General features: G+C 41.8%; 2 long non-coding RNA genes across 4 annotated transcripts; both read left to right on the plus strand.

The window, feature by feature from the left end:
• The first annotated feature begins 1,602 nt into the window (after positions 1–1,602).
• Positions 1,603–3,247, plus strand: LOC127942781 (uncharacterized). Its single transcript, XR_008149421.1, has 3 exons — positions 1,603–1,788; positions 1,951–2,048; positions 3,132–3,247. It is a non-coding gene; the product is annotated as an uncharacterized LOC127942781 (long non-coding RNA).
• Positions 3,248–18,273: 15,026 nt separating this feature from the next.
• On the plus strand, positions 18,274–27,650 carry LOC127942776 (uncharacterized). 3 transcript variants are annotated; one of them, XR_008149416.1, is made up of 3 exons: positions 19,819–22,504; positions 22,546–24,526; positions 24,664–27,650. It is a non-coding gene; the product is annotated as an uncharacterized LOC127942776 (long non-coding RNA). The 3 variants fall into 3 exon arrangements; XR_008149415.1 differs by having other exon boundaries at positions 19,828–22,873; positions 22,956–24,526; XR_008149414.1 differs by having other exon boundaries at positions 18,274–24,526.
• Positions 27,651–72,089: the final 44,439 nt, after the last annotated feature.

Here is a 72,089-nt window from a genome sequence, read left to right on the forward strand (position 1 = left end):
AAATAGCATACATATCCGGGCCTCATCTGGGCCAACTATGGCACATCTGGCTCAGTTCTGGCAGCGGCAGAGGTTATATGGGCCATCTCTGGCCCACACACATCAAGCCGGTTTTAGTTTGAGTCGTGGCTTGCTGTTTATGGGCCAGATCTGGCCCGTGTGTGACAAACCGGCTTTAATTTGAGTCGTGGCTTGCTGTGTGTGGGCCAGATCCGGCCCGTGTGTGACAAACCGGTTTTAGGCTGAGTTCTGGCTTGCTGTATGTGGGCCAGATATGGCCTATACCAGGTGACCAGATGTGCCATTTTCTAAAGACACGTCCTGGCAGATCACCTTACTTTACCGGTCAGTAGTTCTAAAACTATTTTGAGTACTGGATGCCCATAATATTTTAGGACACGTAATATAAATACATACACACATTTATTTGACCTAAATAATATTTGTTTAACTCCTTTTTTATACTTTTAAATGCAATAATTACATTCATTAAATTAAGCTCTAATCATCAAAGAAAAGTGAATCTTTAGAATATATGAAATATATGAAAATTTCACTTTTTAATAAAAAAAAGTTAAAAAAAATTACTTTTTTCATGATATTCACATTTCTTCAAGATGCACCTTACACACACACACACACACACACACACACACACACACATAAATAGATATATGAGTGTTCGTAAAAGCAACAATACAAAATCTGAAAAGTGCCACTTTGTCCCACTATTATGTGCAGGCCTGGCATTTTGCACTGGGCTATAGAACTACAAAATGAATTTTAAATTACCAATATCATAATTGAATGACATTTTGAATTATGTAGTGATCTAATTCTATCCACCAATTGTATGTGAATGTGAAAGAATTATGGTCATGGTTATAGGGAAATAACAAGAAGAACAAAGTGCAGTAAACGGTAAAACTGTTTGCACTACAAACCAGTACGTTCATAATTAAGACAATACATTAAAAATAACATGGTAATACAGCAGTTTGCAACAGTAAACAGCAACACAAGCTGTTTGTACAGCTAATATAGCTGGAATGACACCAAAAGCCAGATACATTAAATTTACAAATGGCCGCGCCCCCTCTTACTGAAATAAAAAAAGGGGCATATGTTTATTCATATGTTTATTTATGTAACGTAAGCGTGTGACTTTTAATTCGTGACGTGCTTTCATGGGCGTGCGCGCGGACCGGATGGAGTTGCCATGGAAACTGAGCGCAACACTGCAAATGTCACGAGGAAACACCCCGTTTCTCGCTGATTTCACTGTTTTCAGGTGAGTTAAGTCCATAAAATCACACAAATATTACTTATAACTGTTGTTGACGCTTCTGTTGTTTATTTACTTTATAGGAATGGTTTAATGTCTTCGAAAAAGCCCGTTAGCATTTCTACCATTTTCAGACGACGTATCGTCAGGTATGATAACTCTATTGTTCTCTTATTTGTGAAAGTTTGGGCTTTTAATCAAATCTTCATCTGTAGATGATAGCTTTTGACTGTTTTGTTGGTAATCTTTCAATGAATGATTGGAAATTGCTTAATTTATTTAACCTTAACATTTACACTTTACTGTTTATCGATGACGTCACGTTATCAAGGAGCGCGAAAATTGGCAGAAAACTAAAGTTGTTTTGATCTTTTATGGTAAACATAAAACTGTTCTGCGATTTCAAGAATAATAAAATAATCCTTCTACAACAGAAGGGAGTGTCCAAGATTTCAATATTTCTGAAGGGAGCTGCTGACAGAGATGTAGGAAGCACTGAAAAGGTTAAGTAACCTAATATGCATTTTTTTCACAACATATATCGCAATGAATCTGTTATTTTATTTATTTATTTATTGCATTTCTAGCTTGTTTCCATCTAATAAACCTGGAACTGCAGACTAAATATTGTTGGCTCTGTGTCAAATTGCTTGTTTTGTTTCTAGATTCTCCAGTGCTGATGGCCTGCTGCATCCAGCAGAGTCGCAGTGAACCTACTGTAAGACAACATCTCCAAGATGCTATTGACCACAAGACTAGTACAGTAAGTCAAACCTCAAATATACAGTACGCTTGAAGTTGAAACAATTTGTAATAATTATTTTCTGCTCACCTCTTTAGTAATTATTTGATTAAAATATGTAAAAAGAGTAATATTGTGAAATATTATTACAATTTAAAATAGCTGTTTTCTATGTGAATACATTATAAACTAATTTATTTCTGTGATGTGCAGCTGTATTTCCAGCATCATTCCTCCAGTCTTCAGTCTCACATAGATCCCTCAGAAATGCTGATTTGCTGCTCAAGAAACTTATTATCAGCGTTGAAACAGTTGTGCTGCTTCATTTTTTTTTGTGGAAACCGTGATGCATTTTATTTTTCAGGATTCACAGATGAATACAAAGTTCAAAAGACCTGCATTTGTTTTAAACAGATGATTTTGAACAATTTGATGCATGTAACACTAACATTAAATGTTTGGAGTCTGTAACAACGAATCCAAAACAATTTCAGCACATCTGTATTTTAACATTGATCATAATCAGAAATGTTTCTTGAGCAGTAAATCATCATATTATAATGATTTCTGAAGATGTGTCACTGAAGACTGGAGGAATGATGCTGAAAATTCAGCTTTGATCAAAGGAATAAATTATGTTTTAACATAATATTCACATAGAAAAGAGTTGTTTTGAATTGTAATAGTCACAGGGTTACTATTTTACTGTAATTTGATTCAACAAATGGAGCCGTGGTGAGCATAAGAGATTTTTTATAAAGGCATAAAATATCTTACAGACCCCAAACTCTTGAATGGTTGTGTAAATTACAGTTATGATGTTCCTCCCAGTTAAATTTTATTAAAATGTATTAAATGTTACTCTGGCATATGTAGTCCATTCTATAGAGACTGTGTCTGTTCCCCAAAAAAAGACAACAAATAATATGTTTATTAAGGGATCTAGAAAAATTATTTCAGTTTAAACCTACTAGATTAAAAATAGTACTCAATGTACTCCATTGATGAAATAGTAAAAAGTGCACATTGCCTGAAATGATATGAACAGCAGCTATGCTAATCTTTCTCCCTTTGCCTTCCTGTTTCTGCAAATGTCCATCCCAGGGTTATTAGAAACTGCACAGCACAGGACTTACAGGACTTGTGAGGACTTCAGATGATACCAGTACTCAAAAGACCTTAGATGATGGCAACTATAGATGGACATACAAACTACCGCCACTGCAAAAAAAGGTATTGTTAATTTGAAAGAGCTGTGTCACAGTATCAAGGGCTCCCTTATCAGTTCTGCTTTCAGTACTGGAGAGTAAAAGATACATTTTTTTGGTTGATGTTTTTATTAGTACATATACGTTATCTTGCACATTTTATCTCCCCAACAGATTCTAATTTGAAAGAAGTTTATAATGCATGTTCACTACTCCCAATTCAGAAGACTGAATCAGCCTGTGTATCTGAATGTTTCTCATACTCACTCCTCTCTGCTGCGTCTGAATTTGGGATTTTCCTTAGCTGTCAGTTGTCAAAATTAAAACAAATAAACATTTGAAATATATCAGTCTGTGTGTAATGAATAAATATAATATACAAGTTTCACTTTTTGAATGGAATTAGTGAAATAAATCAACTTTTTGATGATATTCTAATTATATGACCAGCACCTGTATATCATTGCTCTTTTGTTGATTTTGATTGCTTCCATTGTCCTCATTTGTAAGTTGCTTTGGATAAAAGTGTCTGCTAAATGTAAATGTAATGTTAATGTGTATATAACTATATTTATAAATATTTATCTGTATTTTTTATTTTGTAATAATGTAAATGTATTTGTTTTATATCTATACATGCAGTTGTATTCATGTATGTATATTTATTTGTCTAATTTTTATATTTTAATAAAGCAGTTTAGACTACATGAGTGTTTTCTTTATTCTGGATGAATTACATATTCTTTTGTTTCTAGAAAGGGTAAATATGGGCCATATCTAACCCAGAAGTCAGCCACAACTGGGACGGATCTGGGCCACATCTCAGAAATGGCGTGGTTGACATCTGGGCCAGGTGTCGCCCATGCCGTTTGTGAGATGCGGCATGGATCTGGTAAAGTTGTGGCTGACTTCTGTCAGACAAAACTGGGCCAGATCTGGCCCAGATGTCACCCACACCATTTCTGAGATGTGGCCCAGATCTGGTTCAGTTGTGGCTGACATATGTCAGCCAGACTCAGGTTGAGTCATCGCCGTCATTCCGCGCGGTATGTGGGCCAGAAGAATATGGGAGATGTGGGCCAGAACTGGGCCACATGTCATTTGCAATCTGGGTATCATCAGTGGCTTTATAGCCCTCCCATTATGCTAACCCACACCACAAAACCTTACCTAAAACCTACCCCTCTCGTCTTGTGTCCGAGTCAACCCTCGATTCCACACCCCGCGCGGATCCAGCCCGGCCTGTCATACCCCTGGTGGACGTAGCCCTGGACTCCTGAAAAAAATTGAAATAATTATATGATTATATGAAACGTAACGTGGGTTAAAGGGCATAAATGGCTAACATATAAACAACTATCTTATAATAAAACATACACAATTTTTTTAATTTTTTTTTTTTTATATATAGACTATAATGGATACGGGTGTGATTACGGGTGGATATACATCCATACACATAATACTAAATTGACATAATTTTACATACATAACTATTATGATTTACCATACACCGTTTATACTTACCCCTCTCCTGGTTTCTGCAATATTAATAAAAAAATAAAAAATTGATGATGACATACTATTATGATTTAACATACACCGTATATACTTACCCCTCTCCTGGCCATACCGTGTATACTTATCCCTCTCTTGGTTTCTGCAATATTAATAAATAAAAAATTTAAAAGTGATTATCACATATACCATTTGATGTATCATACACCGTGGTTACTTACCTCTCTCCTGGCTTCTACATTATTAATAAATAAATAATTATGACACATGCTTCATAGATATAAACTAAATATATAGTGTCACTGTGAGAACACGGGGACAGACATGCTCAGACATGATCAGGCACAGCCAGGTTGGTATGGCCGCAAGCGAAGACTGCTGCAAAGAGAGGGCTATTTAAAGACCAGCCCATCTAATCGCCAGTACATTATATAAGTAGCAAAGAAAACCCAAAAGCTTAAAGCACCTGGTATTCCTAGGCAGTCTCTCATCCAAGCACTGACCAAGCCAATACCTGCTAAGATTCAAAGCTTGGGCATTGACTTTTTTTTATTTTTGCAAGATTATTATATAATTAGTAAAAATTTCCAAAAATATTACAGCAACTGGTATTTCCAGGCCGTCTCCCATCCAATTACTAACCAGGCCCATACCTGCTATTATTCAGAGATCGGGCATTGACTCTTTTCTTTTTTTCTTGCAAGATTATTATATAATTTGTGAAAAATTTAGCTTACAGCACCTGGTATTCCCAGGCAGTCTCCCATCCAAGTACTAAGCAGGCCCAAACCTGCTTAGCTTCCGAGCTCAGACATGATCTGGCATAGCCAGTGACCTCATATTGCATCCTTGTAGGAGGAAGTGTAAAAAGGGGGGATTTCTGTTGAGACTACAAGCACTAGTTTCCAGCCTTTCAAACCTGCCCATAGGGGGGTGGACCTAATGCGCTAACAGACCTATCACAGATCAGTGGGTGGGACTTCACTTGCAGAAACTAAAATCAATATCCACCATCTTGTTTGTAAGCTAAGCTAACAGGCGCTGTTGAGACAGATGTGAAGTTATGACAATAGCGGAAGGTGAAGAGGATCTTGAAAGTCTGATGCTCGACTCAGATGTGCGTGGCTACTTTTACGAGCCGAGCAGCTGAACAGGAGGCGGCTGCTGGGGCTTCTGCAGCCGAGGGTCGCGGACGAGAAGCCCGCGAGTCGCGGCTCGAGCTGGGCGGACTGCTGGGGCCTGTGTGTCTACAGACACAGAGATAGAGTCCGTCTGCAGAAAATAATTCATCGATACCAATTTCTCCTGGACGAAATCTCTGAATCAGACGAGGACACGTTTTGTGAACCATTTCGCCCCGCTTATGATATGGAGACAGCAACGCGGACGCGCGCATATGGTGGTGTTCTGGATTAGTGGGAGTGGCTTGCGGAGCTGTCAAGGTAATGCATTGTGGGAGTTGTTGTCTTTCATACAACTGCACACTGAAGTTAGTTTCTGTGTTTCCTCGGTCCAGGAGGCACCAAATTCGATTTTTTTTATATATTTCGACTACATATATGACCCACTTTCAATAAAGATTAATGTTCCCACCAGTGAAGTGCCCCTTTAAGGATATAAAGTGAATAAACTGGTCTTCATCAATTTGATTTTATTTGTTATTAAGTAAACTTACATTTCGCCGAATTCGGCCGCTCATTTAAGTCCTCGGTTCATCCGTGCTCATGTATCAGCACAGCATCAGTTGGCCGAAAAAAAGTTCGGTTCAGAGACGGTGCTTTCACGCATGCGCAGTATCTCCAGCTCATCGGTTCTCTGTATCGAGCGTGTCCGAAAGAAACAGTTCTCAGTCCTGTACTGGTGATCAGAGAACTGCTGCAACAACCAGCTCTGGTCTTGTCTGTTGGGCCCCAGCTTTTGAATTGTGTTGGTTCAAAATAAAATACTCTTCAGAACAAGTTCCTCATTTGTGAATATTTCTCTTAAAAATCAGATAACCAGACAGGCTTAACAAACTAGTTGCATTCCAAAAATCTATTAAATTTTTTTCAGGTAATTATGACATTTAACCAATATCTGAGATGTGTGAAACACTATTTGACTGAAATGGTTATCAGAAATAATCTCAGAAATAATTTGTTATTTAAAAAAAGACCTAAAAATGTTTAACTAAAACTTAGAAATATTGAGTTTCTTTTGACTAAAATTAGACTAAAATGATGAGACTTTTAGTCGACTAAAACTAAGACTAACAAAAAAAGATATGTGAATGACTAAATATGACTAAAACTAACAAGGACATTTGGCTCAAGACTAAGACTAAATTAAAAATAGGTGACGAAATTAACACTAGACCATAAATTTAGTTTTTTTAGCATTTAATACCAATTTTAATCCTATCAGAGATTTTTGTACCTGATTAAAGGCAGATTGTAAATGATAAATTGCTTCCTTCAATGATGTAGCAGAGGTGTACAAAATAGTGTCATCTGCGAAGAAATGAGCCTTTGTTAGATTCAGATGTTCACCTAAATTATTTATATAAATAGAAAATAAAATAGGACCCAAAACTGATCCTTGGGGAACACCCATTTTTACTTCTAGCAATGATGAGGTACAGTTATCTAATGTCACACACTGAGTTCTACCACTCAGGTAATCATAAAACCAGTTAAGCACAGTGCTACTAAAACCTATGTTTTGCAATCTTTGCAGAAGGAGATTATGGTCAACGGTATCAAATGCTTTAGATAAGTCAATGAATAGGGCAGCACAAGACTTTTTGCCATCTAAAGCATTAACAATATCATTTGTAACAGAGGTTACAGCCGTAATTGTACTGTGTCCTTTCCGGAAACCAGACTGAGTGGAACTTAAAATACAGTTATCATCTAAAAAATGTTTTAGTTGCTCATTTATAAGAGACTCCAATAGTTTAGACAAGACAGATAATCTGGAAATTGGCCGATAATTATCTAAGGCCGACGGGTCTCCATTTTTAAAAAGTGGGAGGACAAATGCAGATTTCCATGATTTTGGGATAGAACCACTGTATAAACTAAGATTAAAAATGGAAGTGATGGGTTTAGCAATCAAATGTGCAGCAGTTTTGAGAAAAAATGGCTCAATCTGGTCTGGCCCAGCAGACTTTTTACAGTCCAGGCCCAACAGAGCATTTTGCACTTCAGAGACAGATATTAAAGTAAAGTTAAAATTATTTAAATTTACATTAGACAAGTTTGTGATAGAAGTTACACTATCTGTGGGGTTGGTTGGGAGTGTTGACTGAGCATCTATTCCTGCATTAATAAAATGCTTGTTGAATGTATCTACTATATTTTGTTTACCCCTTACTTCACCCTGACTTGCTATCATAACTTCTGGGATAGTTGGAGGAGGTACGTCTCCCGAAGAAGATTTAATTACTTTCCAAAAACGTTTGGGATCATTTAGATTTTCATTTAATAAATTCAGATAATATTCACTTTTTGTACTTTTAATTAGTCTTGTGCATTTGTTTCTTAATACCTTATAATTTACCCAGCATTTATCATTATTATTTACTTTTGCTTTAATCCATGCTTTATTCCGTTCTCTAATAGCTGTTGCTATAGAGTCATTAAACCAAGTATTGTCTCTACCCCTCACTCTGTATCTTCTAATAGGAGCATGTTTTTGAACTATGGCTAAAAAGTTATTTTTAAAATAATTCCAGGCTAGCTCAACATCATCCATATCACAGACTAAGTTTAAATCACTCATTAAAACATTTATAATTTCGTTTAAAAATATACCGTGGCTTAGTTTTAGTCAATTTGCAGTTTCTAACACCCACAACCATACAATGATCACTGATATCATTACAGAAAACTCCAGTAGCTGAATACTTATGTGGAGCATTAGACAGAATTACGTCAATTAATGTCGATTTGTCCATTCTTGTGTGATTTAGACGTGTAGGTGACTGTACTAGTTGCGTCAAATGTAAAGCATCACATATGTCTTTTAATGCTGATGAAGGTGATAGCCAGTCCCAGTTCAGATCTCCTAGAAGAATATACTCATTGGACAGTTTATGCAAAAAGTCAGACAGTAAAGCAGTTGCTCCAGCTGCAGCCGAAGGTGGGCGGTAACATCCTACCACAGTCAGAAAAGCGCCATTGGGGAGATTTAATTTAATGGCACATAATTCAAAGAATTTTGGCTTTGTTATTGATTCAATGGAACAACATTCCAACGATGCCTTAACATACACAGCTACTCCCCCTCCTTTACCCATACGATCCGTCCTGAAGAGATTATACCCTTCGATATGAATCATATTGCTCGTGATTGATGGTTTGAGCCATGTTTCTGACAAGACGATTACGTCACTTTCTGTCAGTTTAGCCCACAGACGAATAGCATCGATTTTATTAATCAGGCTGCGTACGTTGACATGAATAAAACGCAAACCACTGCTATCTTTTAAACCGTCAGGGCTCAGAAGTTCAAGCAGTTTTGGGCCTGGGTTTGGATGGACATTACCTGAAAGGAACAGGAGTAGAATAATCCAAACTGATCTAGCCTCATATTGTTGTTGTAGCCAGACCAGCTTATTTTCGTTGATAAAGTGCGCTATATTATTGTTTACGATAAAGTTTGTAAACACAGTTCTGAGACACAGGATGAAAATTTTCCAAATCAGGTAACCGTTTAGCAAAAAACATAAACACAGGGAAACTACACAGACAAACGTGTAAACACTGGCGCCGCCATCTTGGATTATTGGAAATGGATAATGACATTTCAACTATAAATTAGAGTTTACTACATTCACATAGAAAACTAAATTGGAATAATATTTCACAATATTACTGTTTTTGTTTGTATTTTTAATCCAATAATGCAGCTTTGGAGAGCAGAAGATACTTCTTTTAAAAACATAAAAAATCTACTGACCCCAAACTGCCTCACTTGATGGGCCATTGTGGGTGTGTCGGTCACACCCCTGGTCTTAATCTCATTAATATTAATAGGCCATTACCACTCCCACTGCATAAACCTGTTGTAACAAAAAAACTGTCTTACAAAGTTTAAATCAATGTATTGTTTTTTGTGTGAACGATTAGGCAGGATCATTTTCACATCATTTTGAAGCCAGAACTTGACACAACAGGATGCATGTGTCCACAATATTGTCAACACACAATTAGTATGTGTTTTGTGGTCTTATTTCAGCAACTTTCATTTTATTTTTTTTCAATAACCACGCACATTATTATTATAAACATTATTCTCTTAAAAATACAAACATGTAAATACATGTTGCTCACATATTATGATAGCCCCGTTTGTGCTATATAGAGTGAATTTACACCTTTGCCATTAATATGTTTATAAATAACTGAAAAAAGCCTCAAAAACACCCTGGTCCCCAGAGGGTTAACGTTCCGGTAACGTTATGCTAGCGTTCCAGCAACGTTATGCCAACCTTAAGATAACGTTCCAGCAACATTATGCTAACGTTCCAGCAACGTTTTTGCAAACTGGACATTTCAACGTTTTTTAGAACATTTCAAATCAACGTTCCCACAACGTTCTCAGAACATAATTTTATTAGCTGGGCAATCGCACCAATTTCGCTCATGAAGACCAAATCACACCCAGGAGATTTTTTTATTTTTTTTTTATTTATAATTTCTTAATAGAAATTGGAAATAAGGCTCTTACCACTTACATTTTCTATCCACAACAAATAATTACACTTAAGAATCTTGCATAATATAGACCCCACCAACCATTTCACATGTACATTTGAATGGTAATTTCTGTAAATTCAGTTCCACAGAAGACCAAAATATCAGGCTCAAAAAGGGTCAAATGACAAAAGAAAATCACACAGAGGTAAGTAAAATAACTTGAAAATATAATTATAACAGTAATAATTAAAAGATTAAATAAGATTATCAGAAGTCAAAAGAAACCTAACTCATTCACTTCCAATGGAAAAGGGAAGAGGATGAGTCAGAACAGAAAGTTATCTAGATTCATCACAACAATCAAAGGTTGAGTGTCTGAGTTTTGGACATTAGTAGATTTCAGCTGTAGAAGTGTTAATTTTCCCCTTGTGATTTCACTATCTCTGTTATAAAGTGAAAAATGACTAAAAAGCTACTTTGATCTTTGAAAGTACAGAATGATTTGATTATATTTCAATCGATTCTTTAGCAGACACTTTTCAAGTGAACTCGCATGTACACACGTTTTAAAAAATAAGGCATAATACATTTTTTTGTAAAATGCCTTTGCTTATTAAATAAATGAAACAAACCCACACACACCCTTAAACACATGTAATTCTGGATAATGGGCCTGGATAATGACTATTTGCTCTGACATAGTGTCAGACTTACAGCTTAATTTGCATACTTATAAATAGAAACCATTCATTAGCATAGATTCATATAAAATACACGAGTGTTTTTCTAATCACTCTTCTCTAGGCTTTTGACTGTCTGTATAGTTCAGAGTCAGGCTCACTCTGGAATGATCAGACAGAGCTATGGTCTTGAGGATTTTACAACTTTTGACATATTTCACATCATTCTCCAACATGAACACATAGTCTAATCTGGAATGTGTTGAATTTTTTTTCTTATGTTTGTATGTGTATTCACACTTTTTACGATTCATTTTTCTCCAGACATCTGACAGCTTCAAAATACTCAAGAACGCGTTCAGTGTTTTTCTGCTGGCAGTGTGGTCTGAGATGTGTGTGGTTGCATCCAGTTCAGAATCAAGTGTTGTGTTAAAGTCTCCACCAATCACAAGCCTGCATTTAAAAACATCTGACCCTTTTGTTAAGAAGCTGTAGAAAATCTTCAACACAAGATTATCTATCAGATTAGGACCAAGACCACGATAGTACACACTTACAAACGTGTACTTCTGATTATCAATCTGAACATGAACCCAAGCATATTCTCCATCCTGACAAAAACCTTTCAGAAGTGTGTGTGGTTTGTTGACAATAATGGCGACTCCTTTACTGGCTGAACTGAAGTTGGTCATATACATCGTCTTCTTCTCCTCCTCCTCCTCGTCTTCTTCTTCCTCCTTTTCTTCCAGGTTTACTAAAGTATATTCACTTAAGGCATTATTGATGAAATCCCAGTCTTTACCACCAATGTGAGTCTCTTGCAGAAGCACAATATCATATCCGTCAAAGATCTCCAGTAGTGCAGTTTCACGCTCCTTCTCCTTAAGTTTTGCTTTCAGGCCATTAATATTCCAGGTGAGAACTCTGATGTCACCACTTTCTGATGGAGATGCCATTATGAGGAAGATGCTCTGTTGTTGTTTGTGAAGTTTACTGTAAACACACACACACACACAATTTATTTAATATATTTATTTTTTTTATTTATCAGTTTATTTAAAAGGGACAATGCAGTATAACATTGCTACAATTTCATGCAGCCGATGCTCTACATATAGGCTTCTAGCCAAAGGCTAATTTGCAGCCCCAGTCCCTGGTTAGGCTAAAAATAAAAATAAAAAAAATAATAATAATAAAAAATAAAAATAAAAAAAGGAAATAAAAAAAATAAGCAACCAAAACCATGTACAACCATCAATGTTCACATATCTGCTTTTGTTTGAACCACTTTTTCAGTTTTGTTTGAAAAATATTCAACTGTGTTTGCATTTTCAATTCAGCTGACAAGCTGTTCCATAACAATGTACCTTGAACTGTAAATGTAGATTGTGCACATTTAGTTTTTCTCTGTGGTGCTATACAGTTCTGTGTAGTTGCACCTCTTGTAGCGATCCCCCTTCTACTCTGTTTTGATATTAATTTGCATATAACTTTTGGCGCAAGATTATTTAAACATTTAAAAAACATTTTAATAACAGATGAATTTATAAAATTTTCAAAGCTAAGCAAACTATATTTTTGAAAAATGCTACAGTGATGCCATCTGGTTGGTTTCTTATCCAAAACTTTTAGTGTTTGTTTATATAAGGATCTAACAGGTTTAATAGTCAGTTGAGAAACCTGACTCCAGACAGTCACACAGTAAGATAAGTGTGAAAAAATCATTGCATGCATGTATAACTTGGCTGCTTTCAATGATATATATGGTCTAATCATGTAAAAACAATTCAGATTTGTTTTGATTGTTCTACATAGCTTCTTAACATGCATATCAAATTTCAAATGAGAGTCTAAAATAACACCTAAATATGTAAAATTATTAACTGTTTCAATTTCCTTTTGATTGATCTTAATTATAAAACCACTCATTTCCTTCTTTCTGATTGAAAAACACATTGAGACCGTTTTTGTACAATTCAGGGTCAAACAACTGTTCTGTAACCACTGTGACACACCAATCATTTCATTTGTTAATATTTCTTAGGCTAAACTTGGAGTCTTTGCAGATACATAAATGACTGTGTCATCTGCATATAACTGACATTTTGTTTGCTTACAACAGTTTGGAAAATCATTAACATATAAGGAAAACAACAATGGGCCCAAAATTGACCCTTGAGGGAGACCCATATTATTATTTCGTAAAGCTGAACTTGAATTATTAATTTTAACACACTGATCTCGGGATTCTCAATATGATCTAAACCAATTCATTGCCTGCTGAGTGAAGTTAAATAATTTTAATTTGTGTAGGAGAATTTCATGATTCACAGTCTCAAATGCCTTTTTGAGATCTAAAAACACTGCACCTACTACATTACCTTTATCTAAGGATTCCTTAATAAATTCTGTGAGATAGCAGTTTGCCATTTCTGTTGAATACTTAGGCCTAAAACCAAACTGTTTAGAATAAAGTAAATCATGTTTTTCTAAATAATTGATTAGTTGTTCAGCTACCAATTTTTCCAGAATTTTTGAAATTGCAGGAAAAATAGAAATTGGTCTATAATTCTGAACCTCATCAGCTGATCCTGCTTTGAAAACTGGAGTTACAATACTAGTTTTCCAATTTGAAGGGAATTTATTTTCTCTAATTGATAAATTTATCAGATTTACCAAGGGCTTTATCAAACAAGCACTATATGTTTTTACAAATGCAGTATCCATTCCAAATATATCTTTAGCCCTTGAGTTATTCAGTTGGTTAATAATTTGAAGTATCTTGTGTTCATCAACCTCAGAAATATGAAAGGATGAGGGTGTGCCATTTATTACATTTTGAGGTAGTTGTATAGTTTTAAAACGCATAGCAAGCTCTTCCACAGACTGAGTAAAATATCTATTAAATTCATTGGCAATTTCAGTGCTATCAGTACTTAATCTACCATTTATGTTCAGCTCCACTAAAGGTTTTCTTTGTGTACCCTCTCTTTTAGAAAGTTTATTTATACACTTCCAAAGAGATGAGCTATTTCCTCCTGATTCTGTAATCAATTGCTCAAAATATGCAATTTTTGCCTTCCGCATATCACTAATTATTTCTTAATGATTTAAAATGTATCATATCTGTCTGTGTTTTTGTAAGCAATGACTTTTTCAAAGCTATATCTCTCTTTTTCATTAGTTGATAGATATCTGAATTTAACCATGGTAGAGATGCATTTTGTCTACATTTTAGCGGTTGTGTGTATTTTTGAATAGTTTTTTCAATAGTTCTCATCACAGTTTCACTGTTTTTGTCCAATTCACCAATTTGTAATACATCATCCCAATTTATGTTTTTCATATCATTTTCAAATTTTAACATTTTGCTCTGAGGAATACCTACTTTTCCTGGTTTAAAGATTTGATGAAAATTATTCTGCAAACGTTTCTTTGTTAATTTCCTAACAACCAGGATCATGTTATGGTCAGACAAACCTGTCAAAAGATTATATGTTTTTATTACCCGTTCAGGTTTATTTGTAAATACCAGATCAATAAGAGTTTTACTTGTTTTTGTTATTCTTGTTGGTCCTTTTATTAACTGGTTAAATTTGTGTTTTGCTATAATTGATTTCAGTTTTTGCTTACTATGTTTGTCTGACCAATTTATGTTAAAATCTCCAAATATAACAGTTTCAATACGCTCATTTAAAAACTTCAACATTTCCTCTAAATTATTATAAAAAGACATATCATATGAAGGTGGATTATACAAGATCACAAGATTAAAATTCATTTTTGGGGACAATATAACATTTAACGCCAAACATTCTAATCCAGCAATATCTAGTTGTACCTCAGCACATTTAAAAGTATCCTTAATATAAACCATTACTCCCCCTCCTCTTTGTGATGGTCTATCCTTTCTATAACTACTGTAACCAGGAATATCAATCATGCATGATGGTATACTGGTAGACAACCAAGTTTCACTTAACGCTAGGAAGTCCAGGTTTGAGTTCATAAGCAGGTTTTCAATTTGGTCCCTCTTTGATATAATACTTCGGATATTCAGGTGCCCCCCTAAAATACCCTTTGGTTTGAGTTTTGAGTCCCAGATCACTCTGGCGTGATTCACAGTCTGAAATAATTTAAACTGTTTCTGTTTCTGTGCAGCATGGTTGATGGCTCCTTTTGTCTTTAAGTTTTCATGAAGTACATGTAGTTCTTCTGTTTGTTTTGCTCCAGACAACATATCATTTTGTCTATGGAAAAGAGATTGTTTAGACTCACCAAAGTTCTCTGAATCAGGGGCAAGTAACACTTTACAATAAGGTTCATTAGTTACCTTTAATGTATTACTAACATAAACTAACCATGATTATTACATGGCTTGGTTGAATTCTAATGTAGAATGCAGTGTGTTATTTCTTGATAACAGCCGCTGCTCAGTATAACAGTTGGCATGAAAAACAGAGCGTTGCCATGGACGCAGGATTCTAACCGTAGAGACGGAACTGACTATTTTCTTTAGTGGAAGCAATACAAATCGTTTTTAAATCAATACGTTGTGTCAAATTACTGATTTATTTGGTAGGTAGCCATGTAATAAGCGGGATAATGTATAGCGAGGCGGTTGTTATAGTGAATACAACCCCTTCAGGCTCCGCTTCGCGTCGGGCTCCTAAACAGCCTGTCGGGGTTGTATTCGCTATAACAATCGCCTCGCTATACATTATCCCTTACGCAATACATTTTTTACAGTATTTGTTAATGTTAGTTAATAATAATCCAGCTGTTCATTGTTTGTTCATTGTTGGTTCACAGTGCATTAACTAATGTTAACTAATACAACCTTTGATTTTAATAACATATTAATTAATGTTGAAATTAATATTAACTAAGATTAATAAATGCTGTAGAAGTATTGTTCATTCTTAGTTATTCATTCTTAGTCATAATGAACCTTATTGTAAAGTGTTACCGATATATGTTTGGTAAGTGAGCTGGAATTCAACACTAAATTTGATTCAGATTGAAGTTTAACTAACATCTATTTCCCACTGTCATTTCAGATTCTTGCTTCTGATTTGGTGCAGTAAACTAAACTAGACTAGACTAGACTAAACTAGACTAGACTAGACTAAACTAAACCAAACTAGACTAAACTAAACTAAACTAAATTAAACTAGACTAGACTAGACTAAACTAAATTAAACTAGACTAGACTAGACTAGACTAAACTAAAACAAACTAGACTAGACTAGACTAAACTAAACTAAACTGAACTGAACTAGACTAGACTAAACTAAACCAAACTAGACTAAACTAAACTAGACTAGACTAAACTAGACTTAACTAAACCAAACTAGTCTAAACTAAACTAATCTAGACTAGACTAGACTAGACTAAACTAGACTAGACTAAAGTGAAGTGAAGTGAACTGAACTAAACTAAACCAAACCAAACCAAACCAGACTAAACTAGACTAGACTAGACTAAACCAAACCAGGCTAAACTAAACTAGACTAAACTAGACTAGACTAGACTAGACTAAACTAAACTAAACTAGACTACACTACACTACACTAGACTAAACTAATCTAAACTAGACTAGACTAAACTAAACTAAACTGCACAATTCAAAGGACAATGTTAAATAAAATGACTTTGTATATTTAAAATCAATCGATCAAAATATCTACTCTAATACGTAAGCAATAATTGATGACATGCCATTTAATTTTTTTAAGTTATTATAACGTCTGAGATGATAAAGCGCCTTCAGCTAAAAGAGAGAGAGAGAGAGAGAAAGAGAGAGAGAGTGAAAGTGAGAGAGAGAAAGAGAGAGAGAGAGAGAGAGAGTTGAGGGTGTTTTTTAGATATTTGTCCTACTATATGGGTTAATTTTGTTTGTTTTTAAATGCGCTCATTACATATAAGCTGTTGGAATATCCAGGGTCTCCACTCCTCAACATTTGAGCTGAAGAGTGAAGACCCTGAATTCATTAATTCTATAAAAGATATCGACTTAATTATATTAACAGAAATGTGGTGTAAAAATGATTCACTCGCTCACTGTCCCCCAGGATATAATGAAGTCATGGTGCCCTCTATAAAATTTAAAAACATACGTAAGGGCAGAACATCGGGGGGATCTTGGTGTGGTACAAAGGAGATCTATGCAGTCAGATCTCAACAGTTAAACAGGGTAAATCCCACATTTGGTTGAGGATAGATAAAACCCTTGGCATTACTGATAGAGATCTCTATCTGTGTGCAATATATATACCCCCAGTTGATTCTCCTTATTTTGAAGAAGATATTTTTGATACTCTCCATTTAGAAATCGCCTATTTCCAGGCCCAGGGAAATGTTCTTATAATTGGCGATCTGAATGCACGAACAGGAATTGAACCCGATGTCATCGACCCACAGAGCCACAACCATGTATTTGATCAGGCCCCCCTGTTTACCACACCAACCATCACCCATCGGAACAACCTTGACTGTGAAATGAATCAAAGTGGCAGGGAGATGCCACTCTGTGCATCTCTGTCGGGCTTTAGGCCTGTACATAGTTAATGGTAGGTTCAGAGGGGACTCTTTAGGGAGATTCACCTACTCCTCAGCTCATGGATCTAGTGTAGTAGACTATACAATCACTGACATGGACCCCTCAACTATCAGTGCATTCACTGTCAGACAGCAATCCCCACTTTCAGACCACAACCAAATAAATCTGTTCTTTAAACTCCCAGATCAATTAAATTCCAAAACAAAAGAACCCAGTAAGCTGTATGAGTTAAATCCTGGCTACAGATGGGCCCCAGACAGTGGAGACAAACTCATCATGGCCTTGAACTCACCTGATCTGATGAATGACATATTCATATATGACCAAACACAATGGGCCCTATCTTGCACCCAGCGCAATTGACTTTGTACACCGACGCATGTGTCATTCCTATTTTGCACCTGCGCAAAGCGCGCTTTTCCCTCCACAGAAGCACGTCGCTAAACTAGTGAATGAACTTGAACTGAAAAAGGAGGCGTGTTCCGGCGCAAACAATCCCTGGTGCTATTTAGCTGTTCCATTAAACAATTGCGCCACTGACCAGAAAAAACCTAGTCTAAAGTCAGTGCAGCGCATACACTTTGCTCATGTAATCTACACAGATGCAACAGTTATTTTTGCAAATCATAAATTGTTACACTTAAAAAAAATATTAACACTTGAGATGACGGAAATCATTGTGGTGTGCCACGAAGATGTGAAAAAATAGGCATAAATCTAGCTTACAAATTATTCAGGCTAATTGTAGTAATTAAGGATCAGACCTGTTTGAGGTCATATATGTATATAAGGACATCTGACAAATTGGTTTGTCCGTCAAGAACCAGGAAAAAAAATCGATGAAACAATTGTGGCTATTTCCTCCCACGCCTGTTTAACCGACGCTATTTTGGGTGGGTTTCTCCCATCCCCATACAACACAACTTCTCTGTCTTTCACTGCTCTTACAAGAACATCAGTCTCCTCGGCTGTGAACCGCTCCTGGCGTGCGCCTGGTAAATACGCCATAATAATAGCAATCCATAATGGAACTTGCGCACCTGCTTTTAAAGGGAATGTTGGATGACGCTCTGATTGGTTTATTTCACGTTACGCCCAAACCACACCTATGAATAATGAAGCTACTTCAGACCAACCCATTTTAGATTTGCGCCGGGCGCAAGAGCCATTTATCCCGCCGGGAAAATAGCAACAGCGCCGAGACCCGCCCACAAACTTACTTGCGCTTCGCGCTTTGACACTTGCGTTTCAGATCGTTAAAATAGGGCCCAATATGTCCCTACCAAAAACGGTGTAAACAAGGCGATTGATGACATCAACACAATATTCCATAAGGCAGCTATCAGAGCTGACCTCATAAAACAGAAACAGAAGCCTATTAGAAGGCAAAATGATGAGAAATGGTTTGATAAAGAATGCAAGACCATCAGAAAGGACCTTAGAAATATAGCAAATGAAAAACACCGCCAACCAAACAACCCTGCCTTACGCATTAGATACAATGACATTTTAAATAAATACAAATGTACAATTAGGAACAAAAAACAAAATTATACCCACATGAAACTTGAAGATATTGAAAACTCCATTGACCAAAATCAATTCTGGAATATGTGGAACAAGTTCAACACAAAACTACAACAGACATTACCCATGCAAAATGGTGATATCTGGAAAGCACATTTTGAAAACCTCTACAAAGACATACCAATTAAACAAATTAGACCAGAACAAAATATTATAAAAGAAAAACTCCAAACATTAGAACAAACAATTAAAGACAATCAAAACCCTCTTGATTCTCCAATTACTTGGGAAGAATTGATCACACAGACAAAATCTCTCCAGTCGAGGAAAGCTTGTGGTCCAGACAGAATTAAAAACGAGATGCTGAAATGCAGCACCCCAGAGGCTGCAGTGTTAAAGCTGTTCTACAGTCAGGATGTTTCCCGGACATTTGGTGCAAAGGACTCATTTCCCCCATTCATAAGAGTGGGGACAAATCAGACCCTAATAACTACAGTGGCCTCTCTGTCAGCAGCTGTCTAGGCAAATTATTCTGTAGCATTCTGAATAAAAGAATGCTAGATTTCATTGAGGAACACTCCATCTTAAGTAAAAGTCAGATTGGCTTCCTCCTAAAACACCGCACCACTGATCATATATATACCCTTCACACCTTAATTAATAAACATGTACACCTAAAACTAAAAATGGTAAAATATTCTCTTGTTTCATTGATTTCAGAAAAGCTTCTGATTCTATTTGGCATGAAGGTCTCTTTTACAGACTTCTACAGTGTGGTATAGGGGGCAAAATGTATGATCTAGTTAAATCTATGTATTTAGAAAATACGTGTGCTGTTAAAATTGTTAACAAACAAACAGATTTTTTCACCCAGAGAAGAGGTGTTCGGCAGGGTTGCAATTTAAGTCCAACATTATTTAATATTTACATCAATGAGCTTGCTGTTGAGTTAGATCAATGTGCTGCTCCTGGCCTCTCCCTTCTAGATAGAGAGGTGAAGTCCCTGTTTTATGCTAAGGATCTCGTTCTAATGTCCCCTACTAAACAATGATTACAGCAACAGCTGGACATAGTAGAAAAATACTGTCAGAACTGGGCTCTGGCTGTAAATATGAAGAAAACTAATATCATGATCTTCCCAAAACACCCAAGATGTCAGGAGAACAAACATCAATTCACCATTAATAATGGTGTCATTGAACACAGCATGAGCTATACCTACCTTGGTAAAACCATATCAGCATCAGGGAGTTTCAACATGGCAGTGAATGCACTAAAAGAAAAAGCTCGAAGAGCTATACATGCAATTAAGAGAACATTTTATAATTTCCAAATTCCAATTAAAATCTGGCTTAAAATATTTGACAGTGTCATCCAGCCCATTGCGCTGTACGGTAGTGAAATATGGGGTCCACTCAGTCATCAGAGCTACACCCGTTGGGACAAACACCCAACAGAATCTCTTCATGCAGAATTTTGCTGATACATTTTACACGTACACAGAAACACACCAACAAAAGCCCCTTTGAATTGAATTTAATTGAAAGTGAGAGAGAGAGAGAGAGAGAGAGAGAGAGAGCATGGGTTATTAAAGTCATATGCTTGTTGAGTGTCTATGTTTATTGTTTTTACAGTAGACTGTATGGGTCTTTGAAATAACAGTAGTTTACTGAACTGATGTGGAACTGTAATGAGCTCAACACCTGGAATTACTTCATTTCCATGCAGTTTCTTAATAAGTTATGTTCTATTATGAAGATAATTAAATATACAACAGCACAACCATGTTAAAAGCTGTAACAATAACAAACACTTACCTAAATGTAGACCTTATAACCACTGACCATATGAAGTTCACTAACTCAAAGTTATTTAAAGACACACATACCTTGATGTTCACAGCAGTGTTTCCAGTGTTATGAGCTCAAGCAGTCTTCAGTACACAGACACCTGAACACAACACAGGTTATATATGATGTTCTGGGTGTGAATAGTGGCAAGCCTATCGTGTCATTCATGCTATTCTACAAATATTCTCTTTACAATATTTCATTGATTACTGATGATGCTGCCCATTGTTGATCAGGATGAGCCAGTTCAGGAATCTGATCTGTTTGCTTTCTTTGTTTCCTCATCATTCTCACATAACCATAACATCTATCATCTATGATCTTCAGTCAGTAGCAGCGGATGAATATGTTTGGTGTAGATTTGTTGTCACTAATATATGCTGTCATTGAATGAAAGGACGGATGAGTTTAATTCACACCCGGGCTAAAACTACAGTTTTCTCAGCCAAATAGTATTTACAATTATTTTTGATAATCATGACCTTTCTTGTTGTTAAGTGTGTCTTTGTAGTCATTTCTCCTGTAATAGAATATAACTGTTACAATAGGACATTTTATTTAATTTACAAATTGCAATTTAATACTTTAATGTCTTGCAAAACTCATAATTTTGTGTGTATTTTGCCTCTTTAGCACAGTGTTGGGAAGGTTACTTCGGAAATGTAATCAGTTACAGATTACAAGCTATTTCAATTTAGTGTAACTATTTCAATTACTTTATTAAAGTAATAAGATGATTTTTGATAACTTCTCTAATTTCCAGCACTGGTGCAGATTTGTATCACTCTTAGATAGACTGTAGCCTAAAGACCCGATCAAAAGCATCAGAATGTCTTCGCTTTTCTAAACGGCCTTTTAATGGCAGAAAACACATCAAAAACACATCAACAAATTAGTAGTACATTTATTCATTTAGCAGATGCTTTTATCCAAAGCGACTAATAAATGAGAACAATAGAAGCTGTTAAACTAACAGTAGAACAACAAAATGTCAGTGCTATGACCCTTCGCAGTTCAATCTAACGCAGTACATGTGTTTTATTTATTTATTAATTTTTATAAATAGAATAGAAGATAAAGTGTTAGTATTCATGGATCAAGTGTTGCCGAAAAAGATGCATCTTCAGCTGCTTCTTGAAAATGGCTACGGACTCAGCAGCTCTTGTTGAGTTAGGCAGATCATTCCTCCAGCAGGGAACAGTCCAGGTAAAGGTCAGAGGTCATTCTTCCAGCAGGAACAGTCCAGGTAAAGGTAAGAGGTCATTCCTCCAGCAGGGAACAGTCCAGGTAAAGGTCAGAGGTCATTCCACCAGCAGGGAACAGTCCAGGTAAAGGCCAGAGGTCATTCCTCCAACAGGGAACAGTCCAGGTAAAGGTCCGAGGTCATTCCTCCAGCAGTGAACAGTCCAGGTAAAGGTCAGAGGTCATTCCTCCAGCAGGGAACAGTCCAGGTAAAGGTCAGAGGTCATTCCTCCAGCAGGGAACAGTCTAGGTAAAGGTCAGAGGTCATTCCTCCAGCAGTGAACAGTCCAGGTAAAGGTCAGAGATCATTCCTCCAGCAGGGAACAGTCCAGGTAAAGGTCAGAGGTCATTCCTCCAGCAGGGAACAGTCCAGGTAAAGGTCAGAGATCATTCCTCCAGCAGGGAACAGTCCAGGTAAAGGTCAGAGGTAATTCCTCCAACAGGGAACAGTCCAGGTAAAGGTCAGAGGTCATTCCTCCAGCAGGGAACAGTCCAGGTAAAGGTCAGAGGTCATTCCTCCAGCAGTGAACAGTCCAGGTAAAGGTCAGAGATCATTCCTCCAGCAGGGAACAGTCCAGGTAAAGGTCAGAGGTCATTCCTCCAGCAGTGAACAGTCCAGGTAAAGGTCAGAGGTCATTCCTCCAGCAGGGAACAGTCCAGGTAAAGGTCAGAGGTCATTCCTCCAACAGGGAACAGTCCAGGTAAATGTTAGAGGTCATTCCTCCAGCAGGGAACAGTCCAGGTAAAGGTCAGAGGTCATAATTGTTATAATTGTGATGATTATGGCTTACAGCTTATGAAACCCACAAAATCTAAATGTCAGAAAATTTGAATATTACATGAAATCACACTGTAGTTACACAGTAATCCCATGGTCATTGAACCAGGTTTTGGTTATTTTGGCAGTGTGGGCAGGTGAAAATCCTGCTGAAAATCATCTTCATAAAGCATCTTCATAAAGCTTTTCTGCTGAAGGAAGAAGGAAGTTACGGGTTTTGTGTACTGTGATCATCATGGATTATACACGTTATTCCCAGGTATGTGTGGTGGCTGAGTTGTTATAGGTCTGCGTGACTCTCGATGTCTAAACGGAGGAATTATGGTATTCTTCTGTAGCCGGACGAATAATTTAACTGTTGTTCATGTGAATTCCGATTTGTGGGTGGCTGTTTGACCTGTCAATTATAGGGTAAATCCTGACTATTTGACGATTTGCCTGCATAACAGCAAGTGCACTTGTAGCTGTTATCAGTGGCCGTATTTGTAAGGGGGAATGTTGCTAATACACTGCTAAATCATAAATCAGATGTCCAGCAATCGATTTAAATAGTACATTGGGTTTAATTAGTCGTTTAATGAGACCTAATAATAATGTTTTTTCACGTTAATAAACACATAGATCTGCCTAACCTATGTATGACTTTAAAAAACACGGGTTACAGGTTGCCTGGAACGCAGCATAAGTGTGTTATGCCCGTGCAGACCTCTACACCCAGACACGGAAGATAGCACCGTCCTCATATGCATGCTCCTGGGAGCATTTTAGGCAGAATTGGTCACTTTTGCATGAAAAGTTACATTGCCACTAGAAATATGCTATTCTCTCTCAGAAACGCTGTTCTGAGCTAGATATGCTTTAAAACAGCTAGTTTCATCATATGCATGCTCCTGGGAGCATTTTAGGCAGAATTGGTCACTTTTGCATGAAAAGTTACATTGCCACTAGAAATATGCTATTCTCACTCAGAAACGCTGTTCTGAGCTAGATATGCTTTAAAACAGCTAGTTTCATCATATGCATGCTCCTGGGAGCATTTTAGGCAGAATTGGTCACTTTTGCATGAAAAGTTACATTGCCACTAGAAATATGCTTTTCTCACTCAGAAACGCTGTTCTGAGCTAGATATGCTTTAAAACAGCTAGTTTCATCATATGCATGCTCCTGGGAGCATTTTAGGCAGAATTGGTCACTTTTGCATGAAAAGTTACATTGCCACTAGAAATATGCTATTCTCTCTCAGAAACGCTGTTCTGAGCTAGATATGCTTTAAAACAGCTAGTTTCATCATATGCATGCTCCTGGGAGCATTTTAGGCAGAATTGGTCACTTTTGCATGAAAAGTTACATTGCCACTAGAAATATGCTATTCTCTCTCAGAAACGCTGTTCTGAGCTAGATATGCTTTAAAACAGCTAGTTTCATCATATGCATGCTCCTGGGAGCATTTTAGGTAGAATTGGTCACTTTTGCATGAAAAGTTACATTGCCACTAGAAATATGCTATTGTCACTCAGAAACGCTGTTCTGAGCTAGATATGCTTTAAAACAGCTAGTTTCATCATATGCATGCTCCTGGGAGCATTTTAGGCAGAATTGGTCACTTTTGCATGAAAAGTTACATTGCCACTAGAAATATGCTATTCTCACTCAGAAACGCTGTTCTGAGCTAGATATGCTTTAAAACAGTTAGTTTCATCATATGCATGCTCCTGGGAGCATTTTAGGCAGAATTGGTCACTTTAGCATGAAAAGTTACATTGCCACTAGAAATATGCTATTCTCTCTCAAAAACGCTGTTCTGTGCTAGATATGCTTTAAAACAGTTAGTTTCATCATATGCATGCTCCTGGGAGCATTTTAGGCAGAATTGGTCACTTTTGCATGAAAAGTTACATTGCCACTAGAAATATGCTATTCTCACTCAGAAACGCTGTTCTGAGCTAGATATGCTTTAAAACAGCTAGTTTCATCATTTGCATGTTCCTGGGAGCATTTTAGTAAATATCCTATATAAAATATAACTCACACTGTAAAAATTAAATACAATCAAATTGGATGTTTAAGTCATTTCAACTTAAATGACTTTAAACTGACTTTAAAGGAGTTGAATCTTGTATAAAAATAGTTGAAAATTGATTAACTTATTGTGATGAGTTAAAGGATTCTAAAAGCATATGTTGTCATAACTTATTGATCACATATCTTTTTACAGTGCAGGGTTCGACATTAAGCCTTTTCATGTCCTTGTCCTTAAGTCAAGATTCATAGCGTATTCAACTAAATCGCTCAGGTAATGTTAATGTACGACCCATTTCAGACGTCTTGGCTATAGAAATATATCTTCGTATGTAGAAAAACTTTATATTTTCAGGGGATCAAGCCTTATAAACACCCCTGTAATCTACTGGATCCCTCTTCACATTCAGCTTCACATTTCCTTTCATTAATCCCTCTTCACAACACAATATTTTGTACTCATATTTTGTGAGGTGCTCTGGAAACATGTAAAAATGTGAACCGACAACACAATGTTGTTTTCCGTTACACGACAAACCTGTTATTCCTGCATTTGTCAAACAGGTTTCCTGTAAAACACACTTGGTGCAGAAATGAAAGTTAAACAGGTGCAGGACAAATGTGTGTGTAGGAAAACTTGTCTTCTGGAACAATAATGGAATGTAAAGAAGATTATGTTCACATATTTTAGTCTTGAGTGGTGTTGTTATAAACAAAGAGGACGCAGGCCATGACTAATGTTGGGCGAGAACAGTTAAAGCACATAAACACACTAATCTGCTCAATGAAGAACAGTTAAAGCACATAAACACACTAATCACTGAAGAACAGTTAAACCACATAAACACACTAATCTGCTGTTACACTAATATGAGTTGACAGAGAGAGAGTTTTCTGAAGTCAGAGTAGAAAATGAGTGAGAGGATCGAGAGTTTATGGTAGGATACAGAAACTCTATATAATGAGTTCACATCATGTCTACAGGTTCTGAATAACAGTGCAGATCGTTCTAGAAATGTTGCTGAGGGTCACAGTCAAACTCTGATTTAGGCCCCTGTTGGATTCTCCCGGAGATTACTCCTTTGGCACGGTCACATGCGTCTCATAATAATATAAATGTAACGGTCACCAGTGAGAGTGCCCGGGATTACCATCAGAGGGAACTCCACAGACTCCATTCCCCATAATCCTTTGCCCAGACCATCATCCATTATCACTTTCACCTGTGTCTCATTATCCTGTTTAGCTCACACTATATAAGCCTGGTTTTCTCATTCATTCTCTGACAAGTCTTGTTTAGTGTTTGTATCCCGTTTCACCCGTGTCCTGGTTCTCTTGATTCTCTGCCTGTTTCCTCGGATTTCTCTCTTTGCCTCAGCCCTGTGTGACACCGTCACATTAAGTTAAGTGTTCCTTTTGAAACGGCAACCTATATGCTTGCTTAAAGTATTGTATGGGTTATATATAATGTTTGTATGATGAATGATACTCATGTGTATTCCTTTGTAATTTATTTAGTTTCCACTGTGTATTTTGGTAATATTGGGGATGTCTCTTTAATTCCTCGTTAGCCCTTAATTTGAAGGAAGGTGCGCTCAAGCTTACTTGAGGGTGTGAAGAGAAATCAACAGAAAGGGAGGTGTGTTGTGAATACATGGCGCCATTATTGTTTGCTGCAGCTATGGACATTTAAAGCTTGTTCTTTATGGTTTGAGAGCCTTTTCAAACAATACCTAAGAGACTGCTTTAATGGTGGAGAGAAGGACATAACATATTTTAACCACCTGGACTGTTTATTCATGTGCACGTCGCCGGCAAGAGGACGCGACCGATCCCAAACTGTTTAAGTGTGTGGGTTAACATTGCCCGACGATCTACGTTACGGGTCTGGTGAGATCAGCTTCATTCTTGTATTTTTTGGCGTGGTATACCACTGGATCAACACTCTACATTGTTTTCTTTTTTTGTGGATTACGTTTTTTTCGTTACGTTCCAAACAGAGGATTATTCTCACGGACTAACTTTTTCCTGGTCGGAAAGAACTGTAGCGCGCTTCTGAGCCAGCCTGAAAGTTTTCTTTAGTTTGGACTTTCAGTTTTAATTTTGTGGACTGGGACAAAAGGGGGAAATTGTGTGTTTGCACGGGATAATTGATCCTGTATAATATACCGCGCTAAGTGTGTCATTCTATGGAACTGTTTGATGCGTCTTTTGTTTGAATGGTGTTCAGCACCATCTGAATATTTGTTTGTCGCTGTGAGCTTTATTAATTCCATTACACCTGCTCTTATGCATCTTTATCTATTTGAGAAAACATTGAGTCTGTGACATTATTGAAGCGTTGTGATACCAGTGTGATTACTGCTTTCATTCCAAAGATCCTCTTGTGCGTATATATTAACACCGCCATTTAAAAAGAACATTAAAGGGCGAAGTGTTACAGATGGTGGCCCGTACAGGGAATGAAATGCAATTTTTGTAACTTTGCTCTATTGTTACCATAGTGATGTGAATATTGGTTGAAGTTACTTTGTAATTATATCCTGGATCTCGCTGAATACTTCCACTAAGCAATTATTGCACATACTCTGCTCTGTTTGGTATTACACTGTAAAAAAAAAAAAAAAAAAATGTCAGAAGAAAGTGTTGCACCACTGGTGGACCTTGATGAATACCAGGAGGAAATAACTGAGAATGGCACCAGGGCTTCTACACCTACATCAGGGCATGGGGCCAGTGAACAGCACCATGAATCAAGGGGAGATGCATGGGTCACTAGAAGAAATCTGGTGGGGGAGATAACATCGCTGATTAGTTCACTTTACATATCAGATCAGGAAGAGAATGAACAAAGTGTTGGAGATGAGGGAAACACATCTTATCTCACACTTCCCGCTCTCACTACCATTACCAATGATTTAGGTTCAGCCATGGACAGATTAGATACACTTGAGACTGACTTCAGAGATTCTGTTAATAGTGCATTGAACAGAGAAGGGGGCATAAGGAGTTATGTTGACAGAAGTGTTGAGGCGCTGGAGCAATGTATGATATCAACACTGAAACAGTTTGAGGAAAAATTAGTGGAGTGCTTACAGAGGCGTGATGAAAAGTGGAAAGCAGAATATGAACGACTGAAACGGGCCAGCCTTGTTGTTCTCCCTAGGCCTCTTCCACGCACAGGAGCTACTATTCATAGCCGCTCAACACCTGCTCAAGCTTCTTCCAGCGCTTTCGCACAAACAGGTGTTCCTTTGAGTATGTGAGTACCTGTTATGACCCCGTGTATAAGTAGGATCACTCCTCCTTTGCTTAACAACATGACCACTCCAGACATGGCGGCTAGTTCTGACAGTACTGTTCAGTCCACGAATCCTTATGATCAAGAGCTCATTCCATGCCAACCAGCTCATAGTGTGGTAGGTGCCCAGATGCAGACACCATTCACTGGAACACTTTCTCATCCACCTGAAGACTTAAAATTTCATATTTGAATATAATTTCATTATTCAAATATTATGTATCTGTATTATTATTCATAATCAGTTGTATTATCTTATGAAGTTTAAATGCACGAGTTAGACTGTAGATTGCATGGACACGTGTTTAAGGAACATATTTTAGACACGAGGGTAACTGGGAGGATTATGTATTCTGCTTAAAGGTATGTGTAAAGGTATGCAATATTCACTTATAGGAGAGAGTTCTAATGATGATTATACTTCAAATGTGTACAGTTGGTATGCTCTTTGCAAGGAAATGAATGTTTCAACTTATGTAAATGTACCACTTATGGATACACAGATGAATAGTGGATTTCAGATATACCACTAATGTATACATAGGAATAGTGGATTGTACCACGTGGAAACATGAGGTATACATTTCAATTTTAACCATAGGCAACATGTTTTTGCTACCTTACAAGGAAGTTGAAAGTTGCTCAGTTGTGTATTTAAGCTCAATCTTAATGTACAACAGCAGAGAAACGGGGATGACGGGGTGAAAACACGGAAACGCATAGACCAGGCATGAATATAACATCTTCTCAGGGTTTCTCTCCTGACATATAAGAATAAAGATTTTTCTTGGCAAGATAACTGGTGTCCAGTCCTGTGAATCAAATAATAACGGGGAAAAGGCTTCATTCCAAGTCTACAATTTGGCGTCACAAACAACAGGATCGCATCTTCAGGCATTTGTCTCAATCATTCAAGGTAAGACTATTTAATTCTAAAATAATTCTAAGTCTGCCTGATGATTAGAGACATTGACTGAGACTGCTTAAAAGAACTGTGTTATTTAAAGTCCCAGTTGTGTTGCCAATGAATATATGTCAGACATAGTAAAATAAGAAAACAATTTGTATTTTGATCATTCAGTTTAATTGGCTTATTTAAGTTCCTCTGATCAGTAAACCTCTACAAATATTTGAATGATGCAGTGGTAAAAAGTGGATCTTTTTTAGAAAGAAGACCCTTTAGAATTGGCTATAAGACGGTTAAGCTAGAAAATTTGCTTGGTTACGTCTGTGACGTAGTTGGATTGTGGCGGGACTGTAAAAACGATGGCAGAGTAATCCCTAAAATATATCCAACACACTGAAGATTCGTTCTCAGAAGGAGACGAGGAAGAGTGACATAAGCGATACTTGATTGACCAACGCGGTTAAATGTGGCGAGGCTGTAAAAACGAGGGCAGAATAAACTCTAAAACATTGTAACACGCTGAAGTAATACAAGTATAAAAGGCATGTTGTAACTAGCTAGGATCGCGGGCATTCTAATGTTGACCGTAAAGCTATTCAAATATTTGAGGATGCTGATCTGAGTAAGCTTAAAGAAAAAAAGGAAAAAACTAAATCAATGAATCTGAGATAAACTAGGTATAAAAAAGAAAGAAGGGAAAATATAAGGGTTAACTTTGTTTTTAACTTTTCTTTAATTTTTTCTTTTCCCTGAGTTCCTATAGCGTTTAGAGAAGAGAGAGAAAGAAGCAGCCCCTCCATTCAGAATTCACTCTACACACACACACAAAGTTGGAGAAGAGAGAGAGAGTGAAGCAGCCCCTCCCTTCGGAATTTGCTATACCTTCACACACATACACACACACACACACACACACACACATCCCTGCTGTTCTGATCGCACAGATACAGAGTGACAAATACTTAGCAAAATGGCAGAAAGTGGCTGTAATAGCAGAACAATATCTGCTTGGTACCTGGAACGGATGAGCAAGAAACAAGCTAAACTTTTGAAAAAAGGACTGGATATCAATGCATCTATGGATGCGCAGTTAAGCTGGTTAGAGTCCCAAAAAGACAAGATAAAATCAAAAGCATTTCCAAAACTGGCAGCTCATTGGATAGTGAAACAAGGTGGAATATGTTGTGATATAAATGGTGGTCCAGTACCACTTGTTGAAGCAATGAAGCCTTAAATTGAAGCATATAACAAGTTGAACAAAATCATGTCTATTAAATGCTCAGATGAAGAAAATACAACCAGTGATGATTCATTTGAACCAAATTGGACAAATATAATAACTGAAGCTGAAAGAAAATATTCACAACCACCAGTGAAATCCGCAACAACTGTAACGCCTCCTCCTTACAACCCAATTTATCCAACTTTGCCTGAACAATGTAAAAGTTCATCTAAACCTCAAGCCTTGACACAGCCTCAAGCTTCGAGATCAAATGGAGGTCTAGTTGACAAAATGTATATTGCATCTGTACAAGCAGCTCCAATAATAACAAGATCTAAATCAGCCCAGCCAAACAGAGACATGCTACGATGTACACCAGCTCGCAATTATGAATCTGACTGGGGTGATGAGACAAGAGATGACGACATGATCACAGTTGACAAGGTTGGTCCTGAATTTTCTTCACCTGCTGTTAAAAGGGAAGAATTACAATCTGAAATGATGACAGAAGAGAGACCCTTCACACCAGGAGAACGTCAAGCCATTCTCACAGCCTTGCCTCCTCTGAAGAGACAAGATCCGAACACAGATTTTTGGCGAGAATTAGACTCTCTGGTCGAAGCACATCAAATGACATTAAGAGACGTACATACCATTGTGACAGCTAAAATCCCAAGAGACCGATGGGAACGCTTGCCAGCGTCGATAACAACGGCCCAATGGGTAGACTTGTGGGTTGATGGACAGGGAAGACACCTGGGTCTTTGGCAAGCATTAGATGAGTTCCGAAAAGTAATCCAAGAAATCTTGGGAAGTGGTAAAATTCCATTCACATCAGTGACATTGATTAAGCAAAAGGATGATGAATCTCCAGATGAATATGCTCTGCGTAAATGGAATGCTTATGAGAGATGGGCCCTCTGTGCTAAGAAACAACCTGACAGAGATGATGTGCAGTTCACTGACACACTTGTGGATGGCTTCAGCACAAAATACCAACACGCCTTATCACTTGGAGTCAATCCAGGCGAGACATTTGACCAAATTATGCAATGGGCTGGCCGCCTAGAGATGGCTATGAGATCAAACAAGGAAGAAGGAAACAAGTCATATCGAAGAGGAGTGGCGACAGCTCAATACAACATGGACACAAAGAATAGGATTATTTTCTGCAGCAACTGTGGAAGGCGTGGCCACTCAATAAGAGATTGCTGGGCTAAAGGAGGTGGAGCAGAAGGTCAAGGTCCATCATTTAAACATGTCAGTGCGAAAAACCATGATAAAACCTCTCAAGGGAAGACGTGGACTGAAGCACAAGTCCGTCAGCTCATTGAGGGAATTATGAGTCCGCAATAGGAATCAGCGGCCCCCTGTATTAATAAGAAAAGAGACAATCGCCTTTTCATCAATGCATTAATAGGGGGCCACCCATGTGACTTTTTGGTCGACACAGGAGCAGCCATTTCAATAACAGATCTGAACCTACCTACAACAGATGAAACTATGGAAGTTGAAGGAGTTGGAGGAGGTATCACTAAATTTCACAAAAGTATACAAGTTCCTCTGCAAATACAAGAAGATGAAGTCTTATGGACATCTTTCTGGGTGGGGCCGAATTCACAAGGAAGCCTTATTGGCATGGACATTCTTCCATTGTTGAACATGATCATATTCACTGACAGTCGTCAAATCGCTACAACAGCTGGGATAATACCGCACGAAGATCGCACATGTAATTTAAGTTCCATTGGTGCAGCAAAACCAATCATCAGAGATTGGGGAAAAGACGGTGTGTGGGGTCTTCTGTGCAGTTTATATCCAGATGTTCGAGCTAAACACAAATTGGCAGTGGCAGAGCCAACATTGACCCCGTTGTTATTGAGGGACCGATACATGCCCCTCATAAACAATACCCTATCCGACCTGAAGCAAGACAAGCCGTGGAAGAGATAGTGGCAGACTTGGAAGCTGAAGGAATCATCAGACAAACATCATCAACCACTAACAGTCCTGTCTGGCCTGTCAAGAAATCGGATAACTCATGGAGAATAACCATTGATTACACAAGACTTAACAGTGTAACACCAAAACCACATCCTATTGTGGCCAATCCTGCCACCATTTTGAATGATATTCCAGGAAATGCAAGAATTTTCACGGTACTAGATGTACTGTCAGCTTTCTGGTCTATACCTGTTGATGAAAGATCTCAAGAGAAATTAGCCTTCACAGTAGGCGCAAAACAGTATGTTTGGAACAGACTCCCACAAGGTCTTAATCTTTCTCCTGTGGTGTTTCATAGAACTTTGGATCAGTTCTTAACAGAGCAAAAAGCTGAAATTGAGAGTTCAGGAAGTGTTTGCCTCCAATATGTTGATGACTTGTTGATTGCAAGCCCAGATGAAAACAGCCATATATTTGCTCTGAATGTTGCTTTACAAGCCCTTAGGAAAGGAGGACTGAAAGTCAACCCCGACAAAGCACAGGTGGCCAAAACCAAGGTTATCTATTTGGGCCAAGAAATATCTGTGGAGGGAAGGAGAATGACAACAGAGCGTGTAGAGGCATTACGACAACTTCCAAAACCTCGAACAGTTACAGGAATACGGAAAGTGATGGGACTTTTCAACTATTGTCGCCAGTATATACCTGATTTTGCCAGCATCACAAGCCCTCTTATCGACTTGTACAAGGGAGGAAAGCCTGGAGTGGAACAGATAAATTGGACACCGGAAGCTGAGGAAGCGTTTATTTATATGAAAGAGAAACTGACTTCAGCCCCAGCCTTGGGACTTCCTGATGGACAATTGCCATTTCATTTGTGGACCAGGGTGGGAGATGAGACCTACTCAGCAGTACTGTGTCAAAAACCAGGTGATCGATACAAACCAGTTGGATACTTTTCCACAAAAATTCCTGTAACTATGATTGGTCAACCATGATGTATACAAGCTCTCGATGGTGCCACATGGGCAGTGGATGCTGTGGAAAATCTGATAGGAGCACAAACTATCATACTGCATACTCCACACAGTATAGTGACGTTGTTGAACAACACAAACATCAAGACCATAACTGACGCAAGGAGAGCAAAATGGGAAGCAACCTTGTTGAACAAGGATTTGAGAGTGGAAATCATCAGAGACACTTCTCTTAACCCTGCAACAATGATGCTGGAACCACATGAGGGAATACCACACGAGTGTGAAAAACAAGTTGAAGAGGAAAGTCTTGGTCCTGTTAATCCAATCCCTCTTGAAAATCCAGATAAAGAGTTATGGGTCGATGGATCCAGTTATTATGTTGATGGGAAACGACATACTGGATGGGCTGTAGTGGAAGCTGATGGAACTGTTGTGAAGAAAGGAGCTCTTTCTGGGCAATTTTCAGCACAAGTAGCTGAGCTCATAGCCCTTACGGAAGCTTTTGAACAATCGGAAGGAGATCGAGTCAACATCTATACAGATAGTCATTATGCTTTTGGGGTGGTCCATGACTACCTGGCTCTGTGGAAAAGACGTGGACTTATCACTAGCAGTGGGAGCGAAATACAGCATGCTTCCATAATTCGTCGTTTGATTACAGCATGCTACTTACCCAGAGAAGCAGACGTGATCAAAGTAAGATCACATCAATCTGACAAGTCCAAAGAAAGTCAAGGAAACACGGCAGCAGATGCAGCAGCTAGAGAAGCAGCTCTACTCCCTCTTAATCCTGTTACCTTGGTAAAGGAAAACAGTAAAGACAATCCTGAGCTCCATCTTCTGTCATATCAAACGGAGACAGATGAAGAGAAAGAACAATGGATAAAAGCGGGAGCGAAAGAAGATGACCAAGGTATCTGGAGAATTCCAACAGGACAAGTGGTGATGCCTATCGGAACAAGGAGAGAACTGATGCAGCTGTATCATGGAAAAGTGCATGCTGGAGCAAAAGCAATGAAAGCTCAAATCAGCGAGACGTGGTGGTGGCCACGAATGATGAGAGACATTGATGATTACTGTAGGAGATGCTTGATCTGCATGAAAGCAAATGTGGGAAAATCTGTAAAGGTGCGAATGTCACATGCACCCAGACCAACAGGTCCATGGACACATCTCCAAATTGATTTTACAGGACCTTTATCACGCAGTGGAGGGTACCAATACATTCTAGTAATCATGGACAGATTTACTAGGTGGGTGGAAGCATTCCCTACGAAAACTTGCACTGCTGAAGCGACTGCACGAGTAATGGTAGAATAAGTTTTTCCTCGCTGGGGCCTTCCATATGAAATTGATTCTGACAATGGAACTCACTTCACTGGAAAACTGATGAAGGAAGCAATGAAATTGATGGGGATTAAACAGAAATTTCATATTCCATACCGTCCAGAAAGTTCAGGAATGGTCGTTGAACCGGTCGTTGAAAACCGCTCTTACCAAAGCCATTCTGCAAACTGGCCAAGGTTGGCATAAGTTATTACCTGCTATTCTGTGGAACTTGAGAGCAACTCCAAACAGAGTAACAGGTCTAACTCCTTTTGAATTGATGACTGGAAGAGCAATGATTCTACCTCCTGATGCTCCGCCACCTGCGGGAGCAGGAGGAGATTCTACTCTGTTCCAAGAGAAGTTACGACGATATCTCACAATGCTGGACAAAGCTACTAAAGACAATAATAAGAAAGTGCGAGAAGCTCAACAGCAATGGGATGAAAAACATACCACTACTGATATTCCACACATTCCCAAGTTAGGCAGTTTTGTTATGGTCAAACGTATTGCTAGGAAAGGATTAGAACCTAGGTGGGAGGGACCATACGAGATACTCTTAACAACTGAAACAAGTGTTTGCCTTAAAGGGAAGGGTGTAGGAACAGATAGATGGTATCATTGGTCACAAGTTAAACCTTGCTTAGTGAATGAACAAAATGATAATGACGGCTTATGGCCTGAGATTGAGCAATGTTCATCTATTATCTTTAAAGACTGGGAACACAGAAGTGATGTTTAATTATTTCTCTGCTTCCATTTCAGGAATCAATTCCATTGACATTGATTAGAGATGGTTGCAAGTTATTCTCGATACCCAACGACAATGGTATGCTTATTTTTAATTTTACTTGGTATTTACCAAGGAAGCCAAGCTTTATGGACTCCTCGAGTTCAAGAAATCACTCGGAATGCGACTCTGAAATCTGGCCAACATTTTAATCTACCCTTTATTTCCAAATGGGGATTATGGGATTGGGTGCCACGTAATGATAAAGACCTTGCTAAATATCGTGAGGACATCTTTGGAGGATGTAACTTTTATCATCAATGTTACAAAAGCAGAGTAGTTTGGCCTGTGAAAGATGGGGGGTATACTGGTAGTGCTCAAAGACGAGAAATTTGTTCAAAAGAACAATGTGAAATTGTGGGGTTAAACCTCATAACATCTACTAATGTGGAAATTAATTTCATTTTGAATCGTACTCACATGCTTACAATATGGGACTCGTTAGCCCAAGGGTGTATTTATCCCATAGTGTTGCCATGTGAAGGGTTTCTGAGGGATACTTCCTCGGGGACAACAAGATTCAAGGGAAATTATGTACGAGTATGGCATTCAGAAGATGAGAATGAATATTGTGAGACTGAACTAGAAACTGGGGAAATTGGAAGGTGTTTTTATCTTTCTGCGGAAAAGACAAACAAAGCTAAAACATGCCCAAATACAACTATTGCACCAGCTCATGGTATTTTGTTGGCAAAAGAAACCAAAACCTTGATAAATGAAGCTCACATGGTGCGACAACGCATTCATTATAACCTGAAATCCCTTCTTACTGTTTTTGATCAGTCTTATTGTGGAAATTTCACACAAATAAGGAGTTGGTTAGAAAAAGAAGTTAAATATTATACCTCTAGAGATCCTCTGAGTAGTAAAAGTCGTAAATCTCGAAGTATATGGGGAGACATAGCGGGGGTATTTGGTTCTGTCAATTCGATTAGTAATACCGCTCAAATTAATCAACTAAGCGAGTACACTCAGTGGGTGGGAACAATGATTGGGAAAGGACTCACTAAGGCCCTTCAAGGTACTCTACATATTATAGCAGCAGGTCAGCATCTTAATAATGCTGCAAAGGAATTGGCAGATGCATTAACAAAGTCGTCTGATTTTGAGACACATCGTGCAGCGTTTATTTTTAGCTCAGAATTTAAAGGATCAAATGGTAGAAGATATTCAGGTTATTCGAATGGGTCAAGTTCCTGAGCGAATAGCGGAATCTTTGTTAGTGGTTTTTGGTAATCAACTTAATTTGACTTCTGCTAAACATGTCCCATTAGTTAAAATCGGCATTAATGAAAATTCGTTGTCAGCAAATGGAATATTACCTTTGACTATGATATGGCCTCAGTATGGGAAGCGCAATATTATGACAGTTAGGCAATTCCAATCAATGGGTGTTAGACAAGGAAATTCAGTAATTGGATTAGGAAGGAATGGATATTGGGCTGAAGGTGAAACACCGATGATTTCTACCACAGACTGTTGTGTTGAGGAACATGAGTGGGTAATTTGCTCATGCTTTACAATGTTTAGTCTATCTCTGAATGGTTCTGCAGTTTGGGAAGTAGTTCCTTTAGATCAAACCACAGGTGCATGGCAGGTGTCAGAAGCACAGTGGTGCATACTACATGATGGAATAAGTGAAAATATGATATATGGAGGGAAGTTGTGTCCAATTCCTCCTGATCCATTTTGTCTTGAGATTCTCTCCACTTGGGTGGAATTCATGTTCCACATGTGCAATTGTTGCAGTTAGATCCACAATGGTGGAATAATGATTTAGTAGAAGAAAGTAATTTTGAACTCTTTGAAATGGTTAGAAGAGTTAAAAAGAGTGTTAAAGCAGCTCAAGAGGAGGGAATTCAAGCAATGGGTCATGTTATCGTAGCAAATGGAATAGCTAAATTGATGTCTGAGAGAAAATTAACACAAATTCCAGGAAATCTATCATGGTGGGAATGGATCGTTTAAACTATGCTAGGAGTTTTGGTGTTTCTCTTAGCAATACAACTCATCATATGTGTTACCAGAATGAAGAGTACCAAACCTGTTAAAATGGTTATTACTAAACAGATAGATAGAACCGAGAATGGGACATACAGAGTGAAATAGGAGATTTAACACATACCATACCACTTACAAAACACAACCTCACAAACAATGAACACTTGCTTACTGATTTACAACCCTAAGGGATAGGATCCTTTAACATCAACGTTTATTTTTGTTTGTTGTTTTGGCCGGGAACTTGAGGAGTTAAGTACTTAACGAGTCAAGGCACCGGTAGAAGACTTATTAGTTTTTTTCTTTTCTTAGATGATTGGGGTTCATTTTAAATGATTACACATAGACGTGAATTGACACATAGTATGCGGGGACATAACATGGGTTGGGGTTCTTTGTTTTGTTTTCCTTTCTGTTTCTATTCTTCTGTCCTTTATGTCTATTTCTTAGTCTGCTATTTCTTCTCCTCACTATCACTTCAATAGGTGGAAGCCGGACATCACAGAGACCGAGTTGGTGCGCAAGATCCTTAATAACTGCAATCCTCGTATAGCTGGATGTCTCCGGGGTACTGTCACAAACGTGGACCAGTTGGTTCAGATTGGCACTCTGGTGGAGAAAGACTGCACCTCGTCTAAGGAATACTGGGTAAAGGTAGATCAACAAAAGGCCAAGGAGAAGGGCTTAAAGAAGACCCAGGACAAGGGGCCTGCTGAGGAAGCCAAGAAACCCGCGGATGTGGTGGCAGTAGTGCAGCTGGGACTGAAGTCTCTAATGGTGCTCCTCCATGTCCTAGTAGGGGTGAGGGGAAAGCAGTGCCATGCTGTGTTCGACACTGGATGCACCTACTCACTTATGCCGCAGAGTCTCTGGTTGGAGCTGGCTCGTGAAGGTGAGCGACTGAAATCGAGTGATAACCGCTGATGGGAAGACTTATGGTGCTGAAGGGAAGACACAGATTTTGTGCATCTGGCATGAGGTGATATGGTCGATAGAGATGTTCGTTATGGCTGATAACCATCTGGCTTTCCCTATCATCCTTGGTTTGGACTTCCTCAGAAAAACTTCCACCATCATTCATATGGGAGACCAAGTGGCTATACTTTCCATCCCTTTCTGTCTCACCCGCTGGAGGGAACATTGAGGCAGGAGCCTGAAGCTTGTTCCAATGCCAGCCTATATGTAGCTATTCCTTACCTGGGTTCTTTGGACCCATTTCCACTATTGGGAGTGATGCTGCCTGTTTTTCCAGACCACCCTTCAGAGGTCAGGGAACTGTTCCAGGCCTGGCCAAGGGTGTGTTCTGGGACACTGGGCAAGACCAGGGTTGAGAAACACCGGATCTTCACCATTGACGAGGTGCCTGTCCGCTGCAGGGCATACAGGGTTTCGCCCTTCAAGCGGCAGATCATTGCTAACCATGTGGAGCAAATGCTCAAGGATGGCATTATTGAGCCATCACAGTCCGCCTGGGGTGCTCCGGTGGTCTTAGTTAAGAAACCAGATGACCATCTTAATGCCAAAACCCATCCAGATGCCTACCCCATGCCTATTATCCACGAGCTATTGGAGTCTATGCATGGTGCAGTATTCTTCAGCACGCTTGACCTGAAGTCTGGTTATTGGCAGGTCGCCATGTCCAAAGACAGTAAGGCCAAGACGGCCGTGATAAAGCCCATGGGCCTCTACCAGTTCCAGTGTATGCCCTTTGGGCTCAGGAATGCCGGAGCCACGTTTCAACGGCTGATGGAGAAGGTCCTGGGGGAACTTAGAGGGAATATCTGCTGTGTGTACATCGATGATGTCATAGGGCCCTATCTTGCACCCAGCGCAATTGACTTAGTACACTGACACATGTGTCATTCCTGTTTTGCACCGGCGCAAAGCAGACTTTTCCCTCCACAGACACACGTCGGTTAACTAAGAAATACACTTGCGCTCCCCGGGGCGGTTCAGCGCAAAGAGGAGGCGTGTTCCGGCGCTGACCAGAAAAAACCTCGTCTAAAGTCAGTGGCGCGTTGCACGTACATTCAGATGATATTTTAAGCGCGCATGCTTGGCCATAATACAGAGTGTGAACAATGCGCATACACTGTAGATGATTCTCTCATCTACACAGATGCATTTTCCTTTTTGCAAATTATACGTTATTATAAGGAAAAATATTAAAACACGCGGGAAATCATTGTTGTGTCCATGACGATGTGAAAAATAGGCATAAAGCTTACACATTTACCCAAATGATTATATGCATGTTTAACAGAAGCTAATTTGGGTGGGTTTGTCCCATCCCCAATGTCACTTCTCTGTCTTTAGCGGCCCTAACGAGAACGTCTGTCTTGACATCTGTCTACATCTCCTCGGCTGTGAACCACTCCTGGCGCGCGCCTGGCAAATCCGCCGTTATTATAATAGCAATCCGCCATGGAACAAGCGCGCCTGCTCTTAAAGGGAATGTGAGATGATGCTCTGATTTGTTTATTTCACGTTACGCCCAAACCACACCTATGAATAATGAAGCTACTTCAGACCAACCCCTTTTAGATTTGCGCCGGGCGCAAGAGACATTTTTCCAGCCGGGAAAATAGCAACAGCGCCAAGACCCGCCCACAAAGTTACTTGCGCTTTGCGCTTTGCCACTTGCGTTTCAGATCCTTAAAAAAGGGCCCATAGTCTTTTCACCCACGCAGGAACAACATCTCTGGGATCTGCACGGGAAGCTACATAAGGCTGGACTGACACTTAATCTCAAAAAGTGTGTATTGTTCCGGCAAGAATTGAGGTTCTTGGGTCATGAAGTATCGGACAAGGGCGTGCAGGTGGATCCAGAAAAGACACGGGCAGTGACGACATATCCCAAGCCCACTAACATCAAGACCCTCCAGCGTTTCTTAGGACTTGTGGGCTGGTACCACAAATTTATTGACCATTTTGCAGACCTGGCTGCCCCATTGAATCGTCTTAAGAGAAAGGCCGTGGAGTGGGTCTGGTCAGACGAATGTCAGCAGAGTTTTGATCAGTTGAAGAGGGTGCTGGTGGACGCACCTATCCTCATGCAGCCTGACGCCTCCCTGCCATTCGAAATCTACACAGATGCCAGTGATGTGGGTTTGGGGGCCGTGCTGGTGCAGAAAACAGCTGAAGGGGAGAAGGTGATCGCCTATGCATCCAGGGGGCTGCGTGGTGCAGAATGCAATTACTCCACCTCTGAAAAGGAGTGTCTTGCAGTCGTTTGGGCTGTTGAAAAGTGGAGGCACTACCTTGAGGGGGCTGAATTCACCATATACACTGACCATGCTGCCTTGACCTGGGCCTTCAATTGTCCAAAAACCTCCTCTCGCCTGACCCGCTGGATCCTGCGGCTCCAACAGTTTCAGTTTAGAGTTCAGTATAGGAAAGGACTCGATAATATCGTGCCTGACGCCCTGTCCCGAGCAGTTACACCTTCTTCAGCTGCCGTCTATGCTGCAGCTAACACCTACACTTCTTCGGATCTGCCTTCCTCCCTGTCTGAAAAAAGGGAAGCCCAGGAAGAAGATTCAGAGGTCACTGATCTGGCTAAAGGGGCGGACGCTCTTAGTATGTGTGACAGGGCTGATTGTGAGGTTACTTCCTTGTCATTACAAAGCCCCGGATTGCCAATGACCACACTAATGAACGAGTTGGATAATCACATCCACCAGATGTGGAAGCACACATGTGGTAATTTGAAAACGCAGCACTCAGTTGTGCTATAAAAGGCAGCAGGTGAGTTCACCTGTCTTCAACAAAAATGGAAGGAGCTAAAAGAAGAAGAAGAAGAAGAAGAAGAAGAAGAAGGAGTGAGAATGAGAGGGGGAGCTCTAAGAGGAGATGAAGGAGGTAGAGGAGGAGGCAGAGGTAGAGGAAGAGGAGAATGCGATAGAGTAGGAGGCCCAGGTAGAGGAAGAGGAGAAGGAGGTAGAGGAGGAGGCCCAGGTAGAGGAAGAGGAGAAGGAGGTAGAGGAGGAGGCCCAGGTAGAGGAAGAGGAGAATGCGATAGAGTAGGAGGCCCAGGTAGAGGAAGAGGAGAAGGAGGTAGAGGAGGAGGCAGAGGTAGAGGAAGAGGAGAAGGAGGTAGAGGAGGAGGCAGAGGTAGAGGAAGAGGAGGAGGCAGAGGTAGAGGAAGAGGAGAAGGAGGTAGAGGAGGAGGTAGAGGAAGAGGAGAAGGAGGTAGAGGAGGAGGCCCAGGTAGAGGAAGAGGAGAAGGGGGTAGAGGAGGAGGCCCAGGTAGAGGAAGAGGAGAAGGAGATAGAGGAGGAGGCAGAGGTAGAGGAGGAGGAGGAGGAGAAGGAGGTAGAGGAGGAGGCAGAGGTAGAGGAAGAGGAGAAGGAGGTAGAGGAGGAGGCAGAGGTAGAGGAAGAGGAGAAGGAGATAGAGGAGGAGGCAGAGGTAGAGGAAGAGGAGAAGGAGGTAGAAGAGGAGGCAGAGGTAGAGGAAGAGGAGAAGGAGGTAATAATAATAATAATAATAATAAGCTTTATTTTATAAAGCGCCTTTAAAAGTGGCTTCTCAAAGCGCTGAACATAAAATCACAATCCACCAAAGATGCATAAAACAGAAATTAATAAAAGCATCAACTGTGAAAATAATAAAAACTGCGATACACCAAACGGAAAGGCATCAGCAATTAAATGCATGTTTAAAAAAATACGTTTTGAGAAGAACTTTAAAAATACCCAAAGTCTGTGCTTCCCTGAGTTCACGCGGTAAAGAGTTCCAAAGGTTTGGAGCGTAAACAGAAAAAGCCCTGTCACCCATAGATTTTAGGTGCGTTTGTGGAACAGTTAATAAATGACACTGTGAAGATCGCAGTCTGCGTGTTGGAGTGTAGCTGTTCAGTAAACCAGACAAATATTGCGGTGCTAAGCCATGTAATGCCTTATAAGTTAACATCATGATCTTAAAGTCAACACGGTACTTAACCGGTAGCCAGTGTAACGATTTCAAGACAGGAGTAATATGCTCGAATTTTCCGGTTCCCCTCAGAATCCGGGCTGCCGAGTTCTGGACATATTGCAATTTGTTAATTGAGGATTTGGAAACTCCAGCTAGAACTGCATTACAATAATCCAGTCTTGTGACCACAAATGAATTAATCAGTTTTTCAGCAACAGTCAAGTTTAAGATAGGACGCAGTCTGGCTATATTTCTAAGGTGGAAAAAAGATGCCTTCTCAGTACTCTGTACAAAATGATCAAAAGTGAGGCAGGAGTCAAAAATTACACCAAGGTTCCTCATCTTACTCAGGATCTCTAAATCAGCGCCATCAACAGACATGGATAGTTGAGCGGCTTTGCAAATTTGATGACGGGAACCTATAAGCATAACCTCAGTTTTCCCACTATTCAAGCAAAGGAAATTATTATTCAACCATGCCTTAATCTCAGAAATACAGCCAGAAAGATAACAAGCATCAATATCTTCGCCAGGTTTAGAGTGGATGTATATTTGAGTGTCGTCTGCATACAAATGGTAATTAAGACCGAGCGATTGCAACAGATGTCCAAGAGGAGATAGATAGATGTTAAAAAGCAGCGGACCCAGAACTGATCCCTGAGGAACACCAGTGAGCACCGAGCAAGTATCAGACCTAAAGCCACCCATCGAGACAAAATGGGTACGGTCGGTAAAATAGGATTTAAACCAGTCCAGAACTGTACCAGATACACCAAAAGCAGTTTTTAGACGGGAAAGTAATAGGCCGTGATCCACAGTATCGAAGGCACCTTTAAGGTCAAGAAGAATGAGAAGTGAGGTAGAACCAGAATCCGAGGCCATTAACAAGTAATGGGGTTACTTTGACCAACGCTGTTTCCGTACTGTGAAATTTACGAAAACCTGACTGAAGGGGTTCAAAGAGGTTATTGGTTGTGAGATGGTTACGAAGTTGAGAGGCAACAACACGCTCAAGTATTTTTTACTCTTTCCCTGGTAGAGGAGGAGGCAGAGGTAGAGGAAGAGGAGAAGGAGGTAGAGGAGGAGGCCCAGGTAGAGGAAGAGGAGAAGGAGGTAGAGGAAAAATCTAGCACATGCTATTTCCTAAAATTAGTTTTTCTACAAATGTGATTTTTATTTATCACAGCAGAGTGAAACTGGCTGCAATAGTGTCTGATCATTGAGGACTGTGTTGGTTAAATGAAAACTAATAGCATTTTCACAAATATGTGTGTATGTTTTGACTGAAGTGTGTCATTTTGTAAACAATCTAGGAATTATGCAAATTGAGTGTGGTGTTTGGATAATTGTGATTATATTTTGACAAAAAGAACCCGGTTTTCAAAATTGCGTGTAAACAATTGAAAAAAAAACTGTAATAACCACATACAACCTGGATTTTATGTTTCTAAATGAAACTTGGCTAGAAGACAGCTGCAGTGCAACAATTCTCAATGAAACCTCTCCTCCTAACTTTACTTTTATGAGTATCTGCAGAACTGCTAGGAGAGGTGGGGGTGTAGCTGCTCTTTTTAAAGATGTCTATCAATGTAAGCAAATATCATTTGGGAATTATCCGTCTTTCGAATATCTGGGTATTGTGTTAAAAGGTGCTCCACGTATTTTACTTATCATTATTTACAGGCCTCCAAAATACTCTCCAGCCTTTGCTGAGGACTTTACAGAACTGTTATCAACAATTACCTCAGAGTTTGACTGTTTTGCCATTGCTGGAGATTTTAACATTCACATAGATAATGCAGAAACCAATATGACAAAAGAAATCAAAACTGTTTTAAATACTTTTGATCTGACTCAACAGAAACAGCAGTGCAAAATATGTAAAGACAATGCAGAAAAGCTGAGCGCATGTGGCGGAAGACAAAACTTGTAATCTATTATAACATCTACAAAGACAGCATCCATGCTTTCAATATTGAACTAGGCAAAGCTAGACAGACTTTCTTCTCAAATATTATAAACAGAAACTTAAACAACACACACACTCTTTTTGCTACCGTAGAGAGACTAACAACCCCCCAAGCCAGATTCCCAGTGAAATGCTCTCAGACAGCAAGTGCAGTGAGTTTGCTGCTTTCTTCTCTGAGAAAATCAATAATATCAGAAAGGTGATCAGCACATCCTTGAGATGCACTGGGGTCACACAGGTCAGACCTGAACCTGAGAAAGTAGTTACTATGTCTGATTTCGAAGAAATTGATGGCAAAATTTTGGAAGAAACCGTACAGCACCTTAAAACATCAACCTGTGCCTTTGACACACTTCCCACATCTTTTTTCAAAAGTGTGTTAAACAGCTTAGAAGCAGATCTCCTAGAAGTGGTAAATGCCTCACTTCTCTCTGGGAGTTTTCCAAACTCCCTGAAAACTGCAGTTGTAAAGCCCCTCCTGAAAAAGAGCAATCTGCATTAGACCATATTGAGCAACTATAGACTGATCTCAAATCTTCCTTTCATAGGCAAGATCATTGAAAAAGTTGTTTTCAATCAGCTGAACAAATTTTTAAGCTCGAATGGATACTTTGACAATTTTCTATCTGGTTTCCGATCGCATCACAGCACAGAGACAGCGCTCACAAAGATAAACGATATTCGCTTAAATACTGATAGAGGCAAATTATCAGTGCTGGTACTACTCGACCTCAGTGCTGCATTTGACACTGTCGATCACAACATACTTCTTGACAGACTGGAAAACTGGGTGGGGCTTTCTGGGATAGTCCTAAAATGGTTTAGATCATACCTAGGAGGGAGAGGTTATTATGTAAGTATAGGAGACCATAGGTCTGAGTGGACATCCATGACATGCGGAGTCCCTCAAGGTTCAATTCTTGCGCCACTCCTATTCAACCTGTACATGCTCCCAATGAGCCAAATAATGAAAAAGAACCAAATCTCTTACCACAGCTATGCAGACGACACAAAGATCTACTTAGCCCTATCGCCTAACGACTACAGCCCCATTGACTCACTGTATCAATGCATTGATGAAGTCAACAGTTGGATGTGCCAAAACTTTCTTCAGTTAAACAAAGACAAAACTCAAGTCATTGCGTTTGGAAACAAAGATGAGGTTCTCAAGGTGAACGTATACCTTCAGTCTAGGGGTCAAACACCTAAAAACCAAGTCAGGAATCTCGGTGTGATTCTGGAGTCAGACCTTAGTTTCAGTAGCCATGTCAAATTAATAACTAAATCAGCATATCATCTGAAAAATATTGCAAGAATTAGATGCTTTGTTTCCAGACAAGACTTAGAGAAACTTGTGCATGCCTTCATCACCAGCAGGGTGGATTACTGTAATGGACTCCTCACTGGCCTTCCCAAAAAGACCACCAGACAGTTGCAGCTCATACAGAACGCTGCTGCCAGGCTTCTCAGCAGAACCAGAAAATATGAACATATCACACCAGTCCTCAGGTCTTTACACTGGCTCCCAGTTACATTTAGGATTGATTTTAAAGTATTATTACTGGTATATAAATCATTCAATGGCCTAGGACCTTAATACATTACAGATATGCTCACTGAATATAAACCCAACAGATCACTCAGGTCATTAGGATCACATCAGCTAGAAATACCAAGGGTTCACTCTCAGCATGGCGAGTCTGCTTTTAGCTATTATGCCAGCCGTAGCTGGAACCAACTTCCAGAAGAGATCAGATGCGCTCCTACAGTAGATACATTCAAATCCAGACTCAAAACACATATGTTTAACTATGCATTTACTGAATGAGTACTGTGCCACTGTATGTCCGACCTATTACACTGTATTTCTAATTCATTTCCTTTTGTAACTGTTTTAATTTCCTGTGCTTTTATTATTTTGTTTTTATTTTCTATGCAACGCACTTCGAATTGCCATAGCATTTTTAATAACTGTTTTAATTTTTCTTGCTATATCATCTTGTATTCCTTTCTATGTAAAGCACTTTGAATTGCCAAAGTGTATGAAATGTGCTATTCAAATAAACTTGCCTTGCCTTGCCTTGCCTTACCATGCAGTGGCGGCTTGTCCATAGGGGGGCGCTGCGCCCCCATCAACATTTCAGAAATTAACGTGTAAAAACATTATATTAAAATGAAATAATAATAAAAAAAGTAGTTTACTCGTGAGCCGGCTGGTAGTAAGAGCCTCAGAATTTAATAAAAATTGTCTTTAATCGATTAACTATTTACTATGTTTTTCAATATGTTTCACGGGTGAGGGACGCCGGACACATGGGTGTCTATGTGAGTACACAAATTCTCGGGCAGCATGTGACCTGAAGCTGGTCTCTGATTGGTTTCTTAAAGATCCTCCTCGGGGCGCAAGTCGTTGCGTCCCTGGCCAATCATAATTGGATACATGTTATTTTATCCAATCTGATTGGTTCTCGTCACCTGTCATTCAACTGTACGTGGCGGGAAATAACCTTGCTTGCTACTACTAGGCTGATCACTTTTTATTACGCAATGGCAGCAGTTAATCAAAATTCTGTTATTTATTTACAAAAAAAAACCTTTCTCAAGACTTTCACTTGAAGAAAAAAAAAAGATTAAGGATCTCGGACCGGAACAATCAGATTTACACATCCAGCAGCAGGCAAGTGACAGAGGACGAAGCTACAAACGGAGCTTTACCCGCGCTTGTTATGAGAAACAGAGCTGGCTGACTGGATGTGATGTTAGCAATGCCCTGTTTTGTTTTCCCTGTCTTCTTTTTCAAAGTGTCGGCACTGAAGTTTTGTGGACAACTACGGGGGTAAGCAAACATCTATCTGACAAATGTAAACGTCATGAAAGTAGCCGCAGCCATCTTGAGAATAGCGTGAAACTAAAGTTTTTGGGCAAAGTAAGCATTGCGGAACAACTAGACGAAGGCTACAGGATTGGCATTAGGAGGCACAACGAAGAGGTGACAAAAAATCGACACGTACTGTCCAGGATAATAGACTGTGTAAAGTTTTGTGGAGCATTTGAGTTGGCTTTACGTGGTCATGATGAGAGTGAGAGCTCAGATAACCCTGGTATATTTCGCGGATTGGTGGATTTTGTGGCCTCTCTTGATGGAGCATTGAAAGAGCATCTTGACAGTGCTACTGTATTTAAGGGAACGTCGAAAACTATACAGAACGAGCTTCTGGACTGTATGTTATCTGTTACAAGAGAAGAAATAATCAAAGAAGTCCAGACAAGTAGTTTTTTATCAATCCAGGCAGATGAAACCACAGATATTGCCACGCTGGCCCAGCTTGTGCTTGTTTTGCGCTACATCGATGACAAAAATAACGTGCAGGAAAGATTTTTTGAGTTCATCCCTCTGCAGTCAGCTACAGCTGAGTCCATTGCTACTGCACTAAAAGAGCGTCTTGCTTCTATCCTCCCTGAGGATCAGAAAAGTAAGCTCATTTGCCAGGCATATGATGGTGCCAGCGTGATAAGGGGTGCCACTGCAGGTGTACAGAGAAAAGTACAAGATGTGTATCCAAATGCCCACTATATCCACTGCTACGCTCATCAGCTCAACCTGATTATGCAGCAGGCCACGTCTCACATATCCAAGACGAGAATTTTTTTTTCTAAGTCACCCAAGCGGACATGTTTTCTGGATAAAGTGGTTGCCCATAGACTGCCAAGATCCAGCAACGTCAGATGGAGCTTTCATAGCCGTGCCATTAATACAGTTTTTGAGCACAGAGAGGATCTCATTCACTGTTTTGAGAGCATACAAGACTCAGGTGACTTTGACCCCAATACTGTCAGAGAAGTGTCACTGTCATGACATACGATTGAGGAAGCAAGTGCAGGTAAAAAACTCTTTATTGAACACACGAAGTCTAACAACAGCAGAAAGACACAGGCAGGTGACGCAGGGACAAGGATGGCCAAACACGGGTGAGTCCGGGCTGGTGAAGAGTGATGTGATGGTGAACGGGAACTCCGGTGTGAAACGAAGAACACACAGCAACAGGAGACCGGGAAACAGATACCACACGATCACACGAAGGAAACGGGAACACAGGATCACGGAACAAGACTGACAAGACTTCACAAACGATCTGACAATGGAGAGGAGAAAACGGTGAGTATTTATGCAGTAGATGATGAGTCGCAGCTGGCGCCGATGATTACTGTTGATTCATGAATGAGCATGATTGCTCCGGCCACACCCACAGCTCCACGCGACACACACACACATACACAAATAACAAACACACGAGACAAAAAGAAAGCAATGCATTCGCGAACCGTGACAGTACCCTCCCCCCTAGGAACGCCTCCTGGCGTTCCCAGACTCCCTTACCTGTCAATTGAAATCATCAATAAGGGAGTGATCCAGAATGTCTCTCGTAGGTACCCAACTCCTCTCCTCCGGACCGTAACCTTCCCAGTCCACCAAGTACTGGAACCCGCGTCCCATCCGCCTAGAGTCCAGAATACGATTTATCGAATAAGTGGGCTCCCCATCTACGAGACGCGGCGGGGGAGGAACCGGGACTGACGGGTTAATTGCTGATCGAAACACAGGCTTAATCTTGGATACATGGAAGACGGGGTGAATTCTCCTGTACACTGGAGGGAGGTTGAGGCGGACTGCCACCGGACTAATGATCTTGGTGACAGTGAACGGGCCAATGAATTTGGGTGCGAGCTTATTAGAGACGGAACGGAGGAGAATGTTCTTAGTAGAAAGCCACACTTTTTGACCAACGACGTATACGGGAGGCTTTGTCCGGTGGCGATCGGCCTTAGCCTTGGTGCGCGACCTCACCTGGAGTAGAGTCTCGCGGGCTCTAGTCCAGGTGCGGTGACACCTCTGGACAAAGGCGTGTGCGGAGGGGACCGCGACTTCGGATTCCAGACTGGGAAAGATAGGTGGCTGGTAACCTACACTACACTCAAACGGAGATAGGCCTGTAGATGACACTGGTAACGTATTGTGGGCGTACTCCACCATAGAAAGTTGCTGACTCCAAGAGGAAGGATTCTTGGAGACCAAAGACCGTAACATTCTTTCCAGATCCTGGTTGGCTCTCTCGGTCTGACCATTGCTCTGGGGATGAAACCCTGAGGATAGACTGACAGTCGCCCCCAGTAATTTACAAAATTCTTGCCAAAATTTGGACACAAATTGGGGTCCTCTGTCGGATACCACGTCAATCGGGAGGCCATGTAAACGAAAGACGTGATCTACGACAGCCACCGCTGTCTCCTTGGCTGAGGGTAATTTGGGCAAGGGAATAAAGTGAGTCGCCTTCGAGAACCGGTCCACCACGGTTAAAACTACCGTGTTGCCCTGGGAGGGCGGGAGGGCGGTAATAAAATCTAGTGCGATATGGGACCAGGGTCTCGAAGGGACCGGCAGCGGTTGGAGTAACCCATCTGGGGGTGGATTGGAAGACTTACCAATAGCACAGACCGAGCAAGCCAAAACAAAACTGTGAATATCCCGGGCCATGAGTGGCCACCAGAATCGTTGCTTAACCAGAAATCTAGTACGGGTAACTCCTGGATGACATGCTACGTTGGAACAATGCCCCCACTGAATAACGTCTGACCGCAATCCCTCCGGCACAAATAAACGGTTCGGTGGGCAACTGACCGGGGGCGTTACCCCTTCTAAGGCCTTCTTGACCTTCGATTCGACCTCCCATGTGAGTGTGGAGACAAATAGGGTCTCGGGTAAAATGCACTCGGGAGTAACCGGGCGTTCGGAACGATCAAAAATGCGCGATAAAGAATCGGGTTTGATGTTTTTGGAACCCGGGCGGTACGAGAGAATAAAATCAAAACGACCGAAAAAAAGTGCCCACCCAGCCTGCCTGGAGTTCAACCTTTTAGCAGACCTGATATATTCCAAATTCTTGTGATCGGTCCAGACGATAAAAGGTACCCCCGACCCTTCTAACCAGTGCCGCCATTCCTCCAACGCTAACTTGACTGCCAACAACTCTCTGTTACCAATGTCATAATTACGTTCGGCTGGAGACAAGCGATGAGATAAAAACGCGCAGGGGTGCATCTTCTCGTCCGTGGAAGAACGCTGGGACAACACTGCACCTACCCCCACCTCTGACGCGTCGACCTCCACCACGAACTGACGTGACCAATCAGGGGCTATCAGAATAGGGGCCGAAACAAAGCGGTCTTTAAGTTTGGCAAACGCGGCTTCCGCCGCGTCTGACCACCTGAACGTAGTTCTGGGGGAGGTCAAGGCAGTCAGAGGTGCGGCTAGTTGGCTGAAGTTACGAATGAAACGTCGGTAGAAGTTGGCGAATCCCAGAAACCTCTGCAGGGCCTTGCGGGAATCTGGGATTGGCCACTCCACCACAGCCTTAACCTTCTCAGGGTCCATACGTACTCCCTCAGGCGAGATGATGTACCCCAGAAATGGAACCGACTGTGCGTGAAACTCGCATTTCTCCGCCTTGACAAAAAGCCCATTCTCTAGCAACCTCTGGAGTACTCGTCGGACGTGCTGCACATGTTCCTGGAGAGATGAAGAAAAAATCAATATGTCATCCAGGTAAACATATATGAATTGATCGACCATATCTCGCAGCACGTCATTGACGAGGGCCTGGAAGACTGCTGGGGAGTTGGACAACCCGAAGGGCATGACCAAGTATTCAAAGTGCCCCCTGGGGGTGTTAAAAGCAGTCTTCCATTCATCCCCCTTCCTGATGCGGACCAAATGATAAGCATTACGCAAGTCCAACTTTGTGAAGAGTGACGCTCCCTGCAACCTCTCGAAAGCTGAAGACATCAACGGCAAAGGATAAGTATTCTTTACCGTGATGTTGTTCAGCCCCCGGTAATCGATACAAGGTCGCAGAGATCCGTCCTTCTTCCCCACAAAAAAGAACCCCGCCCCCGCTGGAGAAGAGGAAGGGCGAATGAACTTCGTTGCTAGAGAATCAGAAATGTATTTCTCCATGGCCTCCCTTTCTGGAGCCGAAAGTGAATATAACTTGCCCTTCGGCGGAGATTTACCTGGCAAGTAATCTATGGCACAGTCGTAGGGACGATGCGGAGGTAGAGAAGCAGCTCGAGACTTACTGAACACCTCCTTCAGGTCGTGGACATCACATCGCTGATCCGAGGAGAAGCTGCGCCGTCGAAAGAGCACCTCAGCGGAAAGAGTCGAGAAGCCGCTGGCCCCGCCGCCTTCATCGCCTTCTGCTGCGCTATCCGGCGTATATCCTTTCTATTATTGCAATTACTGCTTTTGTGTGTGTGTGAGTTCGCCGCCGCATTCTCACATATCTAAAAGAGCAAGCGTCTTTTTAAAGATGCCTTCCTGGAGCTCGTGCCGAGCTACACTCAGCGACCAGGATCGCCATCTTACCTGCGTTTCCTGCCTGGGTGAACAACACGCGGTTCTCGCCCTCGGTGATGGCGGCTGTCGTCACTGCGAATCGTTGCCCTTAGCGACTCTGAGAACTCGCTTGGCATCATTCCAGGAGCCCGTGTTTTCCGCTGTAGTGCCCCGCCGTAAAAAGCGCCGTGCTCAGCGGAGCCCCGAACCTTCCAGCCGACAAAGCTCGCCGGTGCGCCCGCGAGCTTCTTCTCCGGCTTCCTCTTCATCACTTCCGGATGGACAGCGACCGCAGATTCCCGCGCTTCCGCCGCTGACGAAGGGGAGGTCGAGGTTATGCTGCAAGATGAGGATTCCTGCTCTATCCTGGCATCTGGCAGTGAGGATTGGTCGAGCTCTGCGGATCTGCCTATCGCAGCACATTTATGCCCGCCCTCCGCTGGACGGCGTGCTAAGATGGCGCTGCCCTCAAAGGCTTGCCGCATGACGTCATCCTTGCTCCACCGCGCCTTTGCCGCCAATGGACAAGCTGCGTCAGCGCTGCATACGATGGCGACGCTACAGATCTTCCAGGCCGATCTCCTCAGGAACATGGACGAGAACGGGCCCGAAGTGATCTGTGTGGCGGATCTTAGAAGTGCTACGGACCTGGCTCTTCGCGCTTCTAAGTCTGCAGCGCAGGCCGTCGGACGGAGCATGGCAGCGCTCACCGTGGCTGAGAGGCACCTCTGGCTCACGCTCTCAGACATGTCAGAGGCGGAGCGAACCGCGTTCCTCGACGCACCGCTGTCTCCCGAAGGGCTCTTAGGGACATCTGTGAAGGACTTCACTGAACGGTACGCTGAGGTACAGAAGGCGACATGAAGCACTTCTTACCGAAGCGCTCTAACTCTGCAGCAGGCCGTGCGAAACCTTCTGCTCAGAGTGCTCAGCCTAAACCTCCGCCCAGCGCCTCATCCCAACGCCGCCAGAGACAGAGCCCGAGACCGCGCTCTCGTTCCTCCAGTCGCCGCCCCGCGCCGCGTGGCCCGCAACCTAAGGTAGCGTTGAAGCCTGAGGTTCCGAAGTCATCCTAGCACTCCTAGGAAAGTCCCGCTGCGGCCGGACCCTCACCGAAGTTTGCCGCTCATCCAGTTCCAAGAAATGTGACTGGTCCAGTGTATTCAGCAGCCAACAGGCCGGTACCATCACCCGCTTGCCTGCACACAACAGCCGTTTTCACGACTACCCAGATAAATCCCTCAAAGAGCGTTTTCTCTGGTGTCCCGGCCACGGCCGACGGTGTTTCATGTGTAGTAAGACTGCCCACTGTAATGTGCCCATCCCTACACTCAAACACGGCCCCACACACAGGGCCCGCGCACATAAAATCGACCCAGTTCGATTGCGCTCTAAACGTAGCACACGTGCCCACTACCCAGTGCCCACTAACGCTACCTCCTGCTTATCGCATGGTTTCTGTAAAAATGAAACCTGCGTGCAGGCGCTCTGCTCCGGCGAGCGATGCTATAAAGGTGGTAAACGTGCCCGCTCCCCTGCGCCCGCGTTCCCACACAAGCAAGAGGGGTCGAGTGCGAACATTCTGCCCGCTGTCATCAGCATGGCCCCAGCCTCAGATGTTATGAGTGAGACATCTCTGTCACAGCTCATGAAAGCCGCTGTATCGCGAGGCGATCAAAGCGCGCTCCCCACTCAGCCCCTAGCGGCCCGTGCGGATGCATGGGAAAAGCTGCCCGGGGTCTCAAGATGGGTGATGAACATCGTAAAAAAAGGCTATTCGCTCCAGTTTCACCGACGCCCTCGCCGTCAGGCGGCGCGCGTCGAGACTTCGGTAGATTCGAATGTAGCACACCTACTTCGAGCCGAAATTCAGAAACTTCTGAGAAAAGGCGCAATCGAGCCTTTATCTCAGCGTCAGAGCGAAGGGGGGTTTTACAGCAGATACTTCCTAGTACCCAAAAAAGACGGGGGTCTGAGACCTATGCTAGATCTGAGGCACTTGAACAGAGCGCTGATGAAGCGCCAGTTCAAGATGTTAACAACCAAAAAGATCCTTGCGCATGTTCGCCAAGGAGACTGGTTTGTGTCAATAGATCTAAAAGACGCGTATTTTCAGATACAGATTGCGTCACGTCACAGGCGAATTTTGAGATTCGCCTTCGAGGGTCAGGCATACCAGTACACAGTCCTGCCGTTCGGCTTGTCTCTGGCACCCCGTATGTTCACGAGGTGCATGGAGGCAGCACTCGTTCCCCTCAGACTTCAGGGCGTTCGAGTGCTGAATTATCTGGACGACTGGCTCATACTAGCCCAATCTCACTCAGAGATTATAGCGCACAGAGCCTTGGTACTGGGTCACCTCGAGAATCTCGGACTCACTGTAAACTGGGAAAAAAAGTTTGCTTTCTCCCAGTCAGACTATTTCCTTTCTGGGAATAGAACTGAATTCGCTGTCCATGACAGCACGGCTGTCACAGCAGCGCATACTACGCACTCAGCGCACAGTCAGCTTATTCCGCTGCGGCGCTGTCCTCTCTTTGAAGATTTTCCAAAGGATGCTGGGTCTGATGGCCTCAGCATCGTCAGTCCTTCAGTTGGGCCTGCTGCGCATGCGCCCCCTGCAGTTCTGGCTCAAAGGGAAAGTACCCTGCTATGCGTGGGCAACCGGTCGGCTTCGCCTCAGGGTCAATCAAGCCTGCATAGCAGCTCTGAAACCTTGGAAGTCAAAAGACTGGTACCTTTCAGGTGTAAGCCTGGGGACTTCCTGGAGACTGAAGGAAGTGTCTACGGATGCTTCCAACACGGGATGGGGAGCGCTGCTCGAGGGCAGACCACTGTTTGGCCTATGGTCAGAACGGGAAAAGCTCTTCCACATAAACTGTCTCGAGATGTTAGCAGTGAGCAAAGCGCTCACGCGCTTTCGTCCCTTAATCACGGGTTGCCACGTCCTGATACGTTCAGACAACGTTTCAGTGGTATCCTACATAAATCGCCAGGGAGGCCTCAGGTCCTTGCAGTTATACAAACTGACCGAACGCCTCCTGGCATGGGCGCACGGCACCCTCCTTTCGCTGAGGGCAGTGCAGGTGCCGGGGCGCCTCAATGTGGGACCAGATGCACTGTCCAGGAACCGAGTTCCAACAGGGGACTGGTCGCTTCACCCACACACTGTGGAACTGTTGTGGAAAAAATTCGGCAGGGCGGAAGTGGACCTGTTTGGCCCCTGGCCACGTCGTCCCCTATATGCTTTTCCCCCTGTTTCTCTCCTGACCCATGTGGTAGAGCGGATCAGAGAGGAAGGATGCTCAGTGCTGCTAGTAGCGCCGCTCTGGTGGAATCAGCCCTGGTTCCCAGCAGTGATGCAGTTAGCCAGCACTGCCCCGTGGCCAGTGCCTCTGAGAAGAGATCTCCTTTCTCAAGCGAATGGGTCAATCTGGCACCCCCACCCGGAACTTTGGTCCCTCCACGTGTGGGCCATCAAGGGGTATCCGCTGACCTCCCACAGGGAGTGCTAAGCACGATCACGCAGGCTAGAGCCCCGTCTACGCGACGTCTCTATAAGTCTAAGTGGTCAGTATATTCTGACTGGTGCACGTCCAGCAGCGTGTCACCCTCAGAAGGCGGAGTGACGGAGGTTTTGTCCTTCTTACAAGAGCTGTTGGATAAGGGTAGATCCCCTTCCACGCTTAAAGTATATGTGGCGGCCATTGCGGCGTTCTCAGAAACTGTGCACGGCCGTTCCATAGGACGGAACGAATTAGTCATTCGGTTCCTTAGAGGAGCGCGGAGACTTAATCCCCCCAGACCTCCCACAGTCCCGGTCTGGGACCTTTCCATGGTGCTGAGCGCCATGAAGGGTCATCCTTTCGAGCCTCTTCAGGAGATTGATATAAAATATCTGTCTTTCAAGACGATGTTTCTCCTGGCTCTCGCTTCAGTGAAGCGCATCGGGGACTTACATGCGCTCTCTGTGAGCGCGTCATGCTTGGATTTTGGGCCTAATGACTCGAGGGTCATACTTAAGCCCAGGCATGGCTATGTTCCAAAATCCCTAAACACGCCGTTCAGGGCGCAGGTAATTTCCCTGTCTGCCCTCCCGGTCACAGGGGAAAATACGGACGAAGGCTTTCTCTGCCCAGTCAGGGCTTTGAGAGAGTATGTGTCGCGCTCATCTGCCTTCAGGCAGACAGAGCAGCTCTTTGTTTCGTTCAGCGGGCGTTCTAAGGGACTGGCCGCTTTGAAACAGAGCCTGTCCAGATGGGTAGTGGACGCTATAGCGCTGGCTTATAAGTCCTAGGATGTTCAATGTCCCTTGGGAGTCAGAGCGCACTCCACAAGAAGCATGGCTTGGGCTTGGTCAAGTGGGATTGCCTTACAGGATATTTGTATGGCGGCAGGCTGGGCCTCACCGTCTACATTTATCAGGTTCTATAACCTTGAGGTTCCCGCCTTACAGGCCAGGGTGTTATCGGTTTGAATCTAACCGGACACGTTGATTTAAAGATCAGTTAACTGCACGGCTATGTCCGTAGCGGGCTGCTTTGTGCAGCCATTATACTTGGGAGATGGTGTTTTTGAACCTATTTCTTCCTGGATTCTCTGTGAATCCGCCTAGGTGAAGTACGCACTATATGTACCCCAGCTCAGTGCTCTGGGTCTATGGTGTCGGATCCCTACATACACGGCGTTTTACATGGTGTTCCCCTTAGCGTTGCTAGGCAACGCAGTACGAGAGTATCTCTCGTAAGAGAACGTACTCGGTTACTAACGTAACCTCGGTTCTCTCTAGAGAGAGGAACGAGAACTGCGTTCCCAGCCGTGTATGCAATCTGGTTGTTTCGCTTTTAAAAATTCCGAATTATAAGCCTGCGAGCGCATTATATAGGCCTAAGCCACGCCTGTTTCGGCGGGATGTGACGCAGGAGGGCGCGAAGCGCCCTCATTGGTGTTACGTCACGCGAGGCCTCGCTCGATAGGCTTATGCATTTGCCGCACAGCAGCCAATAGGCGCGCGAGCCGTCTCGCCTAGGTCTGTGTGCTGCCGCAACGCGCTTTACATTCATACAAAATTAAGGATAATTTTTGGCTTCAGTATTCTCGTGGAAAAGGATTTTCCCCCTTAGCGTTGCTAGGAAACGCAGTACTCGTTCCTCTCTCTAGAGAGAACCGAGGTTACGTTAGTAACCGAGTACGTTCTCATAAGTTCAGGGAGGCTTACATCTGGATTTTGGAGGTAGGTGATAATATCATCCGCAAAAAGTTCAATTATATGTTCAGTGTTTGCAATGGTAATGCCTCTAAGCTCTTCATTTTGCCTAATAGCCTGTGCCAAGGGCTCTATATATAACGCGAAGAGTGCTGGACTGAGGCAACAGCCTTGTCGAGTACCTCTAAACAGTTGAATAATATCAATTAGGTGTCCATTAATTTTTACCCTGGCCTTTGGACTATCCTACAGTGACTGGATACACCTAATAAATTGATTATTGAAGCCAAGACGCTCGAGCACCTTGTATAAAAAGGGCCAGCTGACCCGGTCAAAGGCTTTCTCTGCGTCGAGGCTGACTAAAGCCAAACTCAGTTGTTGTTTCTAGGCTTGGTCTATAACATGCAGTGTTCGTCTTATGCTGTCATGAGTTTGACGGCCTTTAATGAATCCTGTTTGATCCTCATGAATCAAGTCTATGAGGTAATGTTCAATTCTCTTAGAGATTATAGAAGTAAAGAGTTTGTAATCAACATTCAGTATTGAGACCGGACGATATGACTCACAATATTCTATATTTTTTCCTTCCTTACAAGGAGGACAGATATTACAGCCTCTCTCCATGATGGCGGTATCTCTGCTCTACTCAGGGTCCAATTAAAAGACTCTAGCAGAACGGGAGCAAGCTCCTCCTTCAAAATCTTATACCACTCATTAGAAAACCCATCGCTACCTGGGCATTTATTCGTTTTCAGATTTCCAATAGCTGCGTCCACATCTTTTCTAGTGATAGGGGCAGTTAAAGCATCATTTCGTATTGATCCTAGGGAAGGCAGGTCCAATCTAGCCAAATACTATGTAAAAACATTTTCATTCATTGGTTTTGAGGATGTGTAAAGACCAATGCCCCTAGTCCCATCTGGACCTGTGCTTATTATGCCACTGGTCACGTTCAGTCTGTCTGAGTCTGCTCCGCCCTCGCCTCCACCTGAGCGTGCTCAACCCTGGTCTCCTTCGACGCGTGCTTCCCCATGGTCCCTCGCCCTGCTCTGGTCTCCAATTTCAAAAAATATGGACAAAGCGTCTGTGACGTCACCCATAGACTTTCTGAAGAACGGTTTTGAAGCCGTTTATGGGGGGTATGGGCGGCGCCATCTTAGAAAATCTTGTGAAATCCTAAACCCCGCCCACCGTCTGGCCAATCCATATATGGGTAAAAGGGCGGGCTTTGTGTGTGAGACTGACGGCCGGTAATGGCTTTAGTGCTCGCTCACAAATCAGATAAAATCACATAAAGTAGTTTGACCAACGAGTCATTAATGTATTTTAACTTATATGTTTCATATAATAGCATATAACCAAAGCTATATATTGTGAATTCAAACAAGTGTCTTTCTTAGTGGGTTTTTTTTTTCCAGCGGCAGACGTCAGGAGGACTAGCCGCTGTCAGGCTGATGCAGGCGGTTACATGAGCACGAGCGCTTTGTGAGAGACTGGATCTCACAACTCCGAAAACGTCAGATCAAATGTTTAAATAGGCGCTATCTTTATAAATAAACCACAGATTTGAGCTTTAGACAACTACATTCTCGACTGAAAAACTCTTAAATCTGCATTTCGTGACACATTATCAGTAGTATTTTTAAATTTCGCGGCCTTTCTCTGCTGTTGACAGACGCAGGCAAACCAAACCTACTATGAAAAGCGCTGTGCAAATAAATGAATTACTTGATGACAACAAACTGCTTTTATCTTTTATTTGTATCTTATCTTGCACATATCCGTGGGATTTCATGCTAACTGTTGCAGTTGCCACTGCCCACAAACATTTAGACATTTACAGTCTATGAGTTAGACACTTACTGGAAAAAATGGAGCGAAGTCCTTCTATAAGTGTCGGTTAGTGCAGCCTATAGCAGAGCAACCCATTTTATATACGATATTTCAATACAAATGTTCAGAATGGATACAGAAGTATGATGTGTTGTGTCAGATCATGGCCGAGACGTCAACTAATCCACTCGGTGCACGCAGCCATGCTTGTTATCAGCTGTCAATCAAGTTGTCCGTCAAAGTTAACCACGCCCTTATTTGTCATACATTTTATATCTAAATACGATCTAAACTAACGAGTTAGAAATAAAATCATTACCCACACTGTTGTCAGACACTCGGAATCTATCGAATAATACAATAAAAGTCCATGGGACCAACTTGTAAACACATTAATTTATGCTGTGAAAACCGGTGAAAACGGACATTTTAACATGGGGGTCTATGGACATTTGCTCCCTTTTGGGACCTTCACTTGGCGGATTTTCGATGTATTGCACGTTTTTCGCACTTCCGGGTAGGCTTCATTTATCAGTTTAGAATGTTGCCGCTTGGTCTGGCCTCTTGCCTCTCCACGGGCCTGGCCCCCCATCCCAGCCCCCGTTGACCTCCCCCCGGAGCTCTTAGGAGCGTCTGGAAGCCACTCCTTCGTGGGGGGCTATGTCATGTATGCCAGCTGGAGTGCCCGCATGAGCCACTGGAGGGCACTCCCTTCATGTGTTATGTTCCACCATAGTGCGCGTGATTCCCTAATCACCTCATTATTGTTTCATGTGTCTCACCTGTGCACCCTCAACCACCCTTTATCTGGACTGTTCTGTTCTGCTCCAGTTTGTGAAGTATTGTTTTACCAAATCTCTGTCTCAGTTTGTATCTCTGGTTACTCTGTGCTTTGTCTTGCTTTTGAACTTGGACTTTGAACTCGTTTTGTGAACCTTTGCTGCCTGCCTCTGACCATTGCCTGTTTGACTTCGATTCTGGATTACCCTTGACATCTTTTGAGTTTGTATCATCTTGTTCTCTGTTTGTCATCACCTTTAATAAAGTACTGCACATGGATCCGACCGCCTCTGCCTCATCGTCACAAATATATAGGGGGTGTCCTAATTTATTCCTCCACAAAAATTGCATTCTTTTAAAATTACATTTCACAGAGAGTCTTAAAAAGGCCTTCCTTATTTTTAAATAGTTTAGTTAAATCACTGGGTCCATCAGTATTGTTGAAATTGTTATTACATGTCCGTATGTTGAAAAATAGACAGGCTTTCATGGTGTCCTATTTTTTTCACATGACTGTATGGTTGCCTTTATATAATTTAATGATAATTTATTATTATTATTATTTAATGATGATAATCACATAATTTGGACAGTGACTCCCATCCCCTGCAGAACACCATCACTGCACTGAGCAGGTCCTTTAGCGATAGACTCCTTCACCCCAAATGTGTGAAGGAGAGATATCGCAGGTCCTTCCTTCCTGCTGCTGTCAGACTGTTCCACACTGCTCCTTGTAGACCACACACACACACACCAAGGGCTCAGTTTAATATTGTTCATATATTGTTTATTTATTGTATATATTGTTTATATTATTATTATAATTATTTATTCTTTTTTTAACTATCCACTGTGCTGCTGCAACACTGATAATATGGATTGTGGGAATTTAAGGTCTATCTTATCTTATATACCACCACTGTAGGCCTACCTTCAGAAATATTTTGGATCATACAACATAATGTGATACATGTTGATATCTTGCACAACAGATTGACGATAATGACACAGACACACAGAGGACAGTGGCTGATGACGAAGTGTCCTCTCCTGGGGAAAATTTTTCGGCCATTGCACCTCGCATCTACACCAGGACCATCAAGGTCCTCAAGCTCACCATCATCGGCGCCCAGAGGCCGCCGGCCATTAAACAAAAAGGCAAGACGTCCCAATGACAGTGACATTGTGCTTGAGAAGCTTGAAGTCCTGAAAAAAATGTCCAACACTGTGAAATTTGGTTTCAACCCAGAAAAGCAAGATAGAATAGAAGATGAGTCTGGCTTTGGATGACAAGTTGCAGTCGAGGTCTGTCACATTAAAGACCCAATTTTGAAAACAAGAGCCAAAAAGATAATTATGACAATACTGTATGAATTTCAAGAAGCAGATCAGGATTTGACAGGCAGGGCACGACAGTGGGCAAAATCTAATGATCAGTTTAACATTTGGTCACAGCAAACACCACCACAATACATACCCAGAGAGCTACAACATAATCAAATACAGCCTCACATTCAGCCTCAGACCTCACACCCAACATCTCACCATCACGCATACACTCTTCCCCAAGGGCAGAGTTACGTGCAACTCCTTGAAGACAGTGAGAATAATTAAAATAGTTTGAGTGTCACATTGTTAATATTGTTAACATTTAACATTGGGGCGGTAGGTCTTTCATTCGGTAATTTGTTAGTTCCGTGAATTACAGTGTACTGAAACATGTTTAAATGTTGGTGCTGTTCAAGCACTTTCATATTGAAACACATTGTTTTTTTATTTTATTTTATTGTTTTACTTTTTGCACTTTTTCTCAGGTCTTGTGGCTGAATTAGCTGATATTTGCAGGTTAATATGCTTTTGTAAAAAAATATGAGGATGTCATATTGTTTTGATTGTAAGGGGCGTTGCCTGTTAGCCCAAGCACTGAAAATTTAAACACATTGAGTTTCCACTTCATTTTTTTTTTTTTTTGCACTTTACCTCAGCTCTTGTGGCTGAATTAGCTAGTATTTACAGCTAACTATTGTGATTTTGTAAAAAAAAAAAAAAAAAGAAATATGAGGATGACGTTGTTTAGATTGTAAGGGGTGTTGCCTGTTAGCCCATTTTTGGCTACAATGTGGAAGTGTTTTTTCTACTTGGAATAAAAGAAGAGTACACACTGTTTGGAATGTATTTATTTATTCAATTGATTTAACCAGTACAGTGCAGCAGTACAGTTTTCGCCAGTAAAACAGAAATGTTCCTTGTTTAAATGAAAATGCAGACTTGAACAGGATTTACATTTACATTTATTTATCATACATACATGTGGTGTAAGGAAAAGTGCACAAATTAAATGTGGTGCTCCTGCCATGGTACTTGGCCCTCCGGTGTTGAAGTACTTCTTCATCAGGTCCCTCAGCTCTTTAGCCCTTTGTGTAGGATTGCGTGCGTGGCCGGTTGACAGATCATGGAATGCTCCCTGGCCTTCTGGTCTCCAGGATCCAGGGATCCATTCGTGGTCATCAGTCTCCTGGTCTGCCAAGGTTCGTGGCACATACTCTGATCTGCGTTCTCGCAAGAAATTGTGGATCAAACATGAGGCTAGTGTTATTTTCACAACCTTGTCAGGATGTAGACAGATGGTTGTTCTGAAGACCCGAAGCCTGTTGGCGAGAATGCCAAAGGCATTCTCCACGACCCGTCTTGCTCTCGACAACCTGTAATTGTAGATTCTTTGGTCATGGTCTAGCTGTCGGTGGGGAAATGGCTTCTGCAGGTCCGTGCGAAGGGGGAATGCATCGTCAGCAACAAACATATATGGCATGACAGTGGTGGTGTTAGGCAGGGGTTCTGGTGGGGGTAAATTCAGGCGGCCTGTTTCCATTGCTCTGTGGAGGTCACTGTGGGCAAATAAACCACCATCTGACAGTCTGCCCTGGGCTCCTACATTAAAGGGTCACTTCACTGGTGGGAACATTAATCTTTATCGAAAGTGGGTCATATATGTAGTCGAAATGTAAAAAAAAAAAAAAAATTGGTGCCTCCTGGACCGAGGAAACGCGGAAACTAACTTTAGTGTGCATTTGTATGAAAGACAACAACTCCCACAATGCATTATCTTGACAGCTCCGCGAGCCACTCCCACTAATCCAGAACACCACCATATGCGCGCGTCCGCGTTGCTGTCTCCATATCATATGCGGGGCGAAATGGTTCACAAAACGTGTCCTCGTCTGATTCAGAGATTTTGTTCAGGAGAAATTGGCATCGATGAATTATTTGCTGCAGACGGACTCTATCTCTGTGAGTCGCGAGCTCCTCGTCCGCGACCCTCGGCTGCAGAAGCCGCAGCAGTCCACCCCAGCTCGAGCCGCGACTCGCGAGCTCCTCGTCCGCGAACCTCGGCTGCAGAAGCCCCAGCAGTCCGCCCCAGCAGTCCGCCCCAGCTCGAGCCGCGACTCGCGAGCTCCTCGTCCGCGAACCTCGGCTGCAGAAGCCCCAGCAATCCGCCCCAGCTCGAGCCGCGACTCGCGAGCTCCTCGTCCGCGAACCTCGGCTGCAGAAGCCCCAGCAGTCCGCCCAGCTCGAGCCGCGACTCGCGAGCTCCTCGTCCGCGAACCTCGGCTGCAGAAGCCCCAGCAGTCCGCCCAGCTCGAGCCGCGACTCGCGAGCTCCTCGTCCGCGACCCTCAGCTGCAGAAGCCCCAGCAGTCCGCCCAGCTCGAGCCGCGACTCGCGAGCTCCTCGTCCGCGAACCTCGGCTGCAGAAGCCCCAGCAGTCCGCCCCAGCTCGAGCCGCGACTCGCGAGCTCCTCGTCCGCGAACCTCGGCTGCAGAAGCCCCAGCAGTCCGCCCAGCTCGAGCCGCGACTCGCGAGCTCCTCGTCCGCGAACCTCGGCTGCAGAAGCCCCAGCAGTCCGCCCAGCTCGAGCCGCGACTCGCGAGCTCCTCGTCCGCGAACCTCGGCTGCAGAAGCCCCAGCAGTCGCCCCAGCAGTCCGCCCAGCTCGAGCCGCGACTCGCGAGCTCCTCGTCCGCGATCCTCGGCTGCAGAAGCCCCAGCAGTCCACCCCAGCTCGAGCCGCGACTCGCGAGCTCCTCGTCCACGAACCTCGGCTGCAGAAGCCCCAGCAGTCGCCCCAGCAGTCCGCCCAGCTCGAGCCGCGACTCGCGAGCTCCTCGTCCGCGAACCTCGGCTGCAGAAGCCCCAGCAGCCGCCTCCTGTTCAGCTGCTCGGCTCGTAAAAGTAGCCACGCACATCTGAGTCGAGCATCAGACTTTCAAGATCCTCTTCACCTTCCGCTATTGTCATAACTTCACATCTGTCTCAACAGCGCCTGTTAGCTTAGCTTACAAACAAGATGGTGGATATTGATTTTAGTTTCTGCAAGTGAAGTCCCACCCACTGATCTGTGATAGGTCTGTTAGCGCATTAGGTCCACCCCCCTATGGGCAGGTTTGAAAGGCTGGAAACTAGTGCTTGTAGTCTCAACAGAAATTCCCCCCTTTTCCACTTCCTCCTACAATGACGCAATTTGACGATTTTTGCATCATTGTAGGAGGAAGGGGAAAGAGATAAATACAGATTTCTCTCGTCTCAGGTAAAAATGATAAAGTGTTGCACGACCATTCAATAGTATGCCTGGGTTTCTAACAATGCAAAGCTTAATGCCAATGGGTGAAGTGACCCTTTAACATAAACAAATTTGTAATTGGCATCTACCACTGCCATTAAAACAACAGAGAAGTGTCCTTTATAGTTCCGGAATATGCTGCCTGAGTGACCGGGGGGCTGAATGGAGATATGTTTTCCGTCAAGCGCACCCAGGCTATTTGGGTACTGCCACTTGTCCTTGAAGTCTGCAGCGACAGCTCTCCAGGCAGCCTCTGATGTTGATGTGTACAATAAAATGGCAAACAATCACATCCAGATAACAATAAGTGATCATGTTTGACTTTAACTTGCTATGGGCACCACATAATGTAAGATTACAGATAGACCCCTATTCTGTTAAAATGTTAGTTTTTCCACCTTGAGGTAATCCTCCTTCATAACTTCATACAGAGCCTCACACATTGAGATGACGATCTGTGAAACCGTTGTGCTCCCCATGCGGTATTGGAATCCCAGGGATTTTTAAGGTATCACCTTGAATGGAAGCAGTAAAGAAATAGAAGTATCACCATCTAACTGTAACAGAAAAGGTGGAAACTTGCACAATTACAATTGTGTGTGACAGCTTGTACCCTTTAAAAACAGCTACGGTCAACTTTTTATTGAAAAGACGAGTATGTGTCTTGCAGATAAAGAATAGTGTACAGTTACATTTAATTTAATAAATGGAACATACAAAGAAATGGAAAGATCATTTTGGCATTTGAAAAAGTTTATGCATCCTAAAAGGAGATTACATTTTTTTTTATTCATAATATAAACTGTTCATTCATTACATCACTTTACCTCTGTCTTCTCTTCTTTTTGGCACTGTAGGATTATCTATCGCAGAATATAATGCTAATTTATAATGTGTCATGTAAATTCGGCAATCCGCCACAATCAGGAAACTTTCACCGTGTCTAGACCTATTTTTTTACAGTCTATGGTCTAGACCTGGCGCGAGCTGCCACTCCCATTTCTCATTCAGCATTTTAAGTGTCAGTGTGTCAAGCGCCCTCAAACAAAAGCAATGCGGCGAGAGGCGACGCTACACAACAAATTGCCAACAATTGATTGCGCGCGCTGTTTCTGACGGACTTCAAATAAATGTAAGTAAATTTGTATAATTTTATAACCAGGCCAACATGAGTTGTTTGGGAGGATGGGGTACAACTATTGGAAGGTGTTTCTACAACAGCAGTGATGATGTCCCTCATACAAACCTGTGGCCAAAAATCTCAGTGTCACTGACAGTCGATCTTTTGCACTGATGGCCATTCGAAACTTTGTGTTTGCTTTCCAGATGAGTGGCTCCACTTTTTGTAATATATATTCAAAGTCCTCAGAGGTCATCCGGAGTAACTCTCTGAATCCACTTCTGTCTGTTATCTGGTTAAAAAAAGGGTGGTTTTACCTGGGTGGTCAAGCTAGCACAAGGTATTTTGCATTGCATTAGCATAGTTAGCAGTACATGATTGCAATGGTAGGCTATAGCAGTATTGACATAATTCACCTCCAGTTCGTCTTGCCTCTTACACTTAGTTTATTGAACTCCCCCGCTCTACCTCCGTGCTCTCTGTTACACGTCATAGGAGGAGCGGCCGGCCTTAAAGGGGAATACACATCACTCTACATCCCCCCTCTTTTAGTAGAAGATAAACAAAACAAACAGTGAAAACAAAGTATAACCAACCATATAACATTGGATGACAAAACAGGTGCAATGAGAAGGAACATTTGTCTGCACAAATATCACATGCGTACACACGAATATGAAAATGCATAGCACGTTTCAATCAGGTCATAACATAGTCTTTGTAATATTGGTTAGGACGGCTGACTCTTCCAGAACGAGTCACCACTGAATGTTTGCCCTCCATGTCAGTGTAACAATCCACTTTAGAGGACAGTGGTTGCTGTACAGGCCCCTCAGCATTGGATGGTGTTGCAAGAGTCTCAGCATTAGTCACCACTGGAAGATCATCCTCAAAGTCAGCTGGAGGGGATTCTGAGACGTGGAGGAGATGCCGTCTGTTCCTGGTGTACTTGACACCTTGTGATGTCACAACGTAGCTATTTGGTTGCTGGGCAGGGGAATTCACAATTGCTAGCCTGTCAAAACCACGTGCTGTCTGCATCCTGACCATTTGCCCTGGCTTCAGTGCAGGGAGCTGATGAGCATTTCTGTCATAATAGTCTTTTCCCCTCAGTCTTTGTTTTGTGATGATGTCCTGTATGTTTGTGTGAACAACAGGCTGAAGCATTGCCTTGGCCACTGGGAGGAAGGTCCTTGTTTGTCTAGACAGAAGGCGTTGTGCAGGGGAAGGTAAGCCATCTCTTGAAATATTACGAACATGGAGAAGTGCAGCACGGATGTCAGTATGATCGCGGTAGCATTTTTCCAGAAGATGCTTGGCAGATCTAACTGCACGCTCAGCCAATCCATTGGACTGGGGATAGTGAGGGCTGCTGCGAATATGCTTAAAGTCCCATGTGCATGCAAAATCTTCAAAATCCTTGCACACAAACTGAGTAGCATTATCAGTCATTAGAGTGTGAGGGACACCATGTACTGCAAAATGTCTTTTCAGCTTTGCGATAACCGTGATGCTTCTCATGTCAGGAAGGTAATCCAGCTCAAACCAGCCTGAGAATGAATCCACAAGGACTAGATGTGTTTTTCCATGCCAATCAAACAGGTCAGCAGCCGTGAAAGACCAAGGAAGATCCGGGATGTCATGGAGCTGCAGTGGTTCTTTTGTCTGATGAGGTTTGAGTGCATTGCAGGGTGCGCAACGAGAGAGTTCAGCATCAATATCAATGTACATCGATGGCCAATACATAATTTCCTTAGCTCTGCGCTTTGTTGCTGTGATACCAGGATGGCCCTGATGTAACTGACCTACATAAAATTTCTGTAGCGCAGGTGGGATAATCAATCTCTCCCCACGAAGCAGCAAATCATCCTGAATGGTCAGCTCATCTCTCATTGAAAAGAAGGGACGCAAGGAATATGGAAGTTCTTTTGAGGTGGCTGGCCAGCCACTTCTAATCATGTCAGAGAGCTGTTGGCATGTGACATCTTTTTGCACAGCAGCCCTGAGTTCATCTACCCGACGGGAAGATAGTACCTGGACAGTCATGACCTCCAGCAGGTCATCGGTGAGTTGTGGGTCAGATGTGGAGAGGTGGGCCCGGGACAAAGCATCAGCCACAAACAGCTCCTTACCACGTTTGAAGATGACATCCAAGTGATAACGATGCAGTTTCATCATCATACCCTGCAGTCGGGGTGAGGCCGTGTGGAGTGGCTTCCTTAATATCGTTATTAAGGGCTGATGATCAGTTTCTACAGTGACAGGGCGGCCATAGATGAAATCATGGAATTTTTTTGTCACAAACACAAGTGCCAGCATTTCTTTTTCAATTTGAGCATAACGGGACTCGGTGGGTGTGAGGGCCCTTGATGCAAATGCCACAGGCCGCCCTCGCTGTAAACATACCGCACCAAGGCCATGCTGGGAGGCATCCGCAGAGAGAACTACTGGTATGGACGTGTCAAAATATTGTAACACTGGGGGGTTTGTCAGAGCCTGTTTCAGTCTCGCAAAAGCCTTGTCATGAGTCTCATGCCAGCACCACTCCGAATCCTGATGAAGCAACGGTCTTAAAGGACCAGTGATGTCGCTGTACTGGGGAATGAATTTTGATAAGTAATTTGTCATGCCCAACAACTGCTGCAAAGCTTGTTTTTCCTGAGGTTTTGGCATGTCACGTACCACTTTTGTTTTTTCAGGGTCAGGTTTGACATCATCAGCAGTCAGCAGGTGACCTACATACTGGACCGAATCGACTCTGAATCTGCATTTGTCCGGGTTGAGTTTCATGTTAATGGCACGAATTTTGTTCAGTACCTGTCGCAAATGATCATCGTGTTCCTCATGCGTCTGGCCCCAGATGAGGATGTCGTCAACTACAATTTCACAAGGCTCTCCAGCAAACAATTGCTCCATTGTTCTCTGAAAGACCTCACTGCCTGTGGAGATTCCATATGGCATCCTCAAAAATCTGTAACGGCCAAACGGGGACATAAATGTGGTTAATTTGGATACCCACTCCGTTGCCTCAGTTACAGGTGTTATCACACCCAGCTCAGTCATGTGATTCAGTTCTGTTTATCAACCTCTGTTTCGTTCATTTGTCACGTGACAGACGTAATGAATGGATATTTCATGAACGACTCATAACTAACGTTACAAATCAAAACAAAAGGCAGCATGGAGCATTTAAACGCGTTTTATGACAAGGTCGGTGCGGATGGGAAAAATCTCACGCATAGCTTCAGTGTTAAAACTGATCAAATAATTTCCTGTGGTTTTCACTATTTTCATCTATAATAATTACTGTATGTGGGCTGTGGCAATCATTTTGAAAAATAATACCTTGCAGCAACATGGAAAAAAAGAACTATGAACTAGTTGTGAATTCATTGTGAATAAAATGATTTCTATTCAGTGTACATAGGAGTTGCCTATACAGTTTTATCGGTTGATGCTAAGAGACATTTATTTATATATTACCTGTTTGCAAACTTTTTTTTTTTCTATGATGGCACATTCCTCACCTTTTTGCTCCCCCTTTACAGCTTTACAGGGGGAGCTTTACAGGGGGTTTGGCTTATGCAATGAGATGTAAATGAGCCCTGTTGTCACTCCCAGCAGCTGAGAGAGGTGAGAACTGCAGAATCTTTAAAGGCAGATTTAAACACCTTAATATTTTTTGAGTACCTACCTTCAAATGGCCACAACTTCTCCAAATATTATCAGATGTCCATGTGTGACACATAGTTTGAAAGCTTGGAGTCTACACTTTCAGAATCTGTGAATAACTCAAAATGCCCCAAAACCGACTTGTGTCCCTACTTTCCGCGATCGGTCACATATGCTAAACACACTAATCTGCTCAATGAAGAACAGTTAAACCTCATAAGCACACTAATATGCTCAATGAAGAACAGTTAAACCACATAAACACACTAATATGCTCAATGAAGAACAGTTAAACCACATAAACACACTAATCTGCTCAATGAAGAACAGTTAAAGCACATAAACACACTAACATGCTCAATGAAGAACAGTTAAAGCACATAAACACACTAATATGCTCAAAGAAGAACAGTTAAACCACATAAACACACTAATATGCTAAACACACTAATCTGCTCAATGAAGAACAGTTAAACCTCATAAGCACACTAATATGCTCAATGAAGAACAGTTAAACCACATAAACACACTAGTATACTCAATGAAGAACAGTTAAAGCACATAAACACACTAATATGCTCAATGAAGAACAGTTAAACCACATAAACACTAGGGGTGTGCCAAAAAATCGATTCACAGAAGAATCTAGATTCTCATTTGCCACGATTCAGAATCGATCTGAAATGTCCAAGAATCGATTTAATAAATAAATAAATAAAATCAGCTGGCTGTTCGCCTCCATTTTTGTAACTGCCATAAAACTTCAAATTAGAGCCCGACCGATATGGATTTTTGGGGGCCGATGCCGATGCCGATATTAACTTGAAAAGAGCCGATTTATAAGCCGATATTTTGATTTTGAAAATAAACTGGATATTAGACCCATTTCCTATAAGCTGCACTTACATAACATTCAATGGCAAAATATCTGCCTGTTCTATGTATGTGGGCTGTATAAACCATTTTCCAGAAGGGATTTATGTAAAAAAAAAGCCTTAGATTACGGTCTCAATCACTAAACAATTGCACATCAAAAGTATATATTTTTTAACGATCAAAAAACAGTCTGATTTTAAACATTTAACACTTTTACTTTCTTCCAGTTGAAGCTGATTTTAACAGTCTGTGTGTGTACTGTAAATAAATTATAATACTAAAGTTAAAGTATTTGCAGAAGTAGTCCCACACTTTTGCTGCTACATCATTCACCTTTTTCAGCCATCTGTAGGGCAGAAAGAGAGACATAGAAAGAATAAGCATGTGTATTAATAATATCACCATGTATCATTACTCATGTCATCATTAGAATTATAATAATAAACAGGGATCTCCTACATAGGCAAAAATGAGAAATATATATATATTTTTTTATTTGTCAAGCAATAGGTATTAACCTCCTTATATTTAACAATATTATTTCAACATTTTCCTGTTATGTCTGTAAAGCTGCTTTGAAACAATATGTAAGAAAAAAAAAAGAAAAGAAAAAAGCGCTTGTTCAGCTCACATTTATTTACATGTCCCCTCTGATTTAATCATTTCTGACGCACCTACTGTAGTTACTGTAACTACACTATATTTGCTCTCACAGACACATTCACAACGGACCCGTATATCTTCTCCTCTTCTCTTTGTGCAGTCTGAATCAAAATGGTTAACGTTACTGCCATGAACACACCGCTGTCAATTTTGAGAAGAACCACCTTCAAACAAGTTAATAGCAAGCATTTAAGGGGCCTGCTAAAAAGGAAGCTATATTAGCGTTAGAGTAACGTAACCAGCCTGAATTCACCAAATTGTTCCCTGGGCCTGAGGGTAGCCTCTTCTTCCTTGCTTCTCTCTTAATTCTCATCAGCAGGACTAGCGCTATCGCTCGCTTCTTACAACGGGACAGATACATGTTTGCTGCTGACCGAAAAGAGGAACAACAGACTATGAAAGAGCTCCCGCTAAAAGTTTTTAAAACTCCGCCTACGCCATAGCGCAGAGCAGGGCAAATCGCGTTGTATCTGAAGGGCAACGCTAAACCCAGCGGCCAAGCGCTGTGCATACCGCGTCCTGTGTGAAAGGCCCATTACGCGGTCATTATGTGGGAAACACACCGCAATAGAATAAGCACTAAACGCTAACTTTATAGTTCGACCTCTTATTAACGTTCGCGCTCTTCCACTGATAAACATGGTATTAGCTTTGTGGCTAATCTAATATAGCAATGCATTAGCTGCTGTAAGTGATGTTACAGAATATTTAGAAGTGATAATGATAGGACCGTTAACTAGAACTACCACACCGTTTTTATATACAGTGTATGAACTAAATCTACAATCATTTCACATGACGAACGACAGACTCACCTGGGTGGCTTGGCTGATCGCTTTCTTCTTTGTGGATTTCTGGCGCTGTTGCAACTCTGGAGCTGCAGACCGCCCTCTGGTGGGCAAACTATGCAACACTCATAACATGAGTGAAGAATATGAGACTGTTTATCATGTTTCATCGGCCGTTATAAACGCCGATGCCGATTTAAATGCAATTAGCTCATATCGGCCGATAATATCGGCCGGCCGATATATTGGTCGGGCTCTACTTCAAATAATAGCCGAGTCCCAAATAGACTGTCTCTTTTAAACGCCTGGTGTGGCTACAGGTTTGGATAAATAAACGCCGGTCTCAAATAGAGGCTCGGTTTGTTTTTTAGTTTCGGTTTGTTTAATCTTCTAAAACCCGTCAGATCGTCTGTTTAAACCGGTTCTATGGTGCAGATTGTGCACGCAAATATATACTGACTTCACCCTGTGCTGCAATATACATTTAGTTTTACATTCATTTACAGAAATCAGCTGGTTAAATTAAAATAGCTGATGTTATCGGATTTTCAGGTGATATTCTCAATTCATTCAGTTAACGGACGCTCTGAGGTAAAGTGTTCAGACTGCAGAGTGCAGACTAAGCAACGATTGTATTTAATTGTACAGTAAAATCATAACATAGTACAGACATGATCTTAATTCCATAA

This window comes from Carassius gibelio, chromosome A22 (assembly GCF_023724105.1).
Source record: "Carassius gibelio isolate Cgi1373 ecotype wild population from Czech Republic chromosome A22, carGib1.2-hapl.c, whole genome shotgun sequence".
NCBI classification, from domain to species: domain Eukaryota; kingdom Metazoa; phylum Chordata; class Actinopteri; order Cypriniformes; family Cyprinidae; genus Carassius; species Carassius gibelio.